The 60,948-nt window shown below is 41.3% G+C and overlaps 1 protein-coding gene across 6 annotated transcripts; it reads right to left on the minus strand.

Moving 5' to 3' along the window:
- Positions 1-27,840: 27,840 nt before the first annotated feature.
- Hnrnpr (heterogeneous nuclear ribonucleoprotein R) lies at positions 27,841-60,109 on the minus strand. Of its 6 annotated transcripts, none has more exons than XM_032896038.1 (11): positions 59,995-60,109; positions 56,762-56,927; positions 54,456-54,574; positions 53,766-53,873; positions 51,406-51,519; positions 42,326-42,502; positions 40,529-40,664; positions 37,141-37,346; positions 32,253-32,402; positions 29,221-29,342; positions 27,841-29,099 (listed from the first exon to the last, which is right to left on the minus strand). In XM_032896038.1, the coding sequence occupies exons 2-11, from the start codon at positions 56,916-56,918 to the stop codon at positions 28,490-28,492; spliced, it is 1,899 nt and encodes a 632-aa protein (XP_032751929.1). In that variant the 5' UTR covers positions 56,919-56,927; positions 59,995-60,109; the 3' UTR covers positions 27,841-28,489. The 6 variants fall into 6 exon arrangements, with proteins under 6 accessions (XP_032751929.1, XP_032751910.1, XP_032751915.1 ...); XM_032896019.1 differs by having other exon boundaries at positions 37,141-37,355; positions 56,762-56,930; XM_032896024.1 differs by having other exon boundaries at positions 28,490-29,099; positions 37,141-37,355.
- Positions 60,110-60,948: the final 839 nt, after the last annotated feature.

Genomic DNA, 60,948 nt, shown 5'->3' on the forward strand with positions numbered 1-60,948 from the left:
GACTTCAGAGAAGTCTTTGAAATTTGAAGACAGCTATTTTCTGTGACTGTCACAAACAAGTGGTTTTAACTTTGTTCTAGAAACCTGTAGCCCTTGTAAGTAGCGCCTCCTGGTGGCTAGGATAGGGAACAATCTAACTTGTCTTTTCTATCAGATTTGTGTCTTTTTGGGAGAATGTTATAATTATCCCTCTTTAATTTTCCCAAGTGTTTCTAGTTGTCCGACAAATATCTGTAAGGAACTCTATCGTACTATAGAGTTAAGGTCTTAGAATCCAGAATTACTATACTGCTTTATGCCCCACTCCCAACCCCATGGACTTGTATTAGTGTGTGTGTGTGTGTGTGTGTGTGTGTGTGTGTGTGTGTGTGTGTGTTAGGACCTCGTCCATGCTAGGCAGGCATTCTACTACTAAGTTACACACCTAGCCCCTATATTAGTTTCAACACAGATTCTGACAGAAACTAATGTTAATTATCCAAAAGACCCAGGGACACGCTGCCTTGCAACTCATAGACAATAGAGGATGGATAAGGGCACTTTCCTATTCCACATTGTAGTGTCTCTGTCTCTATCTGTGTGTGTGTGTGTGTGTGTGTGTGTGTGTGTGTGTGTGTGTGTGTATTAATTAGCTTAGCACATAGAGTATCCATGATGTGTTTGTTTTGCGTTCACGCTCCTTCCTGTCAGCAGCTAAAGTGCGGGATTGATGCTGGCATACACAAACTAGCCTCAGTATTGCAGGAAATGCTGAGCTCCAGAGTCCAGGCAATGATGTGTCAGGGATGATACCAAGAGAATCTCAACCATCACAAGATTCAACTATGTGGCTGGCTGCCTGAGCAGAGGGGCGACACCAAGCTCTAAAGTGACTGCCTTCATTTCCACCATAAAACCTTTGGCCCATGATGAGCTGCTAAGATAACTAGCTGCCTTCTCAGATCACTGGCTCTCTCCGAATAGAGGACAACCTAAAGACTCAATTACCTGCTCTCTGGCATTCATGGCGGCAGGCAACCTGAGCACTGCTGTTCTAGTTCTGAATAGTGTCTTCAAAAAGCTAATTAAACAATTTTTTTTTTGCAGTAGTGGGGATCAAATTCAGGGTCTTCAGATCACAACAAGGAAACTCCAAGACACTTACCTTCATATATTTAAAATGACTATAGCCAGCTCACTCATCAAAAGCAAATGCTAGATGAATGGCATGGTGCTTGCATGCATTCATGAAGGCCTGGATTTATTTCTGGGAACACACTCTGTCCTAGTTATTTTCCTGTTGCTGGGGTGAACAGCGTGGCCAAAAGCAACTTGGGAAGGAAAGGGTTTATTTCAGCTAATACTTTGGTTATCCAACACTGAGGGAAGCCAGGACATGAACTGAAGCAGTCACCATGGAGGAATTCTTACTGGCTTGACTCAGACTCTTTCTTTATAAAGACAAATGTTTGTATGCACAGTGTGTTTGCAAGTATGTCTGGGCATCGTGTGTGTGATTGGTGCCTGCTGAGTCAGGTGTTGGATACCCTGGAACTGGGGTTATGAGCAGCTATGAGCTGCCCTGTGAGTTTGTCCACTTCAGCTTCCTTTTCTATACATGCCAGGATAACTGCCCAGGGTGGCACTGCTCAATGTGGGCTGGACTGCCCCACATGAATATTTAATCAAAAGATGGCCACAGACTTGCCCACTGGGTAATCCGATGGATCAATTCTTCAGCTGAGCTCCACATCTTCCTGGGTGACTCGAATTTGTCTCAAATTAACAAAAATTAAGAAACACACACACACACACACACTCCATGTTGTATACAGCACAGGTTAACTTTATGTGAAAACACAGTTCTTCTTTTGGAATTTGGCATCTATTTATGGGGTGTGTGTATGTGTGTGTGTGCTTCACATGTATGCATGTGCAGTAGTCAGAGGACAACTTTGCGGAGTTGGTTCTCTTTCCTTTCTTATACCTTTATATGGGTGCAAGTGGTCAAATCCAGTCATCAGGCTTGTGAAACAAGCCAATAAGCAGACCTGGTTCTACCTTTTGACGTTTACAAATGATTTTACTATCAATTTATTTTATCTTTTGTTTTTTTTCTAGACAGGGTTTCTCTGTGTAGTCCTGTTATGTCCTGGAACTCACTCTGTACACAGACAGGTTGGCCTTGAACTCATGTACCATCTGCCTCTGCCTCCAGAATGCTGGGACTAAAGGCATGTGCCACCATGCCTGGCCAAATGTTTATTTTATTTTTTTTAATTTTAGAGTCTCACTATGTAGACCAGCCTAGCCTCTAACTGGACTCATTTGCCTCTGTATTTCCAGTGCTGGGATTAAACACCTTCATCCCCATGCCAGGCCAATATTCATCTTGCTATGTGATATGTGAACATGCATATACATATATATGGAAGTGCACATGTATGTGTAGAAGTCCAAGCACACCACGAGATATCTTCCTCAACCACTCTCCACTTCACTGAGGAAATGTCTCTTGCTGACCTCAGAGCTGCTTGAATGTGGCTAGTTGAGCTAGTGGGTTGCCTCAGGTATTATGTATCTCTACTTGACCAAGTGCTGGGACTACAGGAGGGGCGAAAGGAGCCACCAGACCCAACTTTGTAGGTGGGTTCTGGGGTTTTGAACTGTGGTCTTTTGCTCCTTGGGCTAAAACTATTCACCAACCCATCTCCCTAGCTCTCTTTTGTTTCTTGAGATAAGGTCTTATCCCAGACTGATCTCTCACTACCATAGTTAATCGCTCTGCCTCTGCCTTCAGGGTTCTGCAGTTACAGCTGTTGTGGCACATCTGCCACCAACCTCATCTGTCAAAACACACACACAATTTTGGGGTTGTTCTTATTGTTTCGAGTCAGGGTCTCACTGTGTATTTTTGATTGTCCTGAAACTTGAGATTCACCTGTCTCTGCTTCCCAAATGCTGGGACTAAAGGTGTACACACCACCACTCTGGCTTCTGTAGCTATTCTGATGTACCCTATGGCAAGTTTTTCTTGAGTACAAATTTAAAGAGGGCCAATACTTAGCTGTTGGGTGTTATTTTTACATTTACTCAGTAAAAATAAGCTTTTCCTATACAATAGTTGTTCTAATTCAGGTTTGCTTTTTGAGACAGGGTTTCTGTGTAGCATTAGCTGTCCTGCAACTTCTTCTATAGACAAGCCTGGCCTTGACCTCAAGAGCCCCACCTACCTTCAATTCCTGAGTGCTGGATTAAGAGCATGCACCACCACCACCACCATACACACAGAGACACGAGAGAGAGAGAGAGAGAGAGAGAGAGAGAGAGAGAGAGAGAGAGAGAGAGAGAGAGAGACAGAGACAGAGACAGAGACAGAGACAGAGAGACAGAGACAGAGACACACTGAGACTCTAATTCAGTTTGTTGTTCCCTTTATTATCTATATACTCACAGGAGGGACATGCCGGCCATGGCATGCATGTGGGGTTAGAGAACAGCTTACTGGAGTTGGTTCTTTTTTCTTACCAAGTGAGTCAAGGGTTCAAAGCAGTTGACTGGCACTCTAGCCCCTCTCAAGTCTCCTTATGAATAGGGATGCCCTGTTATGCAAGCAAGATTTTGTGGAAATGAGGAAGACTGGCCAGATTGTTCAGTGCAAAGGAGAATGGCTACATTTGTCATGAGTTTATGGAGCAGCCCACTTACAGATCTGGGCTTTTCCACCACACTACACACTACTTGCTAGGCATGAGTAAGCCATCTCCAAACCAGTCAGGTCTTCAAATGATTGAAACATGAGAGACAAGCCAGAATCACTCAGTTAAGCCCTAATGATTTGTTTTTGAAACAAGATCTCAGCTTTTTATATCAGTGTTAGGGATCCAAACTCGGTTTTTTGCTTGCACAGGAAGCACTTCATCAACTGTAAACCATTACCTAGCCACCTTAAATGTAGCAGAGGGTAACCCTGAAGAAAGCCTTTTCATTTTTGTGTGTGAATGTATGTCACATGTGTGTGGGTACCAAGGCTTGAAGAGGGAACCATGCTCCCTATCATATCCCCTGTAAATGCAGGAAGAATTTTTATTGCTGAGCCATCTCTCCAATCTCCCATCCTGACCTTGGGTTGTATGAATATGTATGTAGTGTTTGTGTGTGCATGTGTATAAGCCAGAGGTTGAGTACTTCCTCTAGTTCTTTTCACACGGAACCTGGCTGGAGCTCACCAAACTTGGCCAGGGTGGCTGGCCAGTGAGTTCTTTGACACCTAATGTTAAGATTACAGTTGTGCAGTCTCTTTGTATATGGGCACACTGTAGCTGTCCTCAGACACACCAGACCCCATTACAGATGGTTGTGAGCCACCATGTGGTTGCTGGGATTTGAACTCAGGACCTCTGGAAGAGCAGTCGGTGCTCTTAACCACTGAGCCTCTCCCCATCTTTTCTTTTAAGACATTATGTGTTAAGAGTTTATTATGTTTTATTATGTGTATGTGTGGAGCTCATGTGCCCCATATTCATGTAAGATCCTGTAGAGCAGAAGAGGAATTCGACAGTTGTGAGCCACCATGTGGGCACTGGGAATTGAACCCGGGTCCCCTGGAAGAACAGAAGATGCCTAGGCTGTCTTCAGCTTGAAACTATTTTAAATGATGTGGATGCACGTGTCTGTGTCCACGTGCAGGTGCTCACCGGCAGCAAGTATCACCTCAAACTCCGGTCCTGTCTGAAGAGGAATATGCGCTTTTCATTCCAGAGCCTCTAGGATGCTACCTTGCTCAGTTTTTTGTCAGTGTTGGGAACCCAAGTTCAAGTTATCAGGCTTATGCAGCAAGCACTTCACTAACAGAACTGTCTACCCAGCTACATTCAACTTTGGAGCTTCCTGCAGGCTAGGGTTATAGGCAAGAACCACCGCATCCAATTATCCGGGGCTGGGATGAAACCTAGGGCTTCTCCAGTGCTGCTAAGTACCAACTGCTACATTCCCAGCGTTCTTCTTTGGTTTGGTTTTGCAGTGCAGTCTGGCTGTGTTGTAACTGTGTAGACCACAAACTCAGACATTAGACGCATCAGAAGAGGGAATCAGATCTCATACAGACTGTTGTGAGCTACCATGTGGTTGCTGGGAATTGAACTCAGGACCTCCAGAAGAGCAGCCAGTGTTTTTTTTCCTTTTCTCTTTTTTTTTTTTCGGAGCTGGGAACCGAACTCAGGGCCTTGATACCACTAAGCTAAATCCCCAACCCCAGCAGCCAGTGTTTTTAACTGCTGAGCCATCTCTTGGAAACCCATCACGAGATTTTTAAAGACCACTTTCTGCTAGTGGAAGTTAAAAATGACATTTATGCATTTATTTTCTGATACAGGGTCTGATTAGGTCAGGCTGGCTGTGAACTTACCATGTAGCTAAGACTGGGTTTGAACCAATGTCCCTGCCCCTCTACCTCCTACGTGCTGGGGTTGGTCACAGGTGTGCTCGGAGTGACTCTGCATCCATGTTCCCTACTCTTTCACTTCTAGCACCAAGTCAGGCCATTCTAGAGACATGCTTGCTGAAGGCAAAGACGCAGCTTAGTGGTAGACAGTATACAGAACACGCCTAGGCTCAGACCCGGTCTCTCCATCTGTCTCTCACACACACCCTGCCTGAGGTACTTTAGAACCTAGTCTCTCCATCTGTCTCTCACACACACCCTGAGGTACTTTAAGAATGGTCCCCCATAGGGCCAAATATTTTAATGCTTAATCACCAGGGAACAGCACTATCTTAAGGAATTTAAAAGATTAGGAGGTGTGGCCTTACTAAAGGAAGTGTGTCACTGGGGTTGGGCTTTGAGATTTCAAAAGCCTACAACAATCCCGCCTCTCTCTCTTCGCTTAAAGATAATGTAGCTCTCAAGTACTGCTCCAGTGCCTGCCTGCAGGATGCTCCCCGCCACGATGATGATGCACTAAACCTCTGAAACTGTAAGCCAGCTCCAATTAGATGCTTTCTTTTCTAAGAGCTGCCCCTAGTCATGGGGTCTCCTCATAGCAATAAAATAGTGCAAATCCACACTCATGCATAACAAAAATTAAAAACAACTATCACATTACACTACTTTTTGGGTTTGTTGAGACAGGGTCTATGTATCCCTGGCTGCCCTGTAACTTACTGTGTAGACCAGGCTGGCCTTGAGATCACAGAGATCCACCTGCCTCTGTCTCCTGAGTGCTGGGATTAAGGACCTGAGACACCACTGCCTGGCTACATTACTCTTAAAATTAATACATGCTTTTTCTCATATACCCGAGACCGAACATGGGACGGGGTTTCTGTGTGGATCAGGTTATCTCCAGTACTCTGGGGTCTTGTTCAAAGAACTGAAGCAGCACCTACACATAGTGGAGTAGCAAAGGATTTATTCATGCAGCCCAACCAGGCCCGGCTAAATCAGCCCACTGCCCTATGCCTCTGATTAGTTCCAATATATAAAGAGGTAATTATAAGGGACTGGCAGAGAGCTCTAAGGTCAGTGAGTGACACATGTGTAGTCCCAGCTGGCCTTTTACACCGAGATGGGTATGTGAACAGCTCATGGAGGATGAAGTCCCAGGTTGCTAAGTGTGTGTGTACTGCAAGCCAAGCAGAAACCTAGGATGCCAAGGCTAGTGAAGAATAATGTGTGTGCATTTGCTATATATGGTGTGTGTGTGTGGTGTGTGTGTGTGTGTGTGTGTGTGTGTGTGTGTGTGTTAGGTACATGTGGAAGTCAGATGACAACAGTTTCTGTGTGTAGCCTGGCTGCTCTGAACTCCCTCTGTAGACCAAACTCAGAGATCCACCTGCCTCTGCCTCCCAAGTGCTAGAATTAAAGGCGTGTGCCACAGTGTACAGCAAGCGCATTCTTGGAACAGCTTCTTCAACTAAAAATGAAACTCCTCTACTGACCAAGAGTTTAAAGTTAGAACGTGAGGCAGCTGTGAAAGCAAAGCCAACACAAGTCCTCCCCTTCCCAGCTGCTCGTCAGACTTAACCAGCTCATCTCAGTCCAAATACATTCAAATACATGCTTTTCTCTACAGGGGCTGACACGAAAGCTGCATTTCCTGGTGCTAAAAACACAGACTCAAAAACAGCACAGCCACTTCCAGAGAAAGGTTTTGCGGGGCTGGAAATTAGCTCAGTGGTAGAGCCTTGTCTCAGGGTCTAGGTTCAAGTCCCAGCACCAGCACCGAAGACAAAAAATTTAATTCCTTGAAATTGAAGTTACCATCTGACCCAACAATTCCATTCCTAGTTATGGTCCTAATGAAGATGAACAGATGAGCACTGAAAACCTTACACAAAGTTCAGTACGTTCTTCATGTCAGCCCAGTGTCTGTCAACTGATGGATGCAAAACAGATACACATCTACTGAAGGCGTGCTACTCACACATACAAATGAACAGACTCTGGCGAATGCTACATGGATGAACCCTAGACACACACACTAAATGAAAGCAGCCAGTTACAGAAGTCAACATCACATATGCAGTCATGCATATGAAAGTTTTGGAAGAGGTCCACTGAAAAGACAGAAGGTAAAGCCAGAGGCTGGGGAGGGAAGAAAGGAAAAGGATGGGAGCCCACAAGATCGAACCCGAGTGCAGAAACTCTACAGCTGAGCTGCAGCAAGCAAAGTGTCTTAGATCTAGACAGCAACGGGAGGTGACAGCTATGCATGCTGAAGTCCATTTAATGTGCACTGTGAAAGAACTCTATGCACACAAACTATTAATTCAGTAAGATTGTTTTGTGTTTAAGACAGAAACTTGGTATGCAGGCCACGTGGCACCACGCCCAAGAAAAGGCACTCAAAATGTCCAAGTTGAGTATTCCTACTGAAAAACTAGCATTTGGGTGGCTTACATGTCATGTCCTGAGAAGTAGTAATCTAAACAACTATGGTCAAAATTGTTCCTCTAATTTTAATCTTTGCTTTACTAAGGCAAAGTTCTTCATTTTAATGGGCTGGGATTGAACACGAGGCCTTACCTACGGCAGGAAAAGCCCCTTAAGCTTTTGACCCAGGGTCTTACTGCATGGCTCAGGGTTCTTCCTGTCTCCCAGGGTGCAAGGACTACAGACGGATACATGGAGAGCAGTTCCATTTCTGTCACCATTGCTCAAACTACACGAGCCAACCCTTTTTAGACTGATTTCGAAAACTGTTTTTTTTCATTAAAATGGTGCAATTTCAGTGCTGAGTAGAACTTGCAATGAATTGTGTCTGTTTTTCCATTATTCCTGCTTATACCCCACTCCTTGAGGGATAGCAGTTAACACGTAAACAGTCATCAAAGAGCTCGAATCTAAGAGGAAATGAGGCAAAATACCCAGTGAGTTCAGACAACAGTTTATTCACGTAACAGCAGGTTTACAGGGTGACACAGCAGTGGAAGAGGCAGAGAGGAGCTGTGCACAGCACAGACTTACCTACCTGGGCCGCTCCAGGAGGGCTTCTTCTCTTCGGTACAAATACTCTAAAGGAATGCTAGGCAAGTCTCAGCAGTCAGTTTATCATGATGTAATAGTTAAAATAAAAGCAAACTCCTCCCCCTCCACATTCTGAAGAGAAAGCGCCTCCCCTTGTTCCAGATCTTTTAAGTCTGTGTCGGGGGAAAGGTTAGCATGGAAACCAAATGTCCTTAAGAGTCAGAAAAGAAGGAATTTCTGACTCTGGAAACCCCATGCTACTGCTGCTGCATGTTAGTTCCACCTCTAATTAGACACTATTTTCTCTTCCTTCCTTCCTTCTTGTTTGCTGTTTTTGAGTCAGGTCTTACAGCATAGCCCTGTACAGCTTGGAACTTGCTATGAAGACCAAGCTGTCCTTGAACCCCCAGTGACCCGCCTGCCTCTGCCTCCAGAGCATTACACTGACATTCTTTTTCTCTTAAAACCAAGACAAAGTTTATAAAGAACCTGAGTGCTCTGAGAGGCCGTACTCCCTACAGGTACTACACATGAACTATTACAACCAAAGGGAGTATACATTCTGCACCCACCTGCCTGTGCTCAAATATTGGCCCTACATCATAGTTACACATACTTAAGCCAAGCTTGTTAGCCTCTCTGCTCCTCTTGATAATCACACGGAAGGCTCTTATAGTTCCTGAAATAGGAAGGACCTAGTGAATGTCACACATAGACCCATACAGGTGTGCGCTGGATGTGACTGACAAATGGTCTAAGGTTGGCTTCAAACTCTTGATGCTCCTGCCTCAGCTTCTTGAGTGCTGGATTACAAGTGTACAACTCACCTTCCACCTAGAATGTGTAGTCAGGATAGCATATGTAGGTAGATTGCTAGTAAAGATTTAAAGAATTTAACTACCTCGCTTTTTCGTCAGATTTTGATTCCTTCAACTAAACTTCTCTGTATGTTATGAATCAAAACAAGTTCCTTAAGTCCTGGACTCTGTCCTAGTTTACCTCCAAGGCCTGCAGGATGCCTACTGCATGGGTATGTAATCAGTCTAGAATAATTCATACCTAGTAATTTGAGTCTTCTTTTTTTTTAACAAAATAAATGAATGTTAACAGAAACCACTACCCCTCCCCCAATTTACCTATATTTGTTCATATCAAATACAATGTAATTTTAGTAGACCCTCTGGGCACTGAAGAATTTAAACTGTATATACCCAGGACAGAGCTACGACAAGTAGCGACTCAGCGCAGCTGGGTCTTGCATGGCCACAGCACCCTTGAACGTTAGAGATCCCAGCTCTCTGTGTATGAGTGTCCTGCTGCATGTGTGCCTGCCCAAGTCAGAACACTGGAGCCCCTGAGCTGCAGTTCTGGAAGGTTGGTGCGGCAACCTGGGCCCTGGGAAGTGTTCTTACCTGCTGAGCCATAGCTGCAGGCCCTCTCCTTGACTTCTTCATCCTCTTGCCCAAGCTTCTCAAGTCTGGGGCTACAGGTGTGCGCCATTCTGCCTGGCTAAAGTGAAACACTGGCAGGCTCGATTACTCTAACCTTCCCACAGTCCCGCAACACAGTTAGAGTACGACACAGGGCTGGGGAACCCGGACGGGAGTAGAACTATGGCTCTAACGCACGGGGGGAAGTCTTTCTTCACTCACCTTCTCAGTACCTCTCCTAAGAGCACCAAACAGAGCCGTAAGACTTGACTGGGAAATTCCATGAGCCCCGGTCTTTTCCTCTCACTGTAGAGTGGAAAGCAGGCAGGACAAGGCGGGCTGGGAACGCTAGATGGGAAATTCCTGTTTCCCTTGGCATTCTTCAGATGTCTGCACTGGCTGGCTTCCACATCAGCACCAGTCATGCAATCTTCAAGGTCAGGCACAGTAAACAGGGAAGCACATAAAATTAAGTCACGGGCATAGTCTGAGGTCTTGCAACTTCAATTGGGAAGAGGTACATTTTGAGGCACATGGAAACGAATTACAAGTTGTAATTCATTTTTATAATTCAAAATTCAGCTCTCTGGCAAGCTGGAAATCTCTGTGCAGACGTTTTCTTTCTTCTTTCTGAATTTCTTGGGTTAGGGGACCAAGTAATCTGTTTTATTATGGCATCTTCAGTCCTAGGCACCATATAATGTCTCATCCATCCCCTCCTTATTTCCAGTTTAGGCTGAAAATCTTCTGTTTCTTCTAAGATGGGTTCTCGCTAAGTTGCCTAGGCTGCTTTTAGAGACTCCTGCCTGAGTATTTGTTTGGTAAAGTGGGTGAAATCCACCACAGTCAGCTTCTACATTATTTTAATAAAATGTTCAGTGAGAAAAGACGTGATTCCTATAAAGACCAAACACAAATTGAATTAAAGTCTCTTGATGATTTTGCTGAATGATAAAAGGAACCAGTCACACTAATCAACTCTTCTAATTTGTCAAATTTAAAATATTATTATGTACCACTTTAACCAGGAAAAAAGTGAACTTTTATTTAATGATGTTAGCACAGGCTTTAAATTTTAAATGTTTATTTCTATTCAACTGATTTTTCTTTAAAATTGAGACAGAATCTTAATGTGTAGCTCAACTTAGGCCTCAGATTTGAGCCTCTTGTGCCTTAGCCGACCAAGCGCTGAGATTAGAAGTGTGCACCTCTGTGCCCAGCTTACTCAACTATTTTCTGAGTCATAGGAAATAAACATTGAAATGAACTCAGTGTAGATAGGAAAAATATTGAAAAACACATTTGAAAGGGACCAGGAAACTCTTTATACTATAAAATCATAAACTGAAAAACAAGAACGTTTTTAAATTCAGGTAGCTAGCAAACCAAACTCTATTGTGTTCTTTAACTCATAAGCAGGTTGGCCAAACGGACTGACAGTTCAACTCCCTGCTGCCTGAGATGCCCAGAAACCATAGGTGCAGGCCCTTACTCATTTGGGAATGGAAAGGACAACAGATGAAGAAAAACCCAAGACCGTGGAGACCTGCTTGTAGGGGAACACTGTTAAGGGTCTGATTATTCCCACCATGTGACCAGGCAATCATTCTTCCTGGATGGTCCTAGATTCCAAATGATACATTCCTTCTCAAGGAATACTCCACCGGCGGCTCTGAAGTGATCCTCAGGAGAAATCATTTAAAGATGTGCACTTTGCAATGACTGTTACCTATCAGCTAAAAGGCAAAAAAAATAAAAAAAATAAAAATAAAAAAAATAAAATAAAATAAAAAATAAAAAAGCACAGAAAGCTACTGTAGGGCCCAGGAAGAATGCTGACCAATACTATACACAATGACCAGAGACAGCGCAGACTGGTACTGAGGATGCACCTCATGCCAAGTTTTGACTTTACAAAGTCCCCAAACCTCCAAAACACCTGTCTTTCAACGTGTGGTCAATGTCCAGGCTGGCATTTGGAAAGTGTTAAGAACATGTCATGACATGTTCACTGAACAGGACGGACAGCAGCTGATTATGTTAAATAATCAAGACTGAACTCAAAAAGTCAGCTGATGGCAGAAAACTTCGTAACTGAAGATCAGACACAGAAACCACAGTTGTTAATGGCAGGCCCTAACAGTAAAGCTTGTGCTGACTGTTTACTTTATAAAGGAAAACAAACCAGAACTTGATTTTACAAAGAAGCGAGTGGCCTCTCAGATGGTCTCAGCTCAGGTTTAAGGAGGAGCGTGAGAGAAGGCTGTGTCACTGAGCTCAGTTTCAGTCTGCAGGTTCAGAGAGTATTCACAGCAAAGGCAGAATGGACACAGAAATATCCTTTCAAGTGAGAGACACAGACACCCTCAGAGCTTATCAGTGTGGCAGGGAGCATGTGTTACAACCGGTATCTGGAAAGGAGGCAAAAATAAGAAGTTAGTTTCAGGGTTAAAGCATACCCTAGATTAGGTACATCAGGGAGTAGTCGGTCAGACTTCTACATCCTAGTTTGTGAATTCTGTGGTCAGAACAGCCAACAGCAATTTCCACAGTATTTTTCTTTGATTCAGGGTCTCTTATACCCCAGGCTGGATTTGACCTTGGTACAAAGCAGAGGACCCCTGTGATCTTCTCAATCCCCTGCCTCTATTTTCTAAGTACAGGGACTATCTAGGCAAGTGCCACTATGCCCAGTTTACGAGGTGCCAAGGGTCAAATCCAGAGTCTGATACATCACATTAGGTGACCACTCTCACAGCTGAGCCCCATCCCTAGCACATGGCTGTACTGTAGAATTACCCTCTAGTCTAGCACTGGGAGTTCAGAGGACCAATTTCACCTTCACCATCAGTGTTAACCCTGTACTTTGGGGTGTTTCTACTCTGAACCACTTCTCGAATACTTACTCAGTTTCACTAGCAACTCACGCAGCCTACAGTTCAGAGGGGCTCCAATAACAAACACAATCTGTGTCTTGTTAAAGACAAATATCTTGATTACCTGTATCATTTTTGTCTTTCCTTACCTAATTTATAAACCTAAGAAAAAGTAGAGGTCCTTGTAATAAGAAATTCCAAGCACATCAACTATCCCCTCCTCCAAAAAAGTGCCTATAAACTCTGAGCGCCATTACTCTGGGCTATTCACTCTTGCATTCTTAGAACTTATGCACTTCTTAATAACTGTGTAACTAGGAACCACGCAGGTTATGATTTCAGGGTAGCAACCGTGTTTGTCATTAGCTACAATAATCTAACTACACTTCAAATTTTTTTGTGGTTCTTTAAAATACTAACTTTAAATATAAGCGACACTAATTTTTGTTTTACTTTCTGAGACAGGACCACACTGTATTGCCCTGGCTCGCCTGGAGTTCAGAGAGCCGCCTCTTCCTCAGGACTTGGAGGACGTGTGCTACCATGGCTCCTTCTGTTGTCACTGAGCAACACTACTGTTCTAACACAACACTCAGGGGTCCCTGACTACCAGGCCCAATAATCTACAAATACAAACATACCAGATCCAGACATATTCTGAATAAAGCTACTAGTTCTGCCCCACACTTCTTGGTTCTTTTGATTCAGAAATAACTCAGGGACCAAGTCAAGAACAAAACCAAACTCAAATGCTAGTCCTTGTTAACACTAAGACAAAATGGTTGCTGTTGTTAAAAGGAAGTATCTTCTCATCTGGCCCCAGAAAAATGACAATCTCTGAAGGTTAGCACCTGAAATGCATCTTTAAAAGTAATAATGAGGGGTTGGGGATTTAGCTCAGTGGTAGAGCGCTTGCCTAGCAAGCACAAGGCCCTGGGTTCGGTCCCCAGCTCCAAAAAAAGAAAAAAAAAAAAAAAAAAGTAATAATGAAGGTTATTTAATGTTAATTCTGAGGATAAAAAGTCAGACCAGAGAACATATTTTGAGCGTTTCACCTTCCTGCCCTTGTCTTCTTTCCCAATGCTCTTCTGTGTGTTTGTGTTGCTGGGAACTGTATCTATGCCCCCACCTCCTAGGCAATAAGCACTTACCACTCAACACTTCCATGTCCTTCCCAATGACTAAAGGCCACTAATAAAACACTGTCCTTCACCTGTATCCTATCTGCAGCCTAAGGACAGCAAAGGTCTCTTCTAGAGATGCCGTCCTTGGATTGAAGGGTCCCAGTGCCATTGAGTCCAGAGCACTCGCTGCAATGTGTTTCCTGGTGGCTTCCTTCTTCCACAGCTATGTCCTTCAATGCTCACTGTGTTAGTTTACGCTATCTGTATAGAAAGAACATAAGAACACAGACCGCATAATGACACACTCCACTCCCCTAAGGCAGGCTTCTACTTCATCTCCTGCAACCTTCAAGCCGGCTAGGCAAGAGCTCTACCAATACCTATCCTTCTTTAGCTGGGGGGAAAAGGTCTAACCTACACTTCTTTTATCCCCTTCTTTAACAACTCTGCCACGCTCATGGGTGTTAAGCCTAGGGTGGGGTTGAAATGAGTCTGTAGTCAAAAGAGCTATTCTTTTTCACCTAAGTGCCACCCAAGGCTTATCTGACTACCAACCTCTTCCCTTTACTCTTGCTTTTGGTCTCTGAGAAATTACTGTCAGGAACAGACTTGTCAAAGTGAGGTTATTTTCCAAAAGGATGACTCCATCTTCCCCAGGGATAGAGATGTAGGAGTGAGGGGACTGGAGCTGCTGCAGTGTCTGGGCAAGGCTAAGACTTCAAAGAAGAGACTGCCATTGAACCCAGAGCATTTAACTTGTTAAACAGGTGCTTTTTTTTTTTTTTTTTTTTTTTTGAGCTGGGGACCAAACCCAGGGGCCTTGTGCTTGCTAGGCAAGCGCTCACCACTGAGCTAAATCCCCAGCCCAAACAGGTGCTCTATTACTGACAAGATCTCACCATGTAGTTCAGGCTAGTCTCAAACTAAAGACTGCAGCCCAAGGTAGTATGTGACATCATACTGAAATATCTTTTGTTTGTTTTTAGACAGGCTCTTTGTAGCCCTGCTGGCCTTCAACTCACTATGTAAACCAGGCTGGCCTTGAATTCTGGGAGGTCCACCTGCTTCTGCCTCCCAAGTGCTGTGATTAGAGGCGTGAGCCGCTATGACAGGCCCCCAAGGCATGTTTTTACATTTAGGTATCAACATAAGACCCAAGGCTAACTCGGAATCTGACCCTCTCTCATTTTATCCTCTTGTGTGGTAATATGACAGATCTGTACCTCCATGCAATAAATATGGGGGTAACATGTCTACAGTCCCAGTTACTCAGAAGGCTGAAACATAAGCTGTAAATTTAAGCTATAAGACATTTTTTCCCCTTCTGACACAGAATCTTATGAGTTATAGGGTAGCCTCAAGCTCTCCCAAGTCTTTGACCCAAATATTTGCGGATAACCCTGAACTTACTATCTTTTTTTTAGATTTATTATTTATATGAATACACCACAGCTGTCTTCAGATACACATCAGAGAAGAAGACATCAGATCCTATTACAGATGGTTGTGAGCCACCATGAGGTTGCTAGGGAATGGAACGCTAGACCTCTAGAAGAACAGTTAGTGCAACTGCTGAGTTCTCTCTCCAGCCATACCCTAATCTTCTGATCCTTCTTTCTCAGCCTCCTCAGAATTACAGAAAGGCATTAGCAGGCCCAATTTATGAGGTACTAGAGTTCTGACCCAAGGGCTCACACATGGTAGGCAAGCAAGTACATTACTAACCAAGGACCTCTAGCTCTAAGATCCTGTAGGCTATAGGCCAGAAATGACTTTCAAGATTGGATATATCTTTGTTTTCCCTAGACAGTTTCTTTGTGTAGCTCTGGCTATCCTAAAACTCAACTCTGTAGACCAGGCTGGCCTTAAACTCAGAGATCCACCTATTTCTGCCTCTGCTTCTGCCTCCTGAGTGTTGGAATTAAAGGCACGCGCTGCCACTCCCTGGCTTGGATATATGTTTTATTGATGTCATATTTCTCATCATGCATATTGTGAAACTCTAGCAGCCATGCATTCTACCCTAACCCAAAGCAGTCTTGTGGGCTCAGTATGGTGATATACATCTGTAACCCTAGCACTATCCAAGAGGCATAGGCAGGATGCATGAGTTCAAGACCACTCATGGATCCCAAAGTAAGGACCTAATCTAAGGGCTGGGATATAGATAGTTCAGTTGTACCTATGTACACACACACACACACACACACACACACACACACACACACACACACACAGAGAGAGAGAGAGAGAGAGAGAGAGAGAGAGAGAGAGAGAGAGTCAAACACAAGGTTTCTGCTCTTGTCTGTTTCACTATTACAGTGCTAGCGGGTAGCTAGGTAAGCAAGCCTGCTGCCAAAGAAGCTAGGACCCCAGCCACTTCTGTAATCATTTCCTGTTTATTCAGATACTCACGAGAGAACAGCAAAGACACAAGTGCTCTGACCAATCTAAAGCCATTGTTTTTAAGCTTTTCATTTACCGTTCTTTCTACATTAAAGAAAATATTTTTTTCCCTTTCTTCCCATCTCCCACACCACCCCCTGCATTCCCTCCCAACAGGGTTTCTCTGTGTAGTTCTGGCTGTCCTTGAACTCACTGTAGACCAGGTTGTCCTCCAACTGAGTGCTGGGATTAAAGGTGTACGCCCTTTTTTAAAATTTATCTTTTTTGGTTGGTTTTTAAAAGATTTATTTATTTAATGTATGTGAATACACTGTCGCTGTCCTCAGACACACCAGAAGAGAACACCGGATCTCATTACAGATGATTGTGAGCCACTGTGGTTACTGGGATTTGAACTCAGGACCTTTGGAAGAGCGGTCAGTGCTCTTATCCACTGAGCCATCTCTCCAGCCACCGAAAACAGGTTTTCTTTATAGAGTCTCACTATGTAACTCAGACCTGCCTTCAACTACGTATGAAGCTGGCCTCAAACTTTGGTCACTAACTCTGCTCTCTGAGTGTTGGAATTATAGGCATTTGTAGCACGCCTGGTTTAGAATTTTTTTTTTCTTTTTTCTTTTTTTCAGAGCTGGGGACCGAACCCAGGGCCTTGTGCTTGCTAGGCAAGCACTCTACCACTGAGCTAAATCCCCAACCCCTCTGGCTTAGAATTTTTAAAAGAATATACATAGGTTCTTTTTCTACACTAATTCAGGGCTCAACCTTTTTGGCTTGTTAATTCTATTTTGTCATTGTTTTGTTTTCCTTGAGATAACATCTCATTATGTACTCCTGGTTGACCTGGAACTCAGTGTTGACCGAGGTGGCCTTGAACTTGGTAGTAACCCTTCTGCTCCTGCCTCTGCAGAGATAAGTAGGCCCAAGCAGGCCCAGCTTTGTGTTTTTAGACTCACAGATGAACAGGTGTGATGCGGAAAGCCCTTTAGCAAGCTTTTCATCACATCCTTGAGAATGCAGAAAGACTGAACTTGAAGATGGCAGGACAATTGAATAAACTAGTACTTAAGACTTAAATAGCATTTACTAGATGGAATTCAGGAATAAACAAACTCAGATTATTTAAATAAAATACAAAGGACATTTTTTTTTCCTTTTCTATTTTTCGGAGCTGGGGACCGAACCCTGGACCTTGTGCTTGCTAGGCAAGTGCTCTACCACTGAGCTAAATCCCCAACCCCTCAAAGGACATTTTTAAATGTTTAAAGTCACATAGAAAGAGGAGCTTTGGGGTTGGGGATTTGGCTCAGTGGTAGAGCGCTTGCCTAAAAAGGCCCCTTTAGTCCCCAGCTCAAAAAAAAAAAAAAAAAAAAAAGAAAGAAAGAGGAGCTTTCCAGGTTGGAGAGGTGGCTCAGTAGTTAAGAGCCTGGCCGCTCTCCCAAAGGACCAGAGAGCTTGATTCCCAGCCATGAACATGGTGGCTCACAAACATCTCAGGCAACCGATTACACACATACATACATCTATATACACACATATTTTTTAAAAGAGAAGCTTTCTTTATCAAATAAAATATATCCCTGCCTAGATTAAAAATAGTGTCCTTTTGTTCTTGCTGTTTTCCTTGGTTTCTTATTCCAACCTAAGCTTATATACCTCAGACAAGCGCTCTACCACTGAGTACACCTCCAGCCCCAAATTGAGTTTCTCACACATCAGCCTACTTTACATTCAATTAGGATGCAACACAATATAAAATTCATTTACTTCATTTTTGTCTATTTCCAGTCTAATATTTCAGCTGTTTAAACTGCCTACACTGTGGTACACAAATGTAATAATTGGAGGCAGAACGATCTGTGTTCAAAGTCAGCCTAGGCTACATTGGCTTCACAATAAATGTCCAGGTATTCCTGGGAGCCAAGGCTCACATTCTAGCCCTGTCAGGTCCTAACAGTCAATCACTGGGCTGTACTAGATACAAATACTGTTTGCTTCCTTACCTTTCATTTCAGAGTGCGTCTACATAAAACCTGCTTACATTCTGACAGATTACATGTAAGTATCTATTTAGTACAGGGAATCTACCCAGAACTCATAATAGTTAGCAATCTGTCATTAAAAAAGAAATCTGGGGTTGGGGATTTAGTTCAGTGGTAGAGCGCTTGCCTACCAAGCGCAAGGCCCTGGGTTCGGTCCCCAGCTCCGAAAAAAAGAAAAAAAGAAATAAAAAAGAAAGCATGCCCTGAAAAGGAAGACCATTTCCACTTCACAGAACTGACAGTCAGGTATTTACCAGTCAGTCATTCAGCTTCTGCAATAAAAGATGGATGCTCGTTCTGTGTCTCCCCCTTCGTCAAGCTCTCCCATCTATCCTGAATCTACCAGTTGCTTTTAAGAAGTCATTTCTTTCTAACAAGCCTTCCTCTTTACTCAGTTTTACCCTGTGTCTTTTAGGGTCAAAGACAAATCTCAAAACCAAACCAACTGAACTGACATTGTTATCAGTCAACAATCCCTTTCTGAGTCTCCAGTGTGTTTTCACCGTCAGCAACTCCTGAAGCTGTCTTCTGTTTTCCCTCCTAAATTAGCATAGTGACCTGATTTCCGAACAACCTCTTAAATTACCTAACAGATCCATTTCATTTTCTTATCATTTCCTTGGAACTCCAAGCACTAGTGACATTTACAGTGTTTTACCACAGTGTTTTGTGTTACTGAGAGGTAAACCAAGGCCTGTGCAACCAGGTCTCAACCTTTACCACAGTTTCCAATGTCAAACTAGATCTAGGCAAATCAGTTAAGATGTTATGCCTGGTGTGGTAGCAGACAGCGTTAATCCCAGCACCCTAGGAGTCAGGCTGATGCTTGTTACTTTGAAGCCAGCAAGATGTCCACGAGTTCAGGGCAACCAAGACTACACAGTCAGACTATTTCAATAATAGTAGCCCTGGTGTGGTGGCACACACCTTAGTCCCAGCACTCAGGAGGCAGAGGCACGCTAATCTCCGGATTCAAAGCCAGCCTGGTCTTCAGAAAATAACAGGACAGCTAGGAAGAAGCTCAAAGAACAAACAAACCAGTAACAAAGCTTTAAGCTTTTTTCTTTTCCCTACTTAGCTTTTCTACTAAGGTCTTCTTTTGTTGAGTCCCAGAAATGTGAGATAATCATGACCCTGGCATCATCATGACCCTGGCATCATCTAGAAGCTTGTTGCCTCACCTCAGAGCTGATAAATCACCTCAACCTTTAACAAAGCCCCCACCAGTCCAATTAAGAGAATCAACTGCAAGGCCAGCATTATCCTGGGAAATGAACTCAGAAAAGAGGAAAATCTGAAAGTCTCTGAGGGGCTTCCATACATGTCAGCTTGGGGAGTATATTGAGTGATAACTGTGACCTGAACATCTCCAAATATTTCATTAACCACCAGCATTCCTTCTAAGGGCTTTAAGAAACTGTCTTTATATATGGTTCAAGCTGGCTTCAAAATGGTAAACCCCCTGCCCCAGACTCTAGTAGCTAGGGATGGCATAGATGTCGTTTCAACACTTACAATAAATGGTCTCATTCAGCCTTTTTTTTTTTCCATTTAAATAGGTCAAATAGAAATGGTTACAATGAATGAACATAACTACTCTTCACAACATAAAAATAAGTTTCAGGGGGTTGGGGATTTAACTCAGTGGTAGAGCACTTGCCTAGCAAGCACAAGGTCCTGGGTTCGGTCCCCAGCTCCGAAAAAAAAAAAGTTTCAGCAACAATACTTAACTATTATTTATATATTTGAAGGATGATAACCTCAGACTCTGATCCAGAACACTACTCCAGCAGGACTTTACTGGCTAACAGGAGGCACATCAAAACTAAACACGTAAAACTTAATCAAATCTGAGGGATTTTTGTTTTGTTTTTTGAGACAGGGTTTCTCTATGTAGCCTTGGCTGTCCTAGAACTTAACTCTGTAAACCAGGCTGGCCTCCAGCTTACAGAGATCTGCCTGCCTCTGCCTCCTCAGTGCTGAGATTAAGAGTGTGCACCACCACTGCCTGGATCACTTTGGCCAAGATAAATAAATCCCATGATACTTGTCAGGCTCAATAACAGGATTTGTTTGGTAATATTTTGGTCAATATAAAGCACACTTCCTTAAAGCACAAAATTTTAAAGTGTCTAAGAATAGCTTTTAAAATATATTGTTTTTTATTTAATCTATTTTAAGATCCAGGGAACTGAAATTTAGACTTAAGCATAAAATTAATCTCCCAAGAACACGTGGCAATGGCCAAGCCCTCAATGGAATATGAGACTTGAAATAATGCAGTTTTTTTCCATCCAAGGAAAGGATTTCTTCTCTGCACAGCTGCCAACTGCAGGCCGAGCTTTTCCTCAGTGCTGCAGCTTACGGGACTGGCATCATTCACAGCTGTGAAGCTGAGTCTTAAGCTGGTGGACTTCTATGTGATTTCTTTTTTTCTTTTCCTTTTTTTTGGAGCTAGGGACCGAACCCAGGGCCTTGTGCTTGCTAGGCAAGCGCTCTGCCACTGAGCTAAATCCCCAACCCTCTATGTGATTTTTAAAGGGTGAAGCTGTATAGTTTAAATAAATTTTATATAAACACTGACTTCTTTGCTTAGGCTAGCCTCAGACATGTCATGAGTATAATTGTATGATTTTATGATTTATTAGCATCATGCTGGAAAATTAAACCCTGGGCTTTGTGTGCATGAACAAGTGCTACTAAACTATTTTCACAGACGTCTTTCTGCCCTACTAACAACTAACTAGACCCTAATGATCACCACAGGCACAGTGGCACAAGCTTTTAGTCCCAGCACTTGGGAGGCAGCAGACAGATCTTGAGTTTATGGGCTATATAGGAAGACTCTTAGTTAAAAAAATAAAGTTAGGGGGTAGGGGATTTAGCTCAGTGGTAGAGCACTTGCCTAGCAAGCGGAAGGCCCTGGGTTCGGTCCTCAGCTCTGGAAAAAAATAAAATAAATAAATAAATAAAAATAAAGTTAGGTCACTATCTGGTAATTAGTAATAATAAGTAATTGATAGAAACAATAAGGTTTCTTGAAGAAAATTATCTGTACGTGGCCTTAATTTTTCTGAAATTTCTAGAAAAGCAGAATTTTTTTTATAGATATAGGCACAACCACACTGGAAAATACTCACGAACCTCATTTCTTTAAACACACTAAATGAATTCAGGGTCTAGACGGCAGCAAAGATAGCCCAGCTACAACCCAGACTAAATGTGGCCCACATGTGACTTTGGAGCTGAGCAGGTAGGGCCTGATCAGGATTTATACTGCACCTTCCTGGCCTCTGCCCTACCCTGGCTATGACAGTATCTCAAAGAGCTTTATACACTGCCACTTTTAGAACAGCCCTTCCTGTCTCGCTGAGCGATTTTTTGAATTGGGGACAATGGGGAAAAAACACAACAGTAAACTGAAAACCAGTGAACTAAGGGAAGACCATATCACTCTCACCTTGTAACTTAAGTTTACCAGCAATCTTCATTCACGAGACAAGTCAGAATGTATCTAGACGCCTTCTTGCTACTTATTCAACTTGTTTTGATTATGTGACCCCTCTATGACCTTCCGCCAAGCCATTTTTGGTATTCATGGCACATTACAAAGATGGATGAGTGAGTGTATGACTCCAGTGAGCTCCCGAGCTTCCACCTTATCACTGGTGAGGATCTAAGTATATTCTTGAGGAAAATAACAGGATTTATACTGCACATGTCAAGCCAACCTGAAAGGGAATGGGAGCTATGAGACAGAAACTAAACTTCCAAGGAAGAGAACTCTTCTATGTGTAACCTCCTATTCACTGGCACTTCACAGACCCACACCTTTCGTCAAACACCACCTCTCTTTGTGGTGCATCATGTTTCAGGCTCAAGGCAATAGAAAGCCACTGCCAACATCACTCAATGGATGCTTCCATCTGCCCCTTCAGATTCTCTACATCACTTCCAATGTGGTGTCACCATTTCCTTATAAAACTTTATTGGAGCCTAAAATACCAGAGTCAACATTCCTGCCTGATACCTCTGAGCCCAGGGCTCACCAATGGTGCTCTAAGTAACCCCCCAAAAGACCCCCACACAGGAATTCAGTAGAAGTAAACTACTTTACTACTCCTTAACTAGCTCCCTTCAAATAGGTTAGTACTGAATTTGGGAGGAAATTAGGTTTTGACTATAAAAGCCTAAATTACACAGCTGAAGTCTGTTTTGCAAAATTGAATTCATCACACCCCACCCCAAATCACCAACACGACATTTTGAACATGTTAAATTTTATTAAAAATATTAACATTGTACAAATATTCCAATACAGTTATGGTACATGAACACTGTACCAAAAGCAGGTTTTTTGTAAAATGATTAACTGAACAACGTCTTGTAGATGTCCCAATTTGGATACACCTCTTATTGTATGTGTACACATCTGACAGTTAGTGTCTGTAGGCATTTTTAGTCCAATTCTAGAAACAGCCAAAGAATATAATTCTAAATACTGCACTGACTCAAGTGTAATTCTACCTATTTTCTTTAGCAGGCCAGATGAGTCTCTTTAGCCGAAGCACTACCTGTGAACATCACACTAAGTAATGTTCTGAGATCCTGACCCATGAAATGGAAGCCCCTACTGCAGCAGTTTAAGAGTTCTTCCATAGTGCCCATTTCCTTTCTGGTCCCATCATGGGTATTTTGTTGCAAAGACATAGGGTTAATAAACTGTACTTTTATTTCTCTTAATTTACACAAACTCATCAAAATTGAGAGTCCCTAATGTCAACAGAGTTCTCAGGAAGCACACTGTTTAGTGCAAGCAACCAAGTTCTACACCTCACACTTTCTAGCACTGATACATGCATAAAATGTGGACAAAGAAACAAAACTTTAACTCAACCCTGGAATTGCTAGTTACTCTGTATGATCTCACTGTGACACCTAGCTAGCCATTCTACTGTGACCCTCCAGGTGAACGCTAAGAGTCCCAATGCTCACTGGTTACATGTGTAACCCCTACCAGATTCCGACAGACACTACAGAAGGCCAAGTTCCACACGAAGACTGACTGAGGCAGTTCTTCAGACATGAACATGTGCAATTACTTTTATTCAATGTTACTACTTTTAATTTATACTTAATCATCATAATATGCCCTGAATATAAGCTGGGAAGTTTTATGTTTTTAGTTTTTTAGATTTTTTGTGCCACTAGGGATTGATCCTAGATCCTTATGTATGCTAGGCAAGTGCTCCACCACATCCTGCACCTTGGTTTTTTTGAGGCAGGTCTCCATTGTGTTACTCTATGGGTAAGCACCACCACATGCACCACGGAAGTATAAAGTTTAGTAATCTAGACTGTTAATTCTTACAGTATTTACTGATTGTGTCAACTGGGGGGTTTAAGGTTGGTTGGTTACCTAGTAGAGGTGCTGAGGACTGAACTTAGTGCCTCAAACATTGCTAAGTATGAGTTCTCCTTAAGCCACACCCTCAACTCCTCCTTTGTTTCTATTCATACTCAAGGTCTCAAGATGTTAGCCATGTAAGCTTTCTCTGGATCCTAACTTACCATATCAACCTATCTTTACCAAAAATGCTATTTTATTAAACTGCCAAAATCCTCGAGTTTAATTTTACAATATTAAAATTTTATAGAATTAAAATATATACTATTTAAACCCTCCAGTCTAGGCAATACCTTCTTATTTTCATTAAACATTAGTGTACAATAAATCTCTTTAAATGCTTATACACTAACATCCCATAAAAATGTAGTAGATATGGTAACAGAGAGACTAAAATCACAGTAAAATACAGTATCATTATTGCTTCAACAGATACTCTAGATTGTAAGGTATCTAACTTGACAAATAGTAACTGGAATATTTCATATCCTAATATTCAGCTGATCTACTAATCTGAAAGCGAATTAAGTACTTATTTATATGTTCCTATGAGAATACAAGTACTACTTAAACATCTATTTCTCCTTAAGGCCAACATAATTGCCTACTTACAAGATATGGGCAGCATTCCCCACAATTAATGCCCCACTTGTAAATAAATTAAAAAAAAACAAAACAAAACCAAAAAACAGAACAAAAGAAAGAAAAGGAAATAGGAAATAAAAAAAGTTCTTACCAACAATTCCACTGGTTATGGTCCCCAGCGAACCCCACCTAGCAAGTCGACATCATGACATGTCAGGGCAGGGCAGCCTCAACCTCGCTTCCCTGATAGTCAGGTGATAAAAGGAAGGAGTTAAAACAGGAAAAGAACACTTGCAGATTTCTGGACAACATCTGAAAATGATAAAAAAAGCAAAACCAAAGCAAAACCAGAGCTTCTGGTAACCTCAAAATGCTAACAACAGCAGTGAATATAAACACACATATAAACATGTATTTTTAAAAGAAAAATATTTTTAGAATAACAGTAACTACTTCTAATTAAATATTAATATTAAATTACTGACCAATATATTAAGTGAACTACTATTTTTAAAGCTTCGTGTTTGGGTTTCAAAAGTAAGATCTGATCTACAAACTTGTAATGCAGAAGGAAACACATTTGGTTCGAGGATCTGTTACTCTGGACTTTGCAGTCAGTCACGTAATCCACTGGCTCTACCAGAACTCTACTGCTCAGTTAACAGAAGCTCCATTTCAGAGAAACAAACACATTTCTACATCCAGTGCAGTCTTTCTATAAGGCTTTCTCCTCACCCCTCACTTAGGAAATGCCAGATAATCAAAGGAGTGCAAACAATAGATACAACTGACTGGCCTGAGAACAGCTCAAGACAGTAAGATTGTCTTTGAAAAGGCAAACTTTTAACGAATTTACAAATCTTTAAAACAAACAAGGAATAGCCTTATAGCAAGTATTTACTGGAAGGGTTTGGTTTTACAAATAATACACAATTAATAAAACATAGGTATGATCATATTTAAATGGGCAGGAGGCAAATGATGTAATGAATTTCAAGAATAATTTTATAAGGCTTTATGATAGGAGTAGAATTTTATGTCCTTTCTCTTCTACACTTTAAAAAATACAGAATTAATTTTGATGCATGCTAACTTTTATAAGAGGGTTCATATCCTAAACCAAAATCAACGAGAAAAATCATTTTTAACTAGGAGAAAGCATTGGGCTTTCTTTTGCAGAATCATCCCAGTAACTAAGAAAAATGAAAAACAATTCTGCTGTACTTTTTTTTTTAAAGGAACTTTAAAACCAAAACTCATTTTCCTTATCTTTTGATCAGGTAAAACTCAAATTTAATTAGGAATCTGGCAACTTATTAGAACTTTTTTGTTTTTAATTAGAACACTTTCATATAAATATATGCATTTAAACAACTGCTATAAATGAGTGATCAAATAAAAATTTGCATTCCATTATGGGGAAGGAATATACTTGTTAATGTCAGGAGGATGCCTACAAAGAGGTGTACCTCAGTATAGGCATTGCCCCCCAACACTCACTCAATCTGACAGGCTCGTGAATAAAGCTTCGTCAACTACATTGGGTGGGGAGAAAAAAAGATGGAAAGGTAGAATAGGAAGCCATGTCCCTCAGAACGCCTCATCTGTGCCTGGTCACTTCTTAAACAAAAACTCCCTAGTGTAATTTCCAACTTTCCTTGATTGACATTTGTTCAATGTCTGTGACAAGTTGAGCACTGGGTTTATCCTTTTACTGAATACTACAAGGAATAACTCTTATGACATCAAACAGGAAAGCTCTAAAGTGAAATTTTATATAGGGTCACTGACTTTTAAATAGGTAAAAACTTATAAAGCAAAGATTAAAGGAAATCTCTGCAGATATATTTTTAATTATCGAAAGGAACAGAATAGGAATGGCCCACTTAAAATTTGAAACAGAGAATTAAAGAATTTTGAAATGGAATGTGAAGTTTTACTAGTTTGTATTTTAGGGTTATTGGCAGAAGCACAGTAAATTACATTTTCAGAATCATTTCTACTTCCTTTCATCATATTCTTTATGACTAACACCTAATTAAACATTTTTAATCAGTCCATTATGTTTCTGTGACGTGTCCTCTGACTTGCATAAGTGTGCTACACACAACTGGGGCTCCTTCCATTGTGGATTCTAGGGGTCACGCTCAGTCAGGTTTGACCCCACTTGCTGGGAAACCTTGAGAGCCAGTAACATGGAATTAGGGGGAAATGCAACTTTTACTTATATATATTTTTCTTTACAAGAAAAAATTAGTGCTTTAAGTCTAATTTACACTCAAGGCTTCGAATTATTCTAAGTTTAAAAGCAGCATTTAAAGAGTATCTGCTCCTTACTTGTAAACATGGGCACTAGAAAAATTAAAAAACTATAATCTAACCCTTAACTAACATCTACTCTAACTTAACTACAACAGGCCACATAATTTCTTAATAAAGCTTGTTAAATTAGTGTACTATGAATAAACTCTGAAAAAGAAATGTGGCATTTGGCTTTCATCAGCAAATGTTAAAGTTCAAAGTGAAGCCCTGAGACCAGAAGTGTGACTGACTGTGTGACAAGGAGCAAGTGGCTTACGATTCTGAAACCTAAGACTGGGATCACAAAAGACACCAAACAGGTACAGAGCATCAAACAAGGGATAGTCCATTTTAACTGTCCCCAGTGGCTTATGTTATATACTTTAAAACATTTTACGGGGTTATTGATACAACTCACTGGTAGCACGTGTGCAGTCCCTGGGTTCAATTCCCAGCACCAAAAGGAAAAAAAATTTTCAAAGAAAGTTTACATTCTTCTGCTCTTTTCATTTAGCAAAGTCATTAGAATAAATTGGAATTTCTAAAAGAAGCAAGGAGATAGAGAACGTCATGAACGTCATCACTTGGCCAACAAAAACTTAGCCAACAGACATGGTAAAAATGTAAAAGAGGTATTCTCGGAAAGCCAGAGACATGGCCACTTGATATTTAAAAGTCTCTTCAAAGGCGTGACTGCTTCCCAAAGCAAGTTTACACAGCAACAGGGATCACAGTCCCAAACCAGTGAAACAGGGGATCATGAGCCCTAAAACTGCGTCTAGTCCACAGTGCAAATGGCATCACAGTCCTAAGTTGTCTCTGTATGTGCATTTACTTATCCAGCAAATAAGGTCTTCAGTCACAATTATCCTTGATTTGAAAGAATGTAGGTCAAAACAAATTGTAGTGTGCTTCCCCAGCTCCATTTTGCTTTAATAAAAATTATCCAATACCTGTTCAAAAACATATGAGTCTGTTTGTTTTCTTTAAGGATAAAATTTCAAAATCAGAAGAGATTATGAGAGAACACAATCAATGAAATGGTATTTGGAATATGTGAATTTAGAATAATCCTCAAATCTAATATCCACAATACATGATGGAATAGACGAGAAATTTTTCATGAATTTGATCACTCACATAGGCAGTTCTACTTTGAAAACAGTATTCCTTCAAGGATTACGAATAAAATAATGTTTTTAGGACACAATTGAATTTGAAATAGGTGATGTTTTGAATAGATTTTTGAGTTTTATTGAAATCTTACATGAACAAGAAATTGGAAATACAATCACATCAAAGAACAAATTGTCACGGCTTTGACGTTTAAGCCAAACAAATTTTGTAGGGCAGATTTCAAAAAGGTGTGGTTATAACAATTTAAAAACACAGTTAACCTGCTTCTAGGAATGCAAAACATACAGTCATAGGTTATTTTCAATACAAGGAAACTTAAGTCTGTTTGCTTTAATTCCTTAAAAGTACTGAGACAAAGTACTGTTGTACTTTTATTTACAGCATACGTCATACTCCTATGTAATCTATTCCACATCCAAAACACAGAACTGTCCAAACCAAAGGCTCTGCAAAATCATGATTTACAGTTTGTTCTGAAGCTAGGATGAAGCTTGGAACGGTAAAAGCATTGTGACCCCAGAATAAGGGACCTCTGCAAGCCCAGTGATGTCCGAGAGCATTTAGAAAAGAAGAAAAATAAGAAGCCTTGAGAATATACACAAGAGTGACTTCTTCAGCTGAATACAAATGGCAGCAAACTGCTACTTAAAGATGAAACAGTTACGCCAATTTTGTTTGAAGAATGTAGATCTAGAGCCAATCGGATCTTGACAGAATCGTTTACAAGCCCTCACTTGTCTATTTCCACTGTTGCCCATAAGTATCCTGATAAAATTCTTGGTTGTCATTATTGTAACCATAGTTACCAGAATAGTCACCACCTTGCTGAAGCGGCTGCTGAGCGATGGGTTGGGAACCCCAGTTCTGTTGGTTGTTGGTCTGACGACGTTTGGAATCAGGCTGGTTGTACCCATCTGCCTTTCTCTTGCCTCCTACATTGCCCCCTCGATTGCCCCGAGCTCCACGAGAACCACGGCCTCTCTGCTGTTGTGCAGGACCCCCTCTGCCACCCCTTGAGCCTCTTGGTGGTCCCAAAGGTGCCCCCCTCTGTGAATAGCCAGCTCTACCTCTTGGAGGTGGTGCTCCCCGCCCCCTTGGTGGTGGTGGAGCACCTCGCCCCCCCCTTCCTCCTCCTCTTCCTCTTACTGCATAGCCATCATCATAGCCGTAGTAGGGATCTTCATAGCCTCCACGGTAGTCGTGATAATCATAACCATAGTAATCATCATAGTAGTCTTCATAACCATAGTAATCTGGAGGGTAGCCATATCCACCTCTCCCTCCGCGACCTCGACCTCTCATAGGAGGCGGCATTCGGGGAGGAGGGTGATAATAATAATCTTCATACCTAGCAAATGGAGGGAAGGAAGAAAAGAAACAAGTCCGTTTACTTTAAGATTCTTCTTGACTTTATTAATCTGATCTGTTACCAAGGTATTCTTTATTCAAATAATAAAACATAAACTCACGCAGTGCTTCTGGAGGCCTGTCTAGCAGCTTGGCGCTCTTTCCTTTTCTTGTCTGGTGGCTTAGCTAAGACAATTTCAATTTCTTCCCCTTCTATTTCTTTTCCATTCATTTCATCCATAGCCTAAATTACAAAAGTAGGTTTATTGTATAAGAAACATTATTTTAAAACTTAATATAAATGGGGAAGTAGAGAGCTGGCTCAACAGTTAAGGGCACATACTGCTCTCCAGAGAACTCTGGGCTCCATTCCCAGGTAACATGGCCATCTATACCACCAGTTCCAACAATGCGATGCCCATGCATGTACATAATACAGACAGACAGACAGACATGCAAGCAAAACACCTATACACATAATTTTTAAAAAAATCTTGAAAAAGTATAGACATACCGTGTCTTAGTACACATTTTATAATTACTTTAACCTCTAAGAGCAGCCTAACCAGAAAGAGCTGTGTCCTTCCCCTTATGTCTTATACATAAATTACTGTGGGGAACAAAAGCAATGCCTTCTCATTTCATTTTAGAAGGCAAAAGAGGAGCCAGAAGATGGCTCAGTTCCCATCACCCACATGGAGGCTCACAACCATCCCTAACCCCAATGCCAAGGGATCTGATGCTATCTTCTGACCTCTTGAGGGCACCAGGCACACATGTGGTACATATACACACAAGCAAAACACCTACACACATAAAATAAATATGTAAATCTAAAGGTTTTCTTAAAAAAAAAAAAAAAAAAAAAAGACCCAACTTTCCAGATTATCAATAAAAATGTGGTACTATCTAAGTTTTGCACAGATATTTCAAGAATGTGAAACGTAAAGATGAGGTGCATACAGCTGTCTGTGAAACCCAACAGAACACTGATTAGGATCACATCTAGCACAGGATTCGCTGTGCCCAAACTGAAAGCAGAGCACAGAAAAGGCCAATGAAGCCTTAAGCAACCACCTGTTTAAGGACAGCTTCTCGGGCTGGCTGGCAACTCACAGATCGTTACCTGTCTCCACCTCCCAAATGTTTGAGGAGACCACTTATTTGGGCGCGTGTGTTTAAGTGCTGGATATTAAGCACAGAGCTTTGTACGTGCTAGGCCGAGTCTACAGTGAGCTACAGGACAGCTGCAGCGAAAAGCACCCTGCTGTCTTCCTGTTTCAGGACTTGTAGATTCTTGGCAAAACACCTAGTATGTGAATTTGAAGCCCAGCACCACATACCATCAACACAAAGAAACATGATGACTTCCATAATCAAAAATGCTCTACCTACCCTGACCATCCAGGATACTTCCCAGTTCCTACACTAGAAAGTTTATAATTTCACAGGCTTCTTTATTTAAACCATCAAATTGGTTCTTGTAAATATTTCCTACAAACTCACCTAATTATTTAGTACCAAAGTCAAAAGTAGTATCTGTAAAGTATAATATAAATTTAACAAGTGTGTTCTATACCATTAGAAGAAAACTGAGTTGTACACTAAGCTATGAATTTTATGCTTTTTTGTTCACTTGTTTCTTTTTTAAAGACAGGGTTTCTCAGTGAAGTCCTGACTGTCCTGCAACTCACTCTGTAAACCAAGCTGCCCTTAAACTCAGAGATCCACTTGTCTCTGCCTCCCAAATGCTGGAATTAAAGGGACAAACCACTGCCTGGCCTAAACTATGAATTTTATAATCAGTACTTCAAAAGACACCAGCAGAAAGCAAAGTAATTAATTCTATACTAGACCTAGAACTCAAGTAACAAACTAATGTCTAATATGTTTGCTCTGTGGTACTGGATTTTGATTATCAGTACTACAGAAAACAAACAAAACCCTGTATTGGCCAGTGATTCTGTAAGTCCTACTTTAAAGCAGCAACCTAGGCAGGGAAATAAATGTTCAAATCAAAAGTTACTAGTATACCACTGTGCTGGTCCATGTCAGCACGTGCTAGTCTCCTAGAAGAACTTCAATTGAGAAGATGCTCTCTTCAGATTAACCTGTGGGGGAGGCCAACTCCCTTTGGGAAGTGTTACTCCTGGGCTGGTGGTCCTGGGTGCTATGAACAGGCTGAGCAAGCCAAAACAAACAGCATGCCTCCGCTTGAGTTACTGCCCAGACTTCCCTGGTTGATCAACTACAAGCTTTTAGATCAAAAACACCCTTTCCTAGCCAAGTTGCTTTTGGTCATGAAGTTTTTTCAAAGGAATAGAAACCCTAACTAGGACAACCATCAACAGAGAACTTGAAAAAGAACAATGTTTGACTCGCTTATTATTTCATTTTCCTGATCTCATATATACATAAAAGACTACAAAAGTAGTCTTGATTTTCCAGCTAAGGAAGGAGAAAAGAATAAGAAGAAATTAAAAACTCTGCCCATTAAGAGCTGCGGTTGTGGTCTACACCTTTAATCCCAGCACCTGGAAGTAAAGAGGCAGGTGGACCACTGTGAGTTCAAGGATGGCCGTGTGGACATGATGAACCCCAGGACACTGAGCTATGTAGAGAAAGAAGCTCTGCTTCAAAACACAAAATAAAATCAATCAATGAACACACCAGAAATAAAGACTTAACTTGCCTGATACGGTACACTTTTTTTTTTTTTTCAAAAAAAGGGTAAAGACTAGATTTGGGTGTGGCTCAGAGGAAAAACACTTGCTTCTTATTTATGAGGTCCTAGGTTCAGACTACAGCAATTCACAGAATCACTCACATACACACTACTAAACACCAACTTTATTTCTGTTTTAAAGCTACTTTATGGGGTTAGAGCAGTGGCTCAGGTTAAAAGGTTCTTCCAGGCTTTGGTTCTCACACTGGATAGCTCACAAGCACCTATACCTGCAGTTCTAGGGAATCCAGTGCCCTCTTCTGAACATCACTGGGCACCTGCATGCTCAATGTGTGCACAACAGACCCTCACATAGATATACACATGTATTCATAATTTTACATGTATTCATAATTTTACAATCTCAAATAGTTACTTTATGTGTCTACCAAGTTTGAAAACAAACAGCAAAGAATACAAAGTTCCTACCTTAACAGCAGCTCCTCTGTCTTCAAAATGAACAAATGCATAATCTTTCAACTTCTTCACTCTCTCCAGTTTTCCAAATTCAGAAAATGACTTTTCTAATATTTCTTCTGTCACTGTAGTAGCCAGGTTTCTCACAAATAAAACTTTTACCTAATAGCAAAAACACAAAATTGCTACTCTTAAGTTTTAGCTCAAATCTTAAAATACTACTTCTTGTCTTTAAAAAGTTGGCTTTTCTTCTCTAAAGCAGCAAGTCTAAAAATGTAGTCTGAGAAACATACAATGATGAAAAGATTCTCACATCAGTCACCATTTTTCTATAGCTTTTAAAAAAAAAACCAAGTTATATAAACTATTGGCTCTTGCCTCTGTCTCTCCCAAGAGAACAGCTACCACTGAACAGAACCTATCATGCAGGCACCAACATAAAAGTATCATTAATTCACAAATTTATCATGGCTCCAAAGGACCCCCCCAAAACGAGTTTATCTGTTTTCACCCCTAAAACTGTGGATAGTTATGTAAAAACTATACAAGAAAAGACTTACTTGGGCTGGGAAGAAAGGCAGAAAGAAAAAAATGACGGAAACAAACTACAATGCTTAAATCATTTAGTAAGAGTGACATCAATGAAGAAAGAAGAAAGTTGGTCCATTTTCTACACTATACACCAAGATAAAGTCCAAACAGATCAAAAGTGTAAAAAAGTGGGGTTGGGGATTTAGCTCAGTGGTAGAGCGCTCGCCTAGGAAGCGCAAGGCCCTGGGTTCGGATCCCCAGCTCTGAAAAAAAAAAAAAAAAAAAAAGAACCCTTAATCCTAAAAGTGTAAAAAAGTAATGTGGGGCTGTATGTTATAGGAAAAACAAAGGTGATTTGTTTATAAAGGATTGATGTGAGAGAAGGAGAAATAGTAACAGTTATAATCTTTAAAAAAATTAAAATTTTAAAATTCGCAAATACAAATAAAGCACAGATGTGAAACAGCTCATAACTTAAAACCCAGAGTGTGAATGAAGGAATGGCACTACCTAACGAGAGCGGTGGCGTACGGCAAAACTAGCATAAACAAAGTCAGAAGGCAAGTGACAAATATGGAAAAAAATAGCAACTTACACCAGAGAAGCATCAGAAAATAAGAAAAAATAGGCAAAACTCATGACTACATGATTCATAAATAAATACATGTAAAGCCCCATAATTAAACACTCAACCATAAACTTAGTAATAGAAACAAACTATTAACAGCACTGAGCAAAATACATATACTATCTCGTCAAGTATAAGGCACACCATATACTAAAAGCACGGGAATATCTGAATAACTGCATTTACCCTTTGACTACAAGTCTCTCCTAAGTGTCTGTCTACAACATAATTGCCCTGTATCAGCACACATGGTACACACTTACTTACTATACTTAGAACAGAAGATCAGAAATAACTCAATGCATATATAGAGCTGAGGTTACTGTGGAGGTCAAAAACTAAGAGGAGCTGAGTTGATAGAGAGCCAGGATCAATGGGTGCTAAGAGAACACTCTTTCCAATGCTCCACATCTCTGAAGAAGAGATACAATACAGTCAACAGATAAGTTACCAGCATGCCAATTTAACTGGCAGCATTGTGTGACTTTTCAGTGTTATAAACAATACTAAATTATCTTCCCAGAGCTGACCAAAAAGAATGGTGAATAAAGGAAACACAGATAAATAAACACAAAAGGCTACCTATAGTCACTCAGAATCAAAGAATTACTTTTATTGCCTGTACTTGTCTAAGACAACACTAAAACTGGGTACCTTACAGGAGTCGTGGCAGACATGATGGCAGGGGTAGACAGTGGAATTGTGTATACTTTTCTGTGTAATTTTTAAATCCTTGAATTAAGAAAAAATCAGCATACCCACTAAACAAACTATTGTCTCAGATAAAAAGCTTAAGATTCAGAAAGATTTGAGCCCAAGCACAGTAGCATACACCTTAGTCCTAGCACTTCTTTTGGGGAAAGTGGGGGAGCATGATGCTGAGAAAGGTAGGTGAATTTGTGAGTTTGAGGCTAGCGTGATCTACATAATGAGTTCCTGTAGAACTAGGGCCACACAGAGAAACTGTGTCTCAAAAACAAAACACACAAAAATGAGGAGGAAGAAGAGAGGAGAAGGAAGAGGAAGAACATGCTATCAGATGAGCCCTAGCCTCTTGACAGGCTTCTACTAGTTTGTTCACCTTTGAACAGAAAAGGAACTTCCTGGACTAAAGTGTAACTACCTCAGTGTTGAATGTTTCCTCACATATATGAGGTCACGTGAATGAGGCTGGCCGTGTGATCCACAGCACCAAAACAAGATACAAACAAGCTTGGAACTAATGTTCAACAGCGTTCTAGCGTTATGTCTCATTTGTAGAGCACAGCCTAAGCACTGCTATGTCTTGTGTTTGAACTCCAGGACTGCAAAATATAGTTTAAATATTCACAAAAAGAGCATTTAGGGGCTGGAGAGATGGCTCAGAGGTTAAGAGCACTGACTGCTCTCTCCTAGAGGTCCTGAGTTCAATTCCCAGCAACCACATGGTGGCTCACAGCCATCTGTAATGAGATCCGATGCCCTCTTCTGGTGTGTCTGAAGAAAAAAAAAAAAATCTTTTTTTTTCTTTTTCTTTTTCTCAGAGCTGGGGACCGAACCCAGGGCCTTGCGTTTGCTAAGCAAGCGCTCTACCACTGAGCTAAATCCCCAACCCCCATAAATAAATAAATCTTAAAGAAAAAAGAATTCCATAGGTTTCAGGTTCCGGTTGACTGTAAAACTGATCTAAGGTGTAACACTGGGTACCAAGAAGAACCTTTCTAATAGACACGCTTTCATAAGAGAACAATTAATGTATCAACTTTATTCAACTCCCAAGTTTACAGAGGCCTCCTTGCTACTCTAAAATCTTGGTTTCATGGATTTTTGGGAGGGTTTCCTTTGTTTAAGACAATATCTGAGGGGGGCTGGAGAGATGGCTCAGCGGTTAAGAGCACTGACTGCTCTTCTAGAGGTCCTGAGTTCAATTCCCAGCAACCACATGGTGGCTCACAACCATCTGCAATGGGATCCGATGCCCTCTTCTGGTGTGTCTGAAGACAGCTACAGTGTCCCCATACATAAAATAAATACATTAAAAAAAAAAAAAAAAAGACCGGGTTGGCGAGGGCTCTCAACGCCCAGTACTTCGGCCCTGGGTTCGGGACCCCAAAAAAAAGAAAAGAAAAGAAAAAAAAAAAAAAAAAAAAAGACAATATCTGAAAACCAGCTATGTAGCCAACAACAGCCTTAAACTTCTAATCTGACCGTCCTTACCTCCCAAGTACTATATCACGATGCCAAGTTTTATTTGGTCCTCAATGTAAGGCCCAGGGCTTCTTATATGGTGAGCAAGAGTTCTATCAATTTAAACATTTTTAGCCAGAAAACAAGTCACAAGATTAAAATCTTCCCAATTTCTGTCAGGTGTAGTGATGCAGGCCCAGCACTCAGGAGGCAGAGGCAGGCAGATCTTTTGTGAGTTTGAGGCCAGCCTGGTCTCAAAGCAAGTTCCAGGACAGCCAGGAATATTACGCAGGGATGTTACTAGGTGGTGGTAGCTGGGTTTATTTTGAACTCCCACCTGAATGGTTATCAGCGATGAATAAAAAAAGCAAAATTACTAATTCTACCTTGAGACTTCTGGGGAATTTTACTGTTCCCAATATATAATACATCCTTTTAACTTTTAGACATTTTTAAAAAGCAGCAGAGGCTATGTTTTGTCTTATGGAAGTCAAAGCTGTGGTGAACTTAAGAGACTTATTCAGCCCAAATAAAACACATGGCATCCAAGGACCAGTAGATAGCACAAAGCCACAATGTACTTCAACAAACAATGGAGACCAAAATCAAACAATTAAAAAAGAAAAAAGGAAAGAAAGAACTAAGACTACTTAGATTCCTAGTCCCCTCCCTGGACACTGATCTACTACTCAAGGAAGGTGAGACAGAAAAACAGAAAGCACAACTCTTGAGAGCCTCTCAGATTCTTCTCAATGAATCATCTCTGTTTAACCCAAAAATGTCTGCACATACAAAGAGACTACACCATACTAATATAACCCAGAATCCTCCAAACTAGTCAAGGTGAGCATTTTGCATCTTTCAGTCTTGAAGATCCACACACTAGTTTATGGGCATTGGTCAAGTTGCCTCCCTGCGAAAAGAACCATCAGTGAACTACACAAACTTGCTACAAGCAGAGGAATCTCTTCAGTTCCAGGAACCATCCAAAGAAAAGCCCCAAGAACCCGACAATGAGGAAACCGAGGACCTGCTCTTTGGAGGATGTAGTCTAGTTGCCACTGACAACAAGTGTGGCAAGCTTTTGTCTTTTTCATTGGGACAATACTCTAAAAGAAACTACAGACACGTTACAATAAATTAGCTATAAATCTAACTAAAATGTAATTCAAAGCCACTATCATCAAAGTCATAGCATGAGCCAGTTCATGTCTGGAGCAAGAGTCTGGAGCAAGAGTATTGATTAAAAGAAGCCTACCTGGGCTCCACAGTAAGTTCCCAGTGAGTCTGAGCTATATAGAGAGACTACCCCTCCCCCACCACAAAATAATAATTTATCAACCACATTTATTATTATAGTATTATTTTTGACTAATGTTTTGTATGTTTTGTGGTGCTAACATTAAATAAATGCCCAGTGTGTATGGAACACTTACTAGCTTTCATTTCAGATCTTTGACACCTCTGATCTAGAGGAACTGAGCAGACACGAAGACAGGATTCTATGCTGGTGTTGCATCAGCTACTCTTTGTTTTTCTAAGCAGTTACAGTGAACAGCTATAATGTGTATTTACCTTTGCCATGACTTCCGGATCCGGTTCTTCCACGGGGTCAGCCCACTCAACTGTAACTACATTTCCCCACACTTTGACTTTTCCACTCATCAGCCGGCGTCTGGCTTGTGCTGCTGACTTGTGATCCTCATATTCAAGGAAGCAGAATCCCCGATTCTTCTTTTTGTCATCGGGTTGATGATAGAGAATAACGTCCACCAAACCCTCTGTTAAACCAACAGCCAGATATATAAGCCAAAAGCATCCACCACACGTCTAGTGATTAGGCAGACCTAAATCCACTTGCCAATGAGCAAAAAAAAAAAAAAAATTATTGAAGAGGCCTCACAGTAGCAAACATCAGAGCAGCATTATTCAATGCAGAGTTTGGGACAGTAGTATGAGTTCTGTTAAAGAGTTCTTAAAGTAGGTCCAACTACTATGAAATCTTGTAATTAATGATAAAACACGACCTCATAATCTAAAAAGCCATTATCAATCAGGACCTCAAGACTCAAATTATTTACCCAAATGCGAGAGAACTAACTCTCAACTACTAGTCACAGACCAAAAACCAAATCTAAATGAAATAAAACCCACCTTTCTGACATCCAGCATAACAGCTATCTTTAGTATGAACGAGGATCATCAGTAACCATTCGCGTCGAGTCCCTCTGACCTTATGTCCTTCCTCCCTCCACATATGTCATGTGAGCTAACCGTATGTACTTTCTGTACCCATATAAACAAAACTTTTTCTAGCCTAGATTTCTCAGAGACCCAGATGTATAAGCTACTTAAAATGCCTCGGACAAATTTCACATGTGCAAAACAGCACTACTATAAATACCCAAAGTATACTTTCCCTAGGCTTCCCTACCTAATAAACAGGTCATCTTTCAGCTAAATCCTTGTGCCAGAAAACAGTAATTCTTTTCATCATCTCTACTGTCCAAATCTAACACATTTACTTTTTACCATCTCACTATTGTCATGGTTAGTACTACTAATCCTGATGACAGCTCTAAGCCTTCGTCTGCAGAGAATAGAAAAGCATTCGGCATGCGGAGATGAAATACCTGGTAGTCCATGCTAAAGACCTTCACACATCTTCTAATTCTATATGCAATAAAACGCAAAACTTCTTATATGGTCTAAGAGCCTTGACTGCTTCATCTCATATAATTCTACTTTTAACTTGTTTTTAGCAAATATTGGCTTTCTATCAGTTACTTTACTATAAGTTACTTCTTGACTGGGACACGGTATATGTTAATCTTTTGGAAAGCACTCTTCTTTTTTTGAATACATTTTTTAATTTATTCTTTTATGTATGTGAGTACACTATCTTCAGACACCAGAAGAGGGCATTGGATCCCATTACAGATGGTTGTGAGCCACCATGTAGTTGCTGGGAATTGAACTCAGGACCTCTGGAAGAGCAGTCAGTGCTCTTAACCACTGAGCCATCTCTCCACTCCCCAACTCTGTTCTTTGTATGCTATATACTCTTGAGTTTTTAAGGTCTTGCCTGAAATAAAACCTTATAAAAGCTAACCATAGAAACTGTAATTCTACAACATAGAATTATTTCTTTAATTTTCTGATCTTAACTCTTCTCTGAGATGTAGGCCTTCTAAAGGTAGAAAACAGCAAACACCAGGTCTCTTATCCACCACTGTATCGCACTATGTAGCAGGTATTTTAATAAGCACATACTGGAGGGATGAATAGAAGAACACAAACAGAAAGGAATTACTATACAGTCAGTCAGTAGGGCTGGAGAGATGGCTCCTGAGTTCAATTCCGAGCAACCACATGGTGGCTCACAGCCATCTGTAATGAGATCTGATGCCCTCTTCTGTGTGTCTGAAGACAACTACAGTGTACTTACAGACACAGACACAGACACAGACACAGACACAGCTACACACACACACACACACACACACACACACGCACACAGACACAAAATAAACCTTTTAAAAAAGAAAACCCAAAAATAAATGAATGAGAGCACTAACAATAAGTCAACTTAGGATGGAAGAGGGAGGAGAGCATGGGGCAGCCTTTAAATTAAAAAGTAAACGATAGCTGTAAGTAACGGGGATAAAACATTATGACTGGATGACAAAACATAAAAGAATGTAGTGGTTTTTATAAGAGGAAATCATGGTCTTAAAACTGTTTTCAAATCATAATCTCACCATTTCTTTCCCTCCCTTTCTTTGTCGCATTCATTCATGTGTGTCAGAGGAAAGTAGGGAGAAACAAGGAGAGACACGTACACATGCGCACACACAGACACATGCACACGCACACACACAGAGACAGAGGGGGAGAGAGGGAGGGGGAGGAAGAGGGAGGAGAGGAGAGAGAGAGAGAGAGACCGAGCGAGCGAGCAGGCTAGTGTGCATGTTTAACAGATGCTCCTATGGCATCGTGCATCTGTAGAAGTCAAAGAACAACTCTTATCGAGTGGGTTCTCTCCTGCCAATTTTAGCGATCTGGGAGTTGAACTCAGATCCCGAAGCCTGCAGTAAGAACACCTCTAACAGCTGAGCCATCTCACTAGTCCAATCTCAACATTAAAAACTGAAATGCAGGCCAGATGTGGTGCGCACTCCTTTAATTCCAGCATTCTGGAGGTGAAGGCTTAAGTTAAATCTCTGTAAATTCAAGTCCAGCCTGGGCTACATAGCAAACTCCAGGCCTTTGAAGGCTGTAGGGAAATGGCTCAGTGGGAAGAGTGCTTGTTGTGAAAGCAAGAGAATATAAGTTCAAATCCCCAGCACCCACATAAAAAGTGAAAGTTAATGGAAAGTAGATGGAATCATTTGTATAATCAAGGTATAGTCTTACTCAATTCTTTCACATTATACATTTAGTCTTCTGCTTTGCTTTTTAAGATAGAATCTCATGTATTCCAGACTATTCTTGAGTTGAGCTTTTTTTAAAACTCCTAACCTCCAAGTGCTAAGCCTATGCATCCCTGTGCATGACTCCAGGTATGTATTTAAGTATGTGGAGCTGAGAGAGAAAATATATTTCTCAATCAACTGCACAGATTCAATCAGAATTTTTAAATTTTTATGTAGACAGGTTAACTGGAAATGAGAACGGCCTTCTCTCTAATCCTAAAAAGCTTTTGAAGGAAAACACTTTCACTTGAGGGCTAAAGAGCAAAAAACAAGGGTTGATTAAGACAAAGCAAAAAGAAAATTCTATGAAATCAAGAGTATTTAGACATTTATTTAGTCCAACTACTATTAAAGCAGAAAGAAACAAATGAGATACAGGAGACTTGAACTCTCTGTTTACTATATATCTCCTTCTGGGAGAGCATTAATATTTGTAAATAATGCAACAGATTCCCACAAACCAACTTCTAAATGCATTTTTGTTTTACCTGTGACTTTACTGAACTCTTCCAGAATATTCTCTTTAGTTTTATTCTTTGGAATGGATCCAACAAAAAGTCTGTTGTTTGCCACAGAAATGCACACTCCCAGGTGTTTACCAGGGCGAATCTCATAGCTGTCACACTGCAAGGAAGAAAAAAACCAGAGACCCCCAAACCACCCCAGACTGAGGACAACTAATATTAATCTAAAGAGCCCCACAATTTAAGATCAAACACTCACCAAGCTCCTTCACGCTTGCTGAAACATGAGTGTAGATTTTAAATTTCTTACAGTCTCCAGTTATAAAAAAGGGCTAAAATTTAGCCCTGAATATCCCCCTCCCCATTTTTTTGTTTTTGAGACATGGTTTCTCTGTATAGCCCTGGATGTCCTGGAACTCACTGTGTAGATCAGGCTGTCCTTCAACTCAAGAAATCCACCTGCATTTCTCTACCTCCCAAGTGCTAAAATTAAAGACATGCACCATCACTGCTGACTTATTTCAATTTTATCTACCTGAACATTCCTTTCCAGAAAATTTCAAAATACCTGAAAATGTTTATTCAGAGTCCTTCGAGGATGAAATTAGATATAGATCAGCAATAGCCAAAATAATTAAATGTAAAAAGGAAGAATTTACTTTAATCAATGCCAAAGAAACTTAAAGGAGTTTCACACTGTATACAAACCACAATTCTGAATAAAGCCACAAAGTATCAGAACACTTCCAAAACTTTATGAAGACAATAAAAATTATGAATTCTTAAATAAATAATACTTTATATTTTAGCATTACTTACCACTAGCTTACTAAAAGATATGATTTTAAAAGTTATTCATGGGACTGGTGAGATAGCTCAGCGGCTAAGAGCACTGGCTGCTCTTCCAGAGGTCCTGAGTTCAATTCCCAGCAACCACGTGGTGGCTCACAGCCATCTGTAAGGGCATCTTGATGCCCTCTTCTGTCATGCAGGCAAACATGCAAATAGAGCACTCATATATATAAATAAATAAATCTTTTTAGTTACCTATACTCTATCAAAAACTAGAATATAAAGTCCTGAAATCTCCGTAATATTGAATAAACAAGTTTGAAGAAAAAAAATCCCTCAGAAATACTAAAACCTGGACCAAGCTAGTAAAGGACTTATTCACACTCACTAATGAAACAGGCACACTTGGCAGATATAGCTGTGCTTAAAAGAAGGCAAGAAGTGCCATACCACATTGCATATGCCCTTAGATAGCTGGCAAAAATCTGCCAGAACAATAACACTGTCACTTTAACACACCGAGAGAGTCAGAGAGAATCCAGGCATCCTCAAAACTGCTGCTGCTCTAAGGAATGCAAGGTCGTACAGCTCTTGGAGAAAAGGAAAGCCACAGAAGCCAGCTATTACACAGCAGAGAAGCAGAGATTTAGAACACAATGTATTAACTGCATAGCTGGATTGTGATAAAAATAAAACAGTCACGCTATTTCTCCTAGAGAAGTTACTGTCTTCCAGTTACATTCTGCAGAACCATTTCAGCCTCCAGTATACTTTAGTACCAAATTTAAAGTTTGACAGAGAGAAATGACATTAAAAGAAAAAAACATTTGTTTGATACTAAATAAAATTGTGCTAACTAATCTGTTATCTTAGAATTATAATCAGAAAAAATAAAAAAGGTTACATACCAAGAATCAGTCAATATAAAGATATTAAAAGTAGAGACTAAAGAAAATGAAACAATGTTAACTGCAAATGCTTTTATTCTCTCAAATGGCAGTTCTTGGACAATGGATATTTATCACATACCAGCTTAACTGCTTCCTGGGCGGCTTCCTTTCCACAGAAGGTGATAAACGCATAGCCTCTGTTCTGACCAGAAAGTGGATCCATCATGAGGCGTAGATCCCAGATAGGACCAGCCTTCTCAAAAAGGGGCACCAACTCATCCTCATACAAGTCTCTTGGAATTTTACCTACAAAGACCTGAAATAAAACTTCCTTGTTAGATAGAAGCCAACATAAGTACTTCATTTTAGACCCAGTCAAACTTCCTGTCTCTTGTTAGGGGATAAAAAGGCATAAGATACTTAAGGTAGAATGGGGACAGTTTGAATCTGGCAATTGATTTGGATTCAATGTGAACCCTAACTTTCAATAAAGTCAGGTAGATGAGGTTACACAGGCACTTGTGAGGCAAAGGCAGGTAGAACTCAGTATGTGCAAGGCCAGTCTCACCTAAACAGGTCGTTCAAGCTCTGCCAAGATCGTAGGATGACCTTGTCTCAGAAACAGAACAAAACAAACATCAAAAAGCGTTAGGGCCATCAACAAGAAGTTAGGGTCTATCCTGAAAATAAAAAAGAAACTGGTAGCTGCACCAAACCATACTAACAACTTCAAATTTTGAAATTTTATACTTTGCCTTTTCTCCCACATCTCTGTAAGTTACAGGCTGCTTGGTCTATTCAGCGAGTACCAGGGCAGCCAGGACTACAAAGTGGGATATTGTTGAAAGAAAGAATGGAGAGATGGCTCAGTGGTTAAGAGCACTGACTGCTCTTCCAGAGGTCCTGAGTTCAATTCCCAGCAACCACATAGTGGCTGACAACCATCTGTAATCCCCTGATATCCCCTTCTGGTGTGTCTGGTGTGTTAACAGTGTACTCATAAATAAAATACACCTTTAAAAAAAAGATTCTGAGGGCTAGAGAGATGGCCCTCAAGAGAAAAAGAAAAAGGAAGGATAAAGAAAAAGCTAATCTGTACCTTCACAGAAATAAGGTACTCATCATTTTTAGAAAACCTTAAGAAAATTAACCTGACTTTCATTAAGTTTTCTCAATATTAAAATCTTCATTATCTTAAAAAGCAACCTTAACAGTTTTTCAAAAACTCTTGCCGACCCTCCTCCTTCAGGTGAACATAGAAGCTTAAACCTGTGTTCCCAGGTTCTCAGAAGGAAGAGGTGGGAGGATCATTTGATTCCAAGAGTTGAAGAGCAAGCAAGGCAAAACAGCAAAAATCTACCCTCTCCCAAAAATAAGTAGGCAGCATATGACCTCATGGATATTCTGTGCATATTAGTGAGAACGAAACAAAACTTGCCTGCCAAAGGAGTCATAAAATACTAACCCCAGAATAATCAGATTAGACATGGTAGTCTAGGTACTGCTTAAAATTAACAGCCATCCTTTGGGGCTGGAGAGATGGCTCAGTGGTTAAGAACACTGACTGCTCTTCCAGGGGTCCTGAGTTCAATTCCCAGGACTCATATGACAGCTCTCAATTGTCTGTAACTCCAATTCAGAGGCTCTACCATTTCTCACACAGACAGACATGCAGGAGGCTAAACACCTATGTACATCAAACACAATTAAATTTTAAAAATTATTTCTATGTATGTGTATGTGTGCCTGCTTGTCTACATATGTGAAGGTCAGGAAGCTGTGCTGGATTCCTCTGGAATGGAGCTACAAACAGCTGCAAGCATCAAATATAGGTGCTGGGAGCAAAATCCAGGTCCTCTACAAGAGTGGCAAGTGCTCTTAATCACTGTGCAACTTCCCGAGTTTCTTTCTCTCTTTTTTTTTTTAAAGATTTATTTATTTATTCTATGTATATGAGTACACTGTCGCTGTCTTCAGATACACCAGAAGAGGGCATCAGATCCCATTACAGATGGTTGTGAGCCACCATGTGGTTGCTAGGAATTGAACTCAGGACCTCTGGAAAACCAGTTGGTGCTCTTAACCACTGAGCCGTCTCTCCAGCCCCTCCTTTTTTACTTTATTTAAATTATGTGTTTCCGTGTTTGTTTTGGGTGGGTAAGTACATGTGAGTGTAAGAGTCTTTCAGAGACCAGAAGATGGCATCAGATGCCCTGGAGCTGGAGTCACAGGCAGTTGTGAGCAGTCTGACCTCAGTCCTTGAACAAAATTCAGGCCCTCTGGAAGAGCAGCTACTGCACTTAACCTCAGAACCATCTCTGCAAACGCTGCACTGCCTGTTTAGGAGAAAGACTTACTTGTACTTAAGAATCTTAATGTTGCACAGGTTGGCCTCTGAACTCATGACATAGGTGAGGGTGCCCTTGAAGCCTTGATCCCAACTGGACTTTGCAAACATTCACTGAGATTATACAGTCATGTGCCACCACATCCTGCTCTAATATTTGTTTTCTTAAATTAAATTTATTGGCTTTGATTGAGGTCAGTATCTCAGAATGGAGCAATATTAAAACTGAATTTGAAGATGATTAAGTCTATTCTTTAGAGAAGACATACTGAATGTTAGTTCCACAGAGGTGCACTCATTAACAAACTGAAAAGGAAAAAGGTGCCAGAATGATGTGTGTTTCTGTTGAAGAATAGTTCAGTGGTTAAAGGACTCAAAGTCAATTCCTAGAACCAACTGCCTGCAACTCCAGGTACTTAGGGCCTCTGCACACTACTGCCCACAAGAATGTACATACACAAGAAAAACCAGGGGCTGGGCATGCCTTGAAGCCTCCTAGCACTCAGGACAAGGTGGTAAATGGATCTCTGTGAGTTGGAGGGCAACCTGGACTACAGAGACCTATTGGTCTCTGCTCCCGGCCTTGTACTGATTACAAACATGCTACCAAGCCCAGCTTTTACACTGATGCTGGGGATTATAACTTCGGATTCGGGGTTGGGGATTTAGCTCAAGTGGTAGAGTGCTTGCCTAGCAAGCGCAAGGACCTGGGTTCGGTCCTCAGCTTGGGGGGGGGGGGAGATAAGAAGAACTTGGGACTCAAGCATTTTACCCTCTGAGGGGCACTGTTTCAAAAATATGGAAAGCCAGTGAGATGATTCATCAGGTAAAAAGTGCTTGCAGCCCCAGCATGACAATCTCTGGAATCCACGTAAAGGTGGAGAGAACCAAGTCCCATAGAGCTGTCCTCTGACCCTGACACTACAAAATGCAAATCATATCGTTCACTTATGCTCCCTACCCCCACATATCCACAGAAACAATAAAGTGTTAAAAATAGGGGCTGGACGGACAGCTCCATAGTTGCAAGCACTTGGTGCTATTGCAGAGAACCCAGGTTCAGTTTTCAGCCCCCACAATAGAAGCCCACAACACCTAGCACCTCCAGTTCCAGGGAACGCATGCTACAGCTCTCACAAACAAATTAAATCAATCACTCTTATTTTTCAAATATGTAGTGGGAAGCAAGTGGGGAAGACACCTAATGTCAACCTCTGGCCTTGACGTGCACATGCATGTTCAACCTAAAAGCAGCACAAACAGCTGCTGTTAAACTGTGTTGCCCTCTTGGCAGTGTTTCGGGAGACCGTAAGAACAAAGAATATGGGGCTGAAGAGATGGCCCAGCGGTCAGGAGCACTGACTGTTCTTCCAGAGGTCCTGAGTTCAATCCCCAGCAACCACTTGGTAGCTCACAACCATCTGTAATTGTAACCTATGCCCTCTTCTGGTGTGTCTGAAGACAGGATGTTCATATACATTAAAAAAAAAATAAATCTTAAGAAAAAAAAAAAACAAAAACAAGGAATCTGCCTTAAAAGAACAAGAAATGCAGTTAATTCCATTTTTAATTTAGTCATCTTGTATGTGTGTTCATAAGAAAAAAAATTCTAATGCTAAGAATTCTAAGCCATGGGGTTAGGGATTTAGCTCAGTGGTAGAGCACTTGCCTAGCAAGCAAGGCCCTGGGTTGGTCCCCAGCTCCGAAAAAAAAAAAAAAAAAAAAAAAAAAAAAAAGAGTTTTTTTAAGAAGAATGAGATAAAGAGATCCTTGCCTCAAACAAAAAGCAGAGATAAAAAACTGAACTAGGGGTTGGGATTTATCAGTGGTAGAGTGCTTGCCTCAAAGGCCCAAACTCCAAAAAAAAAAGAAAAAAAAAAAAAAAAAAAAAATACTGAACTAGTAGAAAAATACAGGACAGAACCTAAATCCTTGCACAGATTCAATAAGGACTCCACCACTGAGTCTTATCCCTCCCTACATTTATTTGTTTACAATCTATTATTGATATATATATTCTATATTCTATATTCTATATATGGCCTGATTGGCCTCATAGGCCACAGGGAGCCACCTGCCTCAAGAGCTGGGATTCTAAGTGTAAAACACACACACACACACACACACACACACACACACACACACACACACACACCCCAAGCACAACAGCCCTACCCTTCTACCATCCCTACCATGGCCCCCCCCAACCTCCCCAACCCCAGTCTATTTAGAGATATATTTTTGGTAACTGCCCAAACAGGCCTTTAAATGGAGATTCTCCTATCTCTACTTCCCAAGTAGCTTGGATTACAGGCCTGAGTCCCAGCCCCCGCTGAACCACGCTTCTACTACTGCTTTAAAAGTATATAAACAGGGGGTTGGGGATTTAGCTCAGTGGTAGAGCGCTTGCCTAGCAAGTGCAAGGCCCTGGGTTCGGTCCCCAGCTCCAAAAATAAAAAGGGGGGGGGGGAGATAAGGATAGAGCTGGGCTGGGTTGTACACCTTTAATCCCAGCACTTAAGAGCATAGGCGGGGTTGGTTAGCTCAGCGGTAGAGCGCTTGCCTAGCAAGGCCCCAGGTTCGATCCCCAGCTCGGGGAGGGGGGGCATAGGCAGGGGTTGGGGATTTAGCTCATGTAGAGCGAAGGCAGTTGCCTAGCAAACGCAAGGTCCTGGGTTCGGTCCCCAGCTCCAGAAAAAAAAAAAAAGTTGGCTTTGAAAAGAGCATAGGCAGGACAGCCAGGGCTATGTAGAAAGCCCTTGTCTCAAAATTAATTAATTAATTAACTAACTAAGAACAAGATTAAGGGTAGAGGCTAATGAAACGCTCAATAGGTAAATGCTCTTGCTGGAGAACCCAACAATCTGAATTCCATTCCCATGATTCACACAGTGGAAGGAAAGAAACAACTCCCATATGTCCTATGATTTCCACATATGCAGTAGACATGTGCATACATAAATGTAACTAAAATTATTCATTAAGAACTGAAGGATAGAAGCTGTTAGAGAGGACAAGAGAAAAATAAGACCAAAACATTACTTATTTGTACCCTATGTTTCACTGACAATGCATGCTTCCGTGAAGAACCCAGATGGCTGAGTCCCAATCTAACCCTATCAATTATCACATAACATAACTTTATTCTTTTATTACAGTTATACTGGGGTGGGAGTACGGACCACAGCACACATGCTAATGTCAGAAGACAACTTGCAGGAGCTGGCTCTCTCCTTCCATTATCATGTGTTGCAGGATCCAACGCAGGTCACCAGGCATGGCGCTTAAGCACCTTAACCAAGAGTCCTCTTACGGCCCTCATGACATAAGCTTGAAAGTCACAAACTAATAATATGGTTCCAGTGTTTCTACACACGAAAATGCTTAGAATCTCTTTTGATATTAAGCATTAAGAAATAGAATATGGGGCTGGAGATAAGGCTCAGAGGTTAAGAGCACTGACTGTTCTAGAGGGTCTGGGTTCCCAGTACACACATGGTGGTTCACTGCCATCCAGATCCAGAGGATCCGACGTCCTCTTTTGGCCTCTGCAGTCAGCAGGCATACAACTGGTACAGACATACACGCAGGAAAATCACCTATCCACATAAAATAGCATAATTTAAAAAGTAGAATATATGAACTATTGTAACATGAAAATGAAGGTCAAAAGAGTAGAAAGCAACGACCATACCGTGCTATACAAAGAGAAGACTTGAGATTGACAGTGAGGTGGCTCAGCAAGTAACCATGTGCCCCACACGAGCACGGTGACTTACGCTCACACCTCACACCCACATAAGTAACCATGTGCCCCGCACAAGCACGGTGACTTACGCTCACACCTCACACCCACATAAGGGTGGAACAGAAGAACCAACTCCACAAACTTGTCCTCTAACCTCCATATAAACCTACACACTTTTTTTCTTTCTTTCTTTTTTTTTTTTTTTTAACTTTATCTACACTAATTTTATTCTGAATTTATTCCCGTGCCATGAGTTTTTGTTTCTTCAGTTTCTTCTGGGATATCTTTTTCTTCTGTGCAACCTCCTCTTCTGGCTTTGGAACAATCTGTTCCTTCTCAGTGAGCATCACCTCAGTGTGGCGGGGGAGCTCATGTATGGGTTAATCCGGCCATGAGCTCTGTAGGTTCGTCTACACCATCTTAGGTGCCGTGTTCACCCGCATGTGTTCAATGACTATAGAGAATCTAAGTCTAAACCCTTCAGTTCAGCATTACTCTCTGCATTTTTAAGCATGTGCAGCAAAAATTCAGCCCTCTTTTTTGGTCCCTGTGTCCAGCCCCACTGTTTAGCCTGGGCACACCTACCAACTCCACCATTATACCACCAGAACGGCACACATTGCTTCCTTAAAGTGACATCCTTCAGATACTTGGTGGCTTTACAGAAATGCATACCCCTGATGGCCTGGGCAGTTTCCTGGGTGTTCTTAAAGTGAACACAAAGGTTTGAACCTCTTGATCTGCATGATTTTGTGGGGGTTTCTGGGTCAAGAGTATCGAACCATTTTCACCAGTCACCTCTGGCCACTTACAGGGAGAGCATTTTTCTTCTTTAAAGTAATGGTAACTACAGTCATCTTTATCTATTTACAAACAAACAAAAAATATGAACTTTCTTCTGATCATTTGAAAACTTTTAGTTTTATGACCATACAATTTATAATAGTCTAAAACCATCACTGTTTCCTTAAAAACTGTTCAAATGGGAGTCTGAGTAAATTTTTTTCTTGTAACTTTCATAGACAACCTAAAACTCTCAAGTCTAACAGTAATACTCCCCACATAAGGAGCAGACACCATGACTATCTGAGGAGTTCCCTTACCATCCTCACTCCAACCATGCTGCTGCATAAGACTCCTATAGACGTGCCTGTGACCTCAGCACAGGAGAGGTTATAGAGCAAGTTCAAGTAATCTGAGACTATATGAGATCCAGCAAAGTGCCTTGGAGCTTAGGTTAAAGCACTTGTCACATGATTTCAGTCCCCAGATTGGACAGTAGAAGAACAGGCTCCCAAACCCTTCCCTCTGTCCTCCACATGCCTCCACTCACACACATCCTCTATCCCACTCCAAGTAAGATCCTATCTCAAAAGAAAAAAAATCCTGTATGACTCCAGATAGTTTAAATTGGTTATGAAAAGGTCATAATTTCTTTAAAAAAAAAAAAAACAAAAATACAAAAACTCTTTCATCAAACTGTGCACAGTGTTCTAAATATATACACTGGAAACAGTCCCTGCAAAACAGGTGGTTTTTTTGTCACCTAGTTTCTCCATTTAAAGATCCAAGAGTGCTACAGTACTAGCAAGACAGCTAGGGGTACCAAGGCCCCAGGAGGTGGGAGAGATGCAATGAGTAGGGTGCTTGCCTAGCACACAGAGAGTCCGAGTTGGAGCCTCAGCACTACGTAAACCTGTTGTGGAGAAAACTTATCATCCCAGCACCCTGGTGGTGCAAGCAGGAGGACTATAAGTTAGCGAGCTCTAGGACTGCTTGAGCTACATACCCTGTCTCAAAAAACAACAAGAGCAAACCAAAAGAAGGAAGGCATGCCAGGGAGGAGGGTAGTAGAGCACTCCTTTAACCCCAGCACTCAGGAGGTAGGAGCAGGCATTACCTCTGAGTTTGAGGCCAGCCTGGTCTACAGAGTGAGTTCCAGGATGGCCAGGGCTATATACAGAAAGGGGGGAAGGGGGGAGGAATGAGCCAGAGAGAAACTTTTACAAAAGCCTAAGGAGTCACTTACTTTTCAATCTGCATATGAACCGATGTGCTCAAATCTTCTCAATTCTACACCTACACTTTCCCCTCTCATTAATTTCTAAGTGCATTTTATGTGTTGAAAGAAAGCGAAGAGTAATGACAAACACAGTTTCAGAAGTACTGACATTTCAAAACAAAAATGTTTTAGACGTGATGGCTCATCCAGCACAACCCTAGCACTCAAGAGGCAGACAGGATTGCCAATTGTTCAAGGCAAGCCTGATCTACACAGAGCACTTTAGATCAGGAAAGTTTACATGTAAGACTGTCCTGGGGTTGGGGATTTAGCTCAGTGGTAGAGCGCTTGCCTAGGAAGCAAAGGCCCTGGGTTCGGTCCCCAGCTCAAAAAAAAAAGAACCAAAAAAAAAAAAAAAAAAAAAAAAAAAAAAAGACTGTCTTAAAATAAAATAAACATGAACTGAGTCCAGTGGCCTATGCCCACAACCCCTACCCTCAGAAGTCAAGGCAGCCTAGGCTACATACTAAGGTATCATTGCAAATGGAGACTTAGGTCAAGGAGCATGGCACACTGGTAGAACACATGCTCAGAATGAATGAGGGCCCAAGTTCGATCCCTAGGACAAAAAACTTAAAAACTACTTTTCCTTTAGCAGTAAGCTCCAACAATTGTCTGTATTTCTTGCTTTAAGATATGGGAGGCGGGGGGGGGGGAAAAAAAAAAAGAGAGAGAGAGAGAGAGAGAGAGAGAGAGAAAGATCTATACTGGGCTGGAAAGATGGTTTGGCAGTTAAAGAGCACTGACTACTCTTCCAGAGGTTCTGAGTTCGATTCCCAGCAACCACATGGTGGCTCACCACCATCTGTAATGGGATCCGACATCCTCTTCTGGTGTGTCTGAAGACAGGGACAGTGTACTTTATACATGAAATAAATAAACCTTGCAAGAAAGATTTCTATACCAAGGTTAGTTACCTTTGCTAATAAAAATACACATAAATACTACCAATATAACACTAGCCACACTTTGAAAGTAATCAAGTACTTTGCCCACATCATACACTCGATAATCCACTTAATAGATTAGAAAGATTTCCCACAAAGGGATAAGAGCACTTACCTCTGTTCCAATTCCAGGTTGCACACCTGAGTACACACTGTCTGGTGGAGGCCCACCATACTTCCTCTGCCCTGTGGTTACATCCAAAGTATAACCAGTCCTCTCGAGCAAGGCCTAAAAATAATTGCACATGTTAAACACACACAAACTATAACATCTTATGAAATGCATTTTACGCTAATTTAAAAAGGAGTAGCTAGAAATATAGCATGCATGCATGCATGCATGAGGCACTGGATTCTCTCTCCAGTATCACATATATGGGGCCGGGCAGCAGCAGTGCATGACTTTAATCCCAGTACTCAGGAAACAGAGGCAGGCAGATCTTTGAGTTTGAGGCCAGCCTGATCTACGGAGTGAGTTCTAGGACAGCCAGGGCTACACAAGAAACCCTGCTGGAACTGCCTCCTCACCCCCCAAAAAAGAGAAAAAGAAAAATGAGGAGCTAGAGAGATGGCATAGCAGTTAAGAGTTTACTGCTCTTCCAGAGGACACACATTTGGTTCACAGGAAGCATGCTAAATGTGTCATTATTAACTGTCTGTAACTCCAGGTATAATGGTTCCAACACCCTCTTCTGGCCTCCATGGACACTGTAGTCATGTGTACAAATCCACACTCAGACACACACATATACATACAATTAAAGATAACAGTAAACTATTTCAAAGGGGGTAGCCAAAGAGACAGCTCTGACATAAAGCGCACCTGCTGATCTTTGCAAACTCCTGGGTTTAGTTCCCAGAATACACACCGCTCACGACTGCCCTTAACTATTCCATTTGTCTGTTCATATTCTTACCAAACCACAAGCTCAGCACAACTGAAGTATCTCACAGGGTAGACTCTAAATTTGGCAACTACCAAATAAATATACTGATTTAAAAAAAATGAAACCTTATTATTTAATTGTCCCACCTCATTAACATTAGTTAACAGAAGATACCCTTGCCCCCAAAGAGCTTGCACTATAGTTTACATAACACTCATGTGAAATTTCCTATGAAAGGCCTATAGAATATCTTCTGTTGGCAAACAAAATATGTACTCTACCAAGAAAGAGAAGGGCTTTGCATGTTAGGTATTTAATTATACAAAGCAACACCAGATTTATGTTTGCTAAATTTAGTTAACCATATGATTCCACAGGGATGGATGTCTTGGACCTTCCATTTTTTTTTTTTACCAGGGGGCTGGGTGGTGTTAGCCAATCAGAGTTGTTATACAGTTGTTTGGAATTTATCTAAGAATTGGCTAGGGGGCTGAAGAAATAGTTCAGCGGTTAAGAGCACTGACTGCTTATGGGGTTGGAGATTTAGCTCAGTGGTAGAGTGCTTGCTTGCCTAGCAAGCTCAAGGCTCTGGGTACGGTACTTAGCTCGAAAAAAAAAAAAAAAAAGAAAAAAGAAAAGAAAAGAGAGGAGAAGGAAAAGAAGAAGAAGAGAGGAGAGAGAGAGAGAGAAGAAGAGGAAGAAGAAGAAGAAGAAGAAGAAGAAAAAGAAGAGCACTGACTGCTCTTCCAGAGGTCCTGAGTTCAATTCCCAGCAACCACATGGTGGCTCACAACCATCTGTAATGGGATCTGATGCCCTCTTCTGGTGTGTCTGAAGACAGCTACACTGTACTCATATACATAAAATAAATAATTACATCTTTAAAAAAAAAGAATTCAGCTAAATTACTTTATAAACAGATGAGAATGGAGGAGAAAAGTGTAAAGATGCTTTACAAAGTTAGTTAGACCTAAACAGGAGCCACCAGTGCAAACAACACCAAAATTCAATACCATTCAAATTAAATCTGCTTAGAATCAAGCATTCGATTAGCAGATCCCCAATGTGTAACCTTGACAATACCCCTTTAACTAGGTCTTTTAGCAAAAGCCTATTTGCCTTTCAAAGGAGTTTATCTAAGTTAATAATAATAATGATGACTGGGGAGGGTAGATATTTTACATATGAATTCATCTAATCTTCACAACTGCAGTAGGCACAACCAGGACCATTTTATAGATGCACTAAGGTCAGAAAAAATTCAAAAGGAAGAAGAAAGCAGTTAGAATACAACAGCTCTTTCCTAAGAGAAAAAAAATCCCAGGCCTTTCACTTCAGCACTCAGGAGGCTGAGGCAGGATCACCTTGAGCTTGGAACCAACCTGGGCTCTACAGTGAGTTCCCGATCAGACTGAGCTACATAATGGGATCCTGTACCATCCTGTACCAAACAAAAATTATATAAACAGTGCTTATAAAATAATAATAAACATATCTTTCCCTCTTTGTCAGAAGACCAAGGTATCAAGGAACAGTCTGACTTAGACCTTTCCATCAAATACTGTAACTCCCTAAGCCACATTTTTACCTTGATCTTTGCTTCATCAGGCCCTTTCGTGGACTCTTGTACCTTGCTGCCTTGTTTCTCTCTTTGCCTGTAGGTCTTCATAACTCCACATAAAAATGCACTTTTGTTCTAAAAGATGCAAGCAATTCAAAAGGGAGAATTACCAGGAATCTCTGAAGGGTCAAATAAACAATACATTTAAATTTAAATGATGGCGTTTCAACACCAACGTTTTAACAAAAATATTCATTCCATTCATTCAACAAATACTTTGACACACCAGAGGCTGCAGCGGACATTAAGTCAGAGCCTCGGGGAGCTCGCCTTCTAAACTGGGAAAGTGTTCCATTTGTTAATGCTTAATTAAATCTGGACCATCTTTACAGAACGGCTGAAAGTATTTCTCACACAAAGATAGCACCCCTATTGTAAGCAATTTAAACATATAAAACTGTAATAGTAACAATAAAATAAAGTCATCGCTAAGTTTTTAAAGTAACTTACGGTATTAAAAGGTGAGGGAAGACTTTTGCTTTGTGCTCATGCTTCTGAAAGTCTTTGACATAGAAGATCTTTTTTTCTCTTAAATTTTTCCAAAGGAGAGATAGTCACAAACAAAACTGAGCCCTTCCCCACGGGGAAGAGTGCGATCACAGTTAGACAGTTGCAGATCATCAATGGCTGGGCCGCATCTGCTAGGACTGACCTTACCTGAACATGGGATAAGTCGCTCTCTTTGAACTGCTGCAGCACAGACAGAGCTCCTTCTTCATTAAATTCCCTGAGAGCATCGATTGCTCTTTCATCAAGATCGACATAAGCTACCAACCCTAAAAATTAAATTGAAAAAGTTTAACTTTATTATAATAAAAGAGATAAGCTAAACTGTCTAGTAAGGTCTAGTAGCATTGTTATATTCAATATCTCTGACAAACTACACTTTCATTTAACTACATGCATATACACAGCTAAACAAGATATAAAAAGGTCAAATACAAATACAAAAAGCAAAGATAAAATGTCTCCTATAAATGTGAATCTTATCTTAAAAAAAAAAAAACAAAAAAACTTTAGGGGAAAGATCCTAAAGTGTTTCTAACTCCCCCAAACAGCAGTGCACTCTCGAAGTATGATGCACGTAATGTACCACAGACGAACCACTCGTTTAGGAAATTCTGGCTTATATTTGAGTGGTAAGAATACACTATCTTTCTCAAGAAAAAACATTCAAATTACGGGTTGTTATACTTGTTTACTATAAAAGAGGTAATAAAAAATATGAAAACCAATTTTACTTAATTCTTTCCACTCCAAGAGTATCAAAGGTTTTCCCTCCTTAGCACCAAACATAAATTAAAATGTGTTTATCCAAGCATCTAGTTTGCTGCAGTCAGAATGTGGAAAGGCATTTAAATTCTACAAATGCAAGTGCAGCTTGCTAAACCAATTCTGAAAGTTGTATTTTAAGTCAGTCTTTTGCTCTACAAGCTGAGATTTAAAAGATGCTGTGGCATTCACAACACTGTCAATAGTGACAATCTCCTTCAAAGGTCAGTAAAAATGTTACAGAATTTTAAATAAAGTATGCAGAAAAAATATATGCTGCATTCTATATATGTAGTCTACTTAACTACTCACAGAACATCTATGTTTAAAATATCACTTAATATATAGGGAACCTTTTCAGAACTGGTCCAATGTAAAATAGAAATACCTGACAGATTAACATTGCCCTCCCCAAGTCCATATGAACCAACAGCAAAAGTGATTCTACTGTGGTAAAGCCAAAAAGAACTTTATTTCATACAGTAAATAAATTGAAAATAAATTAATGCCACTTGTAAAGCTATTGTTTAAAATGCTGCCATGTCATGCTTTAAAAGCTCGGAAAGGGCATGGCTGAGCAATTGGAGTTTCCTTACTTGGATATTTCATACCACCACCCAAAGCCACAACTCAGGACCATCATCAATCCATCCTGTCAGTCCAACCCTTCACCCAAGTCATCCACCTCTTAGCAGTAACAAAGCACTATACAGGGAGGTCTCTAAGCAGATCACTGCTAGTTCTCTAGGGCAGAAATGCCACAGAAGTTCCTGAGGACTGGTTTTCAAATGGGACCATCACCCAGGAGTCATTTTTATAAGCCATTTTAGTGTCTAAAATTAAATCTGAGCTTCGAGATTTAAAATATTTTAAGAAGAAAAAAAAAGCACAGCTATGTCTCTAAATTTAAAACATATTTCTAAGAAAAAACAATTCAATTCTCTCTCCTGATCTGGATAGGCACACAAACACAGGAAGAAAGTTTCCATCTATGGCCCCAAAGGAGGACACATTTATTTACGAACACCATTCCCTAAGGGTAAATATTTCTCTCCCTCTTTAAAACTTCAAACCACTTACAACCAACCATATTAAGATGTTCAAATTTGCTTAAGCACTTAACCATGGGACTTACACATTAAGAAAAAAACAAAAACAAAAAACAGCTGTTGCAAACCAAACACTTCCAAATTTCCCGAGAGATGTGAATTTCTGTCTATTAGAAACTAGACAGGCCACAAACTCTCACGGAGTATGACATATATTATCGTTTCAAACAATACAGTCTAACTAGTCCTCTTATTATGCCACCTAATCAGACCTAAGCTGACTTAACAATCACTTTTAAAAAGCTAAAAGTAGAAAAGTAAAAGCAAAATGATGACTGATTTAGGTTAAGGGGAAAATGCAAAATTTGGTATGCTGAAACATACATTTTAATTGGTAGTAAATCTAAGACAAATTGATGTTCTGTTCTGAAACAACTAAGTCTGCATATTCAACACTAAGAAGGCTTCAAAATAATGAAATAGGAGTAAAGTCAAACCCAGTATGCCCTCAATGAAGGGAAAGCATTTGCTCTACACAGATCACACAAACAGTAAGCATTATTTATCCTTAAAATCTGTAACATTCAACGTGGTTTGCCCTCACTTTCATAACCAGTCAGAAACAAGAAATGCATATTATACCTGTCTGAAATATTTCATCAAGTCTCTCTGCCACCTTCTGTGGGAGGCCTGCCTCTACCAGTGTCTTGTAGTGCTCTGTGTGAGTAACACTGGAAGTGTCCATTGGCTCCTCCTCTTCTTTTAACTGTACCGCATTACCATTCACCTGATTAGCCATTTTATTATGCTGCTGGAAAAAATTCAGGAGCTACATTACATTAAGCCAGAAATAACTAATTTGTAGGACAATGCATGATTTACCTGAACTAATTTGTACACATGCTACTAATAACTATCCAGAATCTTAAGCCTTTTGTGAGCATCTGATCTAAATTTTCAGTAACAATCTTGTGAAACTATAGAAAATGTACATGGAAGTATTGGATCCTTAAGCAACTTCATGTACTCTGGGTTAGAAGGCCTTGAGTTTACTGCAGGTACAACTGCTGAGTAACAAAGCAGCCGTTGTGTTCTGGGGAGCAGATCAACAAACCACCACGAAATCCTAAAGGCCCCTCAGCTTAATAGAGTTCTAAGGTTTGATTTAAAACAGAATAAACACCCACACATCACTTAATCAAGGTTTAAGAAATTTCCATTTTTCCTAGCTCTGCTTCAGAAACAACATAGGTATGAAATAAATCCATGTTGTATCTAGTTCAATGAGCTGGTGGCTTGGGTTCTCTCCACCTCACTTAAAAACACAACTTTCACATTAATTTTGTTCTAAGATTAATTTGCTATTCCCATTCACAGATTTAAAAGAAAAAATGACCAACTTTAAAAGCTAAGCCATTGTTTAAAGTCTACATAAAAATAAGTGAGCTATAGTTGAGGTTGCTTCTTGGTTTTTTTGGTTTTGTTTTTTTTTTTTTTAAATCAGGAGTATGAGTGGAATTTTTCTTGTCAGTGAAAGAAAGTTGCAAAAAATACTGAATAAACAACTTGCAAAAAAACTTCACGAACACTATCTAACTCGCCTAAACTTAGTCAGATTTTTCAGATTAACCTACCAAAATAATTTTGTATGTTCAGCCTGTATATGCTGAAATGGACCAATTCCCTGAAGAGAGAGTAAATCACAAAAGCATACGAGGCCAGTCTACGCTACCTCCAAATCAGGGAATCTACGTGTGTATGTGAGATTACATGTGATGAAGAGAATGGATGGCCCAACGCAGACATCGCAGCACAGATGGAGATAAAGGTGTGATGAAGCTGGGTCTCAAGAAAATGCCTGTTGTTCCTGAAGAAACTCAAGATAGAAACCACAAGTCACCTACAAACGCTATAGCCTAAGATAGCCAATCCATTCCTGATCACTCAAACACTATGCCAAGTGCTGTTTGCTGACACAGAACAACTCTTCATCTGAACATCCACTGATATTTAGTTGAAGTTAATGAGAGGAGAAAGAGGAAGGCAGTAGTAGAAAGCAAAGTGTGAAGGGTGTTACTGAGAATGACCTGACAGCTGGATGACTTCCCATCACAAACCTCTCCCTAGCCCTCTCAAGTCTACAGAGACGCCGACTGTACCTAAACAGATATATCTCAAGGCAAACTTCAAATTCTGATGAACTAGCAAAAATAGAAACATCCAAAACTGGCACAAGATGAGCATATTTACTGATTAATACAACCTAGTCCTATAAAGAAGCATTCGAAAGTCCAAAATCTTTCTGTGGACATGCATATGTGCTTTCCCATTCCCTCCCACAAACACTATACTAAGATCACCACAACTCAAAAGTTCTGTAACAAGACCTTCAGAGCACTGCACCTATGAATACTACGTTACAGGAGAGGCAAATTAACTGAGAAGTTCAATGAACATCCGTTAAGGTGGAGTAATTTTAAAAGTATGCATGAAGCAAAATGACAAGTTATGTATTAAAAGCACAAGACATATTTATGACTATCATCGATATTAAAAACTTTTTAAATGTTCAGATTTTGTCAACTTTAACCTAAAAAAAAAAAAAAAGGTAAAATAGACTCCAGGAAATAAAACCTTCAGATCAACAGAGGGGACTCTTCAAGCCAAATTCAAAGTGCTCATTTAAAAGACATTTATGTTATGAGACCATTTAAACTCATGTTATTCGACAACAATGCCACACAGCCAAACCATATTTCTGGATGCAGCAAATATACTAACATGACTGGAATCCCTTGACAAAAACATTTTTTCAAAAAAAAAAAAAAAGAAAAGAAAAAAGAAAAAGAAAATTACAAAATAAAGTCATTTAAATAAGATTTATAAGGACTGCTGGGAGATTTGGGAAGTCAGTACTAGCCCCTCCCTCACTTTTAGTGAACATCCCTAAGCAAAATGTTGAGAGACCGGCTTTTAAAAGAACCAACGAAAGCTAACGGTTATCTCAAAGCTGGGGAGTGTCAAGTCCTTAATCACTTCGACTGACTCCTGACACATTCTGCTTCTAAAGGGCAGTGGAGGATAAAACTCAAACAGGTAACGAGAAAGGACTGAACCTTTCAAGAACCCCTGGGCTTTCGTCTTAAAATTCTGGCCACATGGATACTACCGTGGAAGAAAAAGAAGCGCTTTTCTAGTCTGGAGCGCCTATGACATTCTCAGAATTACCTAGCTCAGGCGCCGCTCAAAACCAAGTGTCACGGCCTCTAGTAGTCATTTTTTCCTTCAAATCCCGGCTCGAATCATGCAGGTTGGGGATCGGGCGGGAGGCACCCCCCATACCTCGGCCCCTCGGCTCCGACTCCCGTAAAAGTTTGCTCCGGGCTCAGGTAACCCTAAGACTTGCACCCCGCCCTCGGCTCACCCCACCCCCTCGGGCGCGACCCCGTATCAACACATCCCACTCCGGGCAAGGCGAGATGCGGGCCAGGCCTGACCGCAGGCCTAGGGGCAAGCACCGGAGTCAGGGGAACGTCTGAAACCCTTAGCCCGGCCGGGCCGCGGACAGCGGCGGGCGGAGGCGGGAAAAGCACCCTGAAACCGGCAGGCCGCACGGAGGACAGCGGACCGAGGGACCGGGGCACCGGAGGGGCTGATAAGGATGAGCGAAAGAGAGGAGGCGCCGCGGCGGGACTCAGGCCCACTGCTGCGCGGCCGGTCGGAGCAGAAGCCGCCCCCGGCCCATCCCCACCCCCACCCTCGGGCCTCGGAGCAAAGACCCAAACTGCAGGCCGGGGCGCCGAGCCTGGACCCGGCCGAATCCGGTCAGACCGGGACTCCAGGCCCCTCCCCCCACGGGCCAGCGCGAGACTCACCAGGGCAGAGCGGGGGGCCGGCAGCCTGGCCCGTGAGAATCAGCGCGAGGCGCTTTGAAAACGACTAGAAATGGCGCGCGCGCCACCCCCTCCCCCCCTGCATGGACAGAGACGCGATCCCGGCAGCACGCGGGGTTTCCCGGAACTGCTTCCAGGGACTCCATACGGCCGAGCAATCAGTTCACGAGGTTGCCTGATAGGCAGCTCAGCGGACCAATAAGAGAGAGGGAAAGCGGCCCTCGCGTCGGGGACTCCGAGGACCAATCGGTGTGGCCGTCAGGCTGAGCCAATGAGGGTTCTCAGCGCCACTGGCTGAGGCGCCTCCGGGGCGGGGGCATGCACACAAAGGGGTCTGTTGGTGGGAGCCCTTCGTAGTGGCGAGGCTGCCGGGCAGCCGGCCTTGCGTGGCCGAAGCTCCTCCCTCTCCGTCTACCCGGGTTATGAGGTTGAAAATTTAGGCCTCGCGCCGCGTGGCCGCCACAGGAGCCCCGCCCCCTCGGGTCCCTGCGGCCACGCTCCGCAATGGCGCTGCTACCCGGCGCGGGAGTCCCTTACCCCAATCCTCCCTCCGGCCGTGCTGGCCGGCCGCAGAGTGTAGGTCCCAAACACACCCATCACCTCACGCTCCGCTCCATCGCTAGATCATCTTGTCTCTAGTCAAAAGACAACTTAAAGAAGATTCGACTCGTGTCGCTGGAGGTTTTCCTGTAGAAAAGCATCCCTTAGAAGGATCAGAGAAACTGCCTGTTTCCCTCCCTGGCACTTTTCCTCACAATAACGTGGATCTGACTCAAGAGTGATGTTAACAGAAAGCAGGGACCCTTCAGAGTTTGGAGAACTGAGTAGGTAGGGTACTGGATCTACGTACGACTGAAAGCCAGGCAATGGGCAAAAGGTTCATTTCCCCCCCCAGGAGAGTAATACCTTTTATTCATAAGCCTCTCACCTGTCACT

This window comes from Rattus rattus, chromosome 1 (genome assembly GCF_011064425.1).
Source record: "Rattus rattus isolate New Zealand chromosome 1, Rrattus_CSIRO_v1, whole genome shotgun sequence".
In the NCBI taxonomy this organism is placed as follows: domain Eukaryota; kingdom Metazoa; phylum Chordata; class Mammalia; order Rodentia; family Muridae; genus Rattus; species Rattus rattus.

Bases quoted from the DNA above. Each gene is read 5' to 3' on its own strand.
- Hnrnpr (XM_032896019.1), bottom strand. From the start codon at position 56,918: ATGGCTAATCAGGTGAATGGTAATGCGGTACAGTTAAAAGAAGAGGAG. The intron at 42,503-51,405 runs GTAAGTGCTCTT...GTTTTATTTCAG, and splicing joins AACCTGGAATTGGAACAGAG to GTCTTTGTAGGTAAAATTCC. The intron at 29,100-29,220 runs GTGAGTTTATGT...TCCATTTGCTAG, and splicing joins CAGGCCTCCAGAAGCACTGC to GTATGAAGATTATTATTATC.